Source organism: Daucus carota, chromosome 9, assembly GCF_001625215.2.
Source record: "Daucus carota subsp. sativus chromosome 9, DH1 v3.0, whole genome shotgun sequence".
NCBI lineage: Eukaryota > Viridiplantae > Streptophyta > Magnoliopsida > Apiales > Apiaceae > Daucus > Daucus carota.
This window is the reverse complement of record NC_030389.2, coordinates 41,317,572-41,378,519: the sequence shown is the minus strand read 5'-3', so window position 1 is coordinate 41,378,519 and position 60,948 is coordinate 41,317,572. Positions and strand designations below refer to the sequence as shown.

Genomic DNA, 60,948 nt, shown 5'->3' with positions numbered 1-60,948 from the left:
ATTATGTAAAATTTGCTGAACCTGTAAGACATTTTGCTATAATGGTACTGGCTATATTGGTTGGCTATAATTTAAAAATAGTATGTTATTAATATTTTAAATTGTTAAAATAGAATATATCAGTTTAATATGGTAATAAATGATGTACAATCTTCCTACAGATTTTTTACAGACCTGTAGAGGTTCGACAAGTTTAGCCAGGAGGTTGGCTAAATTTATAGACAACAGCTCATCATGGTTGGAGTTGAGTTTTTGGAGCTGTTGGCTAAATTTTTTTATTTTAAGTATGCCAACTCATCTTTTAGCCAAGGGCTTTAGATGGTTGGAGATGCTTTAATTCTTTTTTTCAAAAAAATAAGTGAAAGCATACTTGAAAGTCCTTTGCATTTCATAATAACTGAAAAACTTCTTTGTAAAAACAACCTTAAGAAGTGAACTACTGTAGGTACTGGGCTTTTATCTGCACTTATGTCGCACATGAGTGTCCATATAACTTCTGGTCGGGCCATTTGTTCCATATTGGGTACTGGGTAGTAATATCATATGAATAAAACTTATAAGCTAATTTTAAAAGAAAAAGAAAACTTACAAGCCTAGTGAAAATAGACCGTCGTTATTATATTTTAAATTGAGGACACTAGGTCACCAGCTCGTAAACCAATTGGGTTTGTCGCCCATGCGCACATGCTAAGCACTAACATTTATAAATTTGGAGGGTTTTGATTGGTATGGTTATTATAAATGTAAAAGATCCACCATTATTAAACAAAGTAAACCAATAAAAACCATCTAAATTTATAAATTTTAATGTTTAGTGTGTGGCCACGGGCACGGCACACCATAAAAAAACCGAAAACAATTTTAGTTAGTGCGGAAGCAAATTGCTTGAAAGGCTCGTGTTATGGTCTAATAACGGTGAGTTGGGTCCGGTTTTTAAACTAGACTTAGATAAGTACAGTTGGGCCAGTACGCTTGATTAAGTACAGTTGGCCCGGCCTTTTATTAACATTTAAGAGTCGGTTACTTGATATCATATCATCTTCACCTTATTCATTTTCTCTCCCCCAGGGTTCTTAGTTGCAGCTAATATCTCAACACTGAATTAATCAAAGACACAAATTCAAACAAAGATATGTCATCGCTGGGCACTTCCAAAGGCGTGCTGGAAGTCGCGAAATTCGCGGTGTACGTAACGGTTCCGATTGGACTCATGTATTTCTTCGCTAACAACACTCACAATCTCCAGCGATTCATGGGCGCTGTATGTATTCTTGTATCTATAATATATTTCTCTTGCTTTATTATTCTGCTTTACCTCTGTCTGTTTTAGTTTTCGGCGTCGGTTACTCTTTATTATTGTTTATATATTGTATATGTGAGTAATATAATTGTGTTGATTGATGCTTTAGTTTGCGTGGAAATGTTATATTGGAGGGAATGTTTGGCGTTTTGAACTATTTTTTTGATGAGTTTATTGTGATTTGGTTGAGTTTGTGATTGGGATGAGGAGTCGTGTTTAGAACTAGTGGTTTAATTCGAGTAATAGGACCATATGGTGATAAGAACTATGTCAGAAATACGTTTTTTATTTTATCTGTATGATATATTTTAAATATTGAATGAGCAGAGGGTTATTGTTTGTGGTCGTGACTCCTGATTTAATTTAGTTTTTTGGGTGTTCTTTTTAGGTTTAACAGTAGGGGTATATTTGATATGTGCTTTTCTGGAATTTCAGTCGTGGTACTTGAATTTTTCTTCTTTATTGCTAGTAAAATGTGTTGGATAAATAGGAAGCTCCATGCCTCCATCTTTTATCTAAGACTTGAGTGTAGATGATGAACTATTGGTTATGGTTTCGTTTTGGAAGGAAGATGTCACTCGCAGTGAAGGATCTGAGATTATACCTAGGGAAGAGCGGAGGGCCAAACTCTATAAAATTCAAATCAAATATAGTAAACCCAGACAACACAGAAACAACCAATCTAGTTTGTGTTTTAACCAATATATAATGTATCCTCGAAATTCTTAATTTGAGTTACTTCCTATCTATAGCATTCTTAAAATCTTATTAGCTCCTAGGATAGCTCGAATAGTACAATCAGTCTTGTCACACTAGAATGAGAGGGGTTGTCTCCTAGTTCTTGCCTTGGTATGTGAAGATGCATTGTTAGGTGCTCCATTTTATATTTCCATCAAGAAATAGTTGTCTATACACTAATAAGGAATGTATCCTTTCTCGAGAAGAAAGGAGCCATGGTGGGCCTACCCTGACAATTGGAATCCCATGAGTGAATCGCAAGTTGGATCTCACCTGAATCGCCCCATCTATTCTCCATGATGGTTCAAATAAGAGTACACCATGCTAATGTGTCTTGGATGATCCACATCTCAGGGCTAGGTGTCGATGAGCACATTTCTCGCATTCTTAAGCTTACTTTTAAAGGATAACAAGCTTTTTCTATAGCATCGAGTTTCATCTTATCTAGTTTAGCAACAGCTTTGCAGAACTTCTTCACCTTTTTCTGTCAAGGCATAGGGACAAATGGATCTGAAAGAAGACAATCAACTTTAGCGAGGACATCAATTTCATTTTTAAATGAGCTCTCTAAAGGTGTTTCAGTGGCAACAATATCAATATTTTTCCAAGCTTTTCCATCTAACTCGATGCCCATGGACTACCTTTCTTTTTACGTTCATGGCATGAGAAAGCTTCTCTTAAAGGAAAATTATCCATCCTTTAATTTAGCTTTCCAGAGCTACTCTTCAATGACAGTTGTCTTTAATAAACTTGTAAACAATTTTAATTATTCACTCCCGTTTTAAATCTTCAAGTCTCACAGCAAAGTCTTTCAATAAAGTATTCTCTAGGTCAATATCTCACTTCCTTGTCGGTCCATTATTATATTCCTCATTGCAACTTGATAAAAGGCAAATGTAGGATTGGATTGAAAACTAATTTAACCCTTGTAGCATTTAACCTGTTTCGTTTTGCATGATGAATATATGAGTATGTGCTCCAAACTCTTTCAGCAGATGAGCTACTAATGAGTTAAGATAAAACTTTCAGAACAATTCAAGCGAGCTCTGGAGTCTGTGAATCATAAGTTGACCACCATGATATCGGATTCATTGACACCGTATCAGTTTTAGATGTTGGTGTAACCCTCTTTTGATTGAAATATCAAGAATTGCTTACGCAATAATTTTCTTTTATTAGTGTCTTTGCCTATCTTATCAAATGATGGCATAACTTCTGTAACAACCTCCATATCTTGATTAGGAGAACGCCTAGAAACACCACCCGGAGCATCCAACCTCAATAACTCGCATCATGAAAATGGGGATCAAGATAAAAATCCAAACAATGCAGAGGAATGTTCATTTTCTCCTAACGTTGCACCAAAGTTTCTTGCATTTTCTGATGATCATTAGCATGTTGGTTAATTTTCACCATATTACTAATTTCTCCTAGCATACAATCCAGTCTCTCATAAATTTCTCCCATTCAATATATAGGCTTTGTTGGGGCTAAAATATTACAAACCTCATTCCAAAATTCTTCATCCCCAATTATTGCAGCAATTTCTTCAAGGTTTCTTGTTACCAAGTAACAACTTTTTACCCATTCTTTCCAAGGCATAACACTACACTGATGGCAAATGCATCCCTATACTTGCCTACTCTTTTCAACAGGATATTATGGGAAACAAATCCAGTTTTGGCTATTTTCAGCAACTCAAGTTGAGAATTTGCTCAAAATAACGCAAGTGATGTTCCATGATTTTTGATAAACATAACAATATCTTTTGCCCTTCTACTTGCCTGTTCAATCCAACTGAACTCGGCTACAAAATCCTTAAAGAGATCAGATTAAGAGTATGTACAACACATGGTGACCAGAAAACATGTTTGTGTATCTTTTGAATCTCTCCTGCTGCTAATTTGCAATTTCCAACATTGTTTCTTTAAACTTTGGAGAACATTTGAAGGTCCAGTTTCATTCACGACTTTGAGCTTAAATGTTGCAATAGCTTTTCCCGACTTTTCTCCACACCTAGAAAACCAAAACAAATCAGATTACTTATCATAATTTTATAAATATTCCCAATAATATTATTTGTGTGTGGTTGCTTTAGTTTATTATATATTTGCATACCTCCAATCTGCATATAGAAACACGATTGTTTGCTGCAATGACATTAATCGATTTTATGTTTCTAGATGCACACAATTTTGAAGGTATGCAAATATATAATAAACTGAAGCAATCACACATAAATAATATTTTTGGGCACATTTATAAAACTATGATAGGCAATATGATTTGTTTTTTTAGGTGTGGAGAAATAGGGAAAAGCTATTGCAACTTTTTTGCTCGAAACCGTGGATGAAATTAGATCTTCAAATGTTCTCCAAGTTTTAACGGACAATGCCACAAATTGCAAATTAGCTAGAAGAGAGATTCAAAAGGTACACAAACATGTTTTTTGGTTACCATGTGTAGTACATACTCCTAATCTTATATTTAAGGATTTTGTAACCGAGTTCAATTTGATTGAAGAGAAACATAGAAGGGCAAAAGATATTATTAAATTTATTAAAAATCATGGAACAACCTTTGCGTTATTGCGAGCAAATTCTCAACTTGAGTTACTGAAAGTAGCCAAAACTAGATTTGCTTCCCATTATATCATGTTGAAAAGAGTATTAGGGAGGCACTTGCCACCACTGTAGTGCCAATGGGTTGGGGGTAAAAAGTTGTGACTTGGTAACAAGAAATCTTAGAAATTGCTACAACAATTGGGGATGAAGAATTTTGGGATGAGGTTTATATTATTTCAGCCACAACAAAGCCTATATATTTATTGATTAAATTTTGTGTTCGTGGAGGGACATAAGATGGGAGAATGGATTTGATGCTAGGGGAAATTAGTGATGTGATGAAAAATAAACAACATGCTAATGATCATCAGAAAATGCAAGAAATTTTGGTACAATGTGGGGAGAAACATTCCAATGCATTGTTTAGATTTTTGTCTTGCCTCATTTTTATGATGCGAGTTATTTGAGGTAACTGGTAAGAAGCTCCAGGTGGTGTCTTATGCATTTTCCTAATCAAGATTTGGAGGTTGTTAAAGAGGTTATGTTAGCATTTAATGAAATGCGCGAATAAACTAATGAAAGAAAATTATTACGCGAGAAACTCTCGAGATTTCAATCAAAGGAGGGACGTTTTGGGACACGAGTAGCTAGAACTGATGCGGTGGCAATGAATTCGATATCATGGCGGTCAACTTATGATTCACGAGCTCGCTGAAATTGCTCTCAAAGTTCTCTTTGCTCATTAGTAGCTCATCCGTTGAAAGAGTTTGGAGCACATACTCATATATTCATATTACAAAAAGAAACAACTTAATGCTACAAGGGCTGATAAATTAGTTTCCATCCACTCCAACATTCGCCTTATATCTCTGCAATGAGGAAGAGGAACGACAAGGAATTGGGATATTCGAAGAAAATTTTATTGGAAGACTCACAGGACTCTGCTGTGAGACTTGAAGATTTAAATTGGGAGTGAATATTTAAAATTGTTTACAAGTTTATCTTCATGTTTTCGGGGGTTTTGGTTTAATTTGATTTTCGAACATTGTATTGCAGTTCGCATTAGATATTATATTATAAAGTTCAACTTTTCCTCATAATTTCAGCAAAAGCTTTTGGTATTATTTCAAACTTTATGTATAAAATATTAATTAAAAATAGGAACTTCGTTTCGACCCGATTAATGATTCATACACACTGATGTTCCACGTACTCTTACCATGCGCCGCATCGACCCACGATCTGTGCAACACTAGTCAAGACTGAAAATTTATTGACAGAAAGCTTAACGGAATCCTAGTCACAGGATGAAATGTATCACGTGTTATGTGTGACTCATATAATACAACCAAATCACAATTATAGGGAACGGGTAATCAGGCCTGCAACCTTAATTTATTCCTGGACTTGACTTTGGGTGGTCAAACTAAAAAAAAAACCAATTGCCTATGTCTATATTTTAGGAAAAAAATCTCCAATTCTGTTAATTCTTTTTTCAAAATTTAAAATAGTGATATAGACAGAGATTGAGTGCTTTTAATGAGTCCCCGTAGAGATTGGCTAGTTAGGTGAGATATTTTGACGAGAACAATTGTCATGTTGATATAAAAACACCAACTTGAATCATATGAATGGTGTCCAAATCTAACCAACACTTAATTCATCAAGTACTGTACATCAGTTTGACTTGCTCTTTATCTTCATTTCACATCCGAGTCTATGCTATCCTTGTGGTGTCAGGTCATTCGTAGAATGCTGTGTTGATTTTGAATTTTGTACTCATCTTGATTCAACACTGGCAAGCACCACAGCCGGCCATTGCAGTAGAAAAGCAATATTTAATCATGATGGATGGAAGGCTTGGTTTTAAAATATTAAATTTGCCCTGTACAAAAACTTATTCAGGAGACTATGCGTAAATGAAGGAGTGCAGTATGGGTGGAGATAAGTAGAGATGAGGGTGTTCCTATAGAGTATTAATTTACTTAAGAAATAAAGTATCAGAGATGATTACATCTTTTCACTAATTGCCCTGGGATTAAACCTTGTTATGAATAATTACCAGAATATTTATCTTTTATTCTCAAATTTAATAGTTTTATAATGCATATTGTTCTTATCTCTATTATGCAGCGTCAATATGTTGTGTATCCACCAGAGGGAGAAAGGCCCCCATCACCAGAGGAAATAAGGGAAATGGCTCGAGAATTAGCCCGAAAGCGAGATAGCCGTGAATGAGTATGCGGTGTAAGTAGAATGTGCAGCTACTAGTTATTTTGTTTGTACTTCAAATAATGTAAAAGTCTCTATGGTTGCTGTTAAAAAGACATACATAACCAGTAATAAGTGTCTGTATGGATTAATTGTTCTGTTTCATATCTGTTATATCTAATGTTGCCTTTGTTTACCATTCTTTCTTCCTCTATAAAAGAAAGAAATGAATTTATTAGTCAGCTCATCGACATTTTAGCATAGTTCTTATATATAATTTCTTTTACTGCAAAAACTGTTGACTGGTAGGTGCTCACCCGTGCAAGAGAGAAGTCCTGAATTCGATCATTAATTTTTACGTCACACAGTTTTCGTAAAAAGAAGTAATTAAATCATTAAATCTCTTTACCCTAAATATCTTTTCTCCCCAGTTTTGATCATAAGGTAATTGTTTGTCGTTGGTGGTTAGTAAATATTTTCTTATTGTAGCTCTATAATTGATGTTTGATGTGTTTATTGGCGTTGTTTAGTCGTAGAAGTCATTTACAATGCAAGAAGTGAAAACAACAGCTATTGAAATTATTGATTATAAATAAATGCAATGCATGATTTGTAGTTCTTTTTGTTGGTAAAGAGATCTGTCAATTGAATTGTTTTTTTTATTGAGCAAAATTTACTTTTGCATGTGTATAGATCAGTTAAACTTTTTAGTTGATTAAACGTGTTGATATTGATTACATCTGAGAACACTATTCAATATCCAGACAAATGTTTTTGAGATTGTTTATAATCAAATTCAAACTGAGTTAGCTTGTGAGCTATTTAGGCGCTTTCATATTTTACTACTTGCTGAAAACTTGAGATCAAGATCACTATCATTTTGAACTGACACTTGTATGACAGTCTCAGGGAGTTTAGTAATAGTTGTGCAAGCAGATAAAATATTGGTTTGGTTAGAAATTCCTTTATACTGGATGTGGAGACAGGTGGAACCTAATACATGCTAAAATGAGACAATAATTCAGAAGTTTCTAGTCCTGGTACATGGGAGTTGTATACAAGTTAGAGATTACTTGAAATCATCTTTTACCAAAAAAATAATTGTACTCACCTATACAGAAGGGGACATCTTATAAATATATTAATTGAAATTATATGGGAGATGGGCATAAGGTTTGAGGATAATGAAATTAAAGTTAACCTATTTTGAAGTAGTGGGAGTAGTTGCCTGTTAATCTTGTCATGTGTTTAGACTTTAGAGTAGTTGCCTATGTTTTCAAGTTGATGAAAGTGCTGATAAAAGTTGGGTTTTCTTGTGGATTTCTGTTCTTGCCTACCACTTCTAATAGCTGTAGGCTGTAGTGATTCTTACCAGAATTATTTCAGGTCCATATTCATAGTGACTTTATAATACGTTTATGTTGTTGTGAGTACTGCAATTTTATCCGTGATTTGATAACCACATTATTATTAACTATAACACTGAGTACTGGACTAATAATAAAACAATCTGTGTTTACTAGAGTATTTAGGGTTCTAGTTAAGGCCTTGGGTGTATAATCTTATATGAGTCCTGGTTCTGGGACAATGAACACTTGAATGAGTTTATGATTGATTGATTGATTACAAGCTGTTTGAGGTCGACTTGAATCTACTCATCAGGTTTATTGTACGGTCCAGCAATCCGACCAAAATTTGACCTGAGTTGGAAAAAGGGTTTATGTATGTTCGACTTGAAAGATATTTTTCAGATTAGTCAAGTATTTCAAAGTTCAATTTGTTTTTTGCATCATGTTACAGTCTAATATAATAGTATAATAACTTAATAAGTGGATAATAATACTAGTTTACAACCCTTGTTTATAATGTTATTTAGAGGTGATTTATAATATTTGTTATTTTATTATATATTTTAATAGTTAATTCTATTGCGAATATAAAATTGTATCAGAATACAGTAATATATTTTTATTGGGCGTGTTAAACAAGTATTTTAGTTAATGTGTTAAATAAGTTTCATCAAAAAACTAATTAAAAATTGATCCGAAGAGATATATTTCGATGAGAATATTAAAATATATTTTAATTATTATTACAAAGTCTATTAAAATAAATTGAGGAACAACCAAAGTTTTAGTAGTTTGGTTATGTTAGTACTAGCTTTAAACTTTTTGGTGGTTTGATTACGTGAGGACTAGCTTTAAACTTGTAGTATGAATGAGTATATAGTTTAAAATTTGTTACTTATTATTCAACTCTCGACATCATTTTATTAATGATTTTGTATTGTTTAATACCCATATTTTTTTTGGGTGAAGAGTTTTTTTTAAGAAAATATATTTTATTTTATATTAATTTTCAAAAAATATTAGTTAAAAACAAATGCAAGAGTAAAAGAAAGGAAATTTATGCAAAATATCACTTTTTCTATTATTTTTTACGATTTTACTATAATTTTAACATATTTATAGAAATATTGATTTTTAGAATAATATTTGTAAAAATATGGTGTGCAACTAGATGCAACCAAAGAGTTATAACTTGTAAGTATGATTGAATCTGGTTGTATGTATAATTGTATGTGGTTGCAACCTGGTTACATGGTTGTATGTATGCTTTGCGTGTGGTTGCAACTAGTTGTATAAAGTAATTTTGCAAATATTTTGTAAAATCTGGTATCTTTACAAAATATTAGAAAATGATGTATGGATTTGAATATTTAGAGAAAACCACAAAAAAAAAATTACATGGTAGTTAGCGTTTATCGTGACTGAACACCAAATTATCCCTAGAATAATATAGATAGGTAGATATATTTATATACAAAATAAATGTTGAAATTAAATATTTACAATTTTGTGATTAGCGAATAAAATAGATTATAGGATAGTAGGACTTCGATAATAAGCTGAATATCGAGTATTATCTTGTTGGTATCAGGTTTTTTGGGTCTATTGTCTCCGGTTTTGTTCGGATCAATCCTGTATATAATTACTTCTTAAAAATATTAAGCCGACCCGAGTGGATTTGCAACACGGAGTTGACCCTCCGGACAGTGATGCTCCGGCCATGTGCATGGGTGGCCGATAAGTTACTTGTTAGAAGCTGGCACTCATTATACAATATACTTGAATAAAATTTGTTCAGACACGACACTTTCCATCACTTTAAACATGACTTGCATAACTGTCGCCAGACTTATGGGTCACATACATACTGTACTATGAGTGCAACACTCCTTTTGGACATTCAATTTTATCACCAACATTTGCAATACTAATAAATTGTAATTTTCCATTTTTATAGTCTCCTTCACTGCCTTCTTTGTTCCAGGAGGCATGGTTGGATCATCTTTGAACGTTCAAAATATGTTCACGTCTCATTTAGCATTAAATTTCTCCATCCGTTTCTTGATTGTTAAATATCTTCAAGTTGACTTTTGCATTTTTTTAGATTTTATTTTGAGGATCTAAATTGAATCGATGATCAGATTAATCAGTACAGGAAACTCGGCTCGAATTATGCCGGCTGTTATTCGGTCCGGGCGAGCCAAGTTTCGAGGGCATAATTCGAGCCGAGTTTTATTTAGTCTCGGCTCGTTTAAGAAATCGAGTCTAAATTTTTGCCCGAACTCGACTCGTTTATTTTCATGAGTCGAGTCGAGCTGGCTCATTTAGCTAAACGAGCCGATTTTAACGAGTCGGGTGAGCCGTCTCATTTAATTTAACACTAAATCAAGCCTAAAACGCTACCTGAATTCGACTCGTTAATTTTTACGAGTCGAGTCGAGCCAGCTCGTTTAACGAAACGAGCTAAAACCTTTGCCCGGATTCGAGCTCGTTTAACTAAACGAGCTGAGCCGAGCCCATCAAAACGAGTTCGATCCGGGCGAGCTCGCTTTATGTCATGTGATTTCTTTCGATTCGAATAGTACAACCTAGAATGCATTAATTGGGCAACTCAAGTTCCGGAAATACAAATTGTTAAAATCTCGTATCATTAATCATCGACACCTACAGGGGAGCCACACTGTGTTCATGTGCTTTTTTACCATATTCTTCTGGTTTTTGACAAGTTACCGGATTTAAGACATTATATTAAGACCTATATCCTTTGCTACAAGTATTGGCAATAATATTTTATTAACGATATTCATATGCTATTGCAAGTTCGATTATTTAAATCAAACCAACAACAACAAGAAAAATGAAGCACAAGTATAATGACAAGTGTCCGGTGCAGCCAAGGAACTCTTCCAAGGTTAGACAAACTAACTACAATTAACAATTCTTACCCAGAAATGAAGCTTCTGTTCTCATTTTTGTGGTTAATAGAGCTAGTTTACACACACATTAGAAACTTCAGTTCACATTACACAATTATTGTGCAAATTTCTATTTGGAGTATGTATTACAAGGACATGACAGAATTAATCTAGCTCTCGCTGATATCCTACCAAAATCTTTGAAATCGCCTTAAATAAAATTATGGTCAGTGCTGTATTCAGCCTGAAGACACAACAATATTGAAATTTAGTGTTTTAGACCGTCTCCAATGGCGTTGGTTATAATCACTGGCTAAATTGGACTTGTAAGACATTGTGTTAAATTTGCCGAACCTGTAAGACATTGTGTTTCAATGGTATTGGCTATATTGGTTGCCTATAATTTAAAAATAGTATGTTATTAATATTTAGATTGTTATAAATAGAATATATCAGTTTAATATGGTAATAAATAATATGTAATCAGCGGGAAGCAGGAAAATAAATTGCGGGGGATGACGTGGAATTCACTACAGATCTGTAATGCTTCGACAAATATAGTCATCCATAGAGGGATGCCTATAATTATAAACAAGGGCTTGCTATGGTTGGAGTGTTGTTTTTCGTGGACATTGGCTATCAATTCTTAATTTTGATAAACCACGTAGATTTTTAGCTAAGAACTCCTCATGGTTGGAGATGCTACTTAAAATTCCCACATTATAAATTCACTCACGTATTTGTCTGTTTGGTAACATGGACAACCATAACTTCCTTAAAATGTTAGTAGTAGAAAATTTGGCAATATTATTATCTTCAAAAAATAGAAATAAAAGCCGAACATCACGTGCCCCTTTTTTTTCCCCGAAAACAAAAACACTTTCATTAATCAGAATAAAAAATACATAATAAAATACAGTCGAGACTCGAGACAAACACCCAACTGTTCATACAACCAGGTTGGAAACAAAAAACATACCCCTCAAAGATTTGTTCTAGAAAATATAAATTGTCGTGTGCAATGACAATTCTCATGTGAAGAGACAATAAATAGTGTTTGATTTTCATAGCTGTTGCGGGTTGCATATCCTTTTCACGAGTATCCTCCAATGTATCCGATAAAGCTGCCCACAATTACTAGGTGTAGGTTTCACGTACAACTGGGAAAACTGGCATATCATTAATAGATAGAACGAGTCAACAAAGCTCTGCGTTTGCGATACTCAAAACTTGAGTTTTCTATACTTGTACGAGTGGTACGTGTATATATACACTAGGTCAACACTCAGCTGAAATGTATGCGGAATATATAGGTCAGCGTTGAATTTAAATGTAGATTTCATATCTAATTTTCGATTTGACAATTAGTAATACGAAGGTCTAACTTTAGGTTAACAGACCGGATTTTATCTGTGCATGCAACATGCACAAACTTACACGATTAGTAGTGCTAGGTGTCCCAAATGGCCAAATCACACGGATATTACTGATTATGTTCTTTACGTTTAATGTTTACGTGCATTTTGAAGTTTTTTATAAAATATGTATAGGTCTATAACATATTTTAAATATTATTACTTCTTTCTCAATAATAATTTAAACGTTAAATTTTTTATTAAAAAAAATACGTACCAAAAATGAATGTAAAGAACCCGTTGCCTGTTGAGACAGAGAGGTAAGATTTGGGAAAATATTGAATTTTTTTTTTTTTTTTGAAGTCTGGTGCATTTCTTAACTTATATATATCGTCGTATAAATAAATTAACTTGAGCCTAAAAGTATATAAAGAGGGAGTCAAATTTACTATGAAAAGAGCAATAATTTACGTGTGTGTTTTCTTGTTCAGCTTTCATGTATTAACTGACCTGGTATGTAAACACAGTATGGGATGGTAATTAATCATACATTTCGTGTTCGAGCTGGTTTTCTGGTACTTGTCGTTTCATACATATGCAATAAACGTCTTCAATATAAGCTGTTTGATTTTACTGAGGATCATGTCAATTATATGAATGAATGCCTTTGGTGATTGTAAAGCTGCAGCAAACGATCAGTAGATATTACTTTGATAATTGGCTGCATAGCTATTTTTTGACCATTGTGAAAGCTACTGCTTCCTTCCATCTCATCCGATTTTAGGTCTAGTTTATGAATTGAAGATTATAATTTCGGAACATTAAAAAAAAACAATATAAATGGTTCATATGATTATTAATTGAGAGAGATTATGTGTTTTAGGTACTTTTGGGCGTACTTTAAGCTGTTTCTCCTTTTTATGTCGTGTTCGGCAAAACTCAAGATATAACATTTAAGATCTAAAATACAAAATATATTCCCAAATATACCATAACTTGAATTTCACCTTAATCAAAATTAACATATAACATACATGACCTGGATGTTTAATGTTCACGTATAGTTGTAGTAATAGCTAAAGTTCGAATTCGTATTTAAACTCGAGTAATGAGATAATAATCATAATTTTTTTTAAATTTAATCATAAATAATACTTTTAATTATCCAAACTAATACGTGCTATCATTTATAAGTAATCTTCAACATAATTATTAATAAATAATTCATATCTTTTAATTTTAACAATTTTAACTATGATCATTGTTCAGCTTATAAATAATATTGAAGAACATAATTTTATGTGGTTAATTATAAAAATAATTATTTTATCTTTTAATTACAACACTTATGGATTTATGGGTAGAATATAATCGACATATTTTCGGATATTTAAAATATTATAAAACAACAAAATAAAATGATTAAAATTATATTTTATTCTACTCCAATATTTTGTGGACTACTTCGAACCATTTTCGTATTTGTGCGACAGATAAAAAAAATACAGGAAATCCCGCCCTTTAGCCAACTGGCAAATTGAATGCCAAGTCGCGGGAAACAATTAAAAGTTCGTTGGGGGTAGTTGCACCCCTTTCCTCCCTCCCTCCCTTTCAATCCTCTTTAAATATCCCCTCTTCCTCCCCTCCTCACATCATCCCCTCCCATCTTTCTCCCCAAAAGCATATGAAAAAAATCGAAAAAATGAAGATCGAAAAGAAACCGAATCCCAGTCCCCAGACTGTCGAAATATCGTTCGAAAAAAGCAAATACGCCCTCCCGAATTTTCTCCTATCCATTAAACTCAAATATGTAAAACTCGGTTACCACCACTTGATTTCTCATGCTATGTACTTGTTGCTCCTCCCTTTACTAGCCATTTTCTCCGTTCATCTTTCGGCATTTAGTTCTCAAGATTTTGCGCAAATATGGCAAGCCCTCAAGTTCAATCTTGTCACGGTCATTATTTGCTCTTCCCTCATTGTATTTTTACTCACACTTTACTACATGAGGCGTCCGCAGAAGGTCTACTTGGTGGACTTCTCGTGTTACAAGCCCGAAGATGCACGTATGTGTACGAAAGAATTTTTCATTGAGAAGTCGGAAGAGAGTGGGATTTTTAGTGAGGACAATTTGGCATTTCAGAAGAAGATACTGGAGCGATCAGGGCTAGGCCAGAAGACGTATTTCCCCGAGGCTGTGATGCATTCTCCCCCGAGGATTAACATGGCTGAGGCTAGAAAAGAGGCGGAGATGGTCATGTTTGGAGCCATTGATGAGCTTTTGGCCAAAACCGGTGTGAAGCCTAAGGATATTGGGGTGCTGATAGTGAATTGTAGCTTGTTCTGTCCTACACCATCTCTTTCGGCTATGGTTGTGAATCATTACAAGCTGAGGGGCAACGTTTTGAGCTATAATCTCGGTGGCATGGGCTGCAGTGCTGGCCTCATTTCAATTGACCTAGCCAAACAGCTGCTTCAGGTCAGTCATCAAATCATTTGCCTAATTTAACTATTATTACTTTCAATTTTCCAAATTAAATCTAGCAATGATCCGGCTGGTATCTGGTCATGAACGCGACAAAAATGCTGAAACTCACATGTGTATAATTATAAATTAGTTAATGATGCTAATTTTTGTTATACCTTATGCACCCGAAGGTCCTACCCAACTCAATGTGTTGCCTAAATTTTTCGGTTGAAAAGAGACCCTGCAGATTACTCAGAAAGTAGTTTTTTATTTGAAAACATGTGTTTTTAATTCGTCGGTTTGTTTTATTTATTTATATTATCTTGTTTGCTTGCTTGCTGCAGTTTTTGTTAGGTTTCACTGTTATTCCTAACATCTGGGATGGTAAAAATTACTTGCTGTAGACGCATAGTTTATTTTCTTAAACAGATAAACAGAACACTGTGATAGATTTCATGACATTCTGTTGCTGAGTATTTCACTCACATAATTTACTGAGTTTAATTAATTTATGTAATTTAATTTGTTTTAACAGGTGCAACCAAATTCCTATGCTCTAGTGGTGAGCATGGAGAACATAACATTGAACTGGTACTTTGGCAACAATAGATCAATGTTGGTATCCAACTGTCTTTTCCGCGTTGGTGGAGCTGCAATTCTCCTGTCCAATCGTTCATCTGATCGTCGTCGTTCAAAGTATCAGCTCATCCACACTGTGCGTACCCACAAAGGCGCGGATGATAGGTGTTACAATTGTGTTTTTCAAGAGGAAGACGAGGAGAAGAAGGTTGGAGTCGCGCTGTCCAAGGACCTGATGGCTGTAGCAGGGGAGGCCTTAAAAACAAATATCACGACTCTCGGGCCATTAGTCCTTCCCATGTCTGAACAATTGCTATTTTTTGTTACATTAGTCGCGAGGAAAGTTTTTAAGATGAACATCAAGCCCTACATTCCTGATTTCAAGCTCGCGTTTGAGCATTTCTGCATTCATGCTGGAGGGAGGGCCGTGTTAGACGAGTTGGAGAAAAATCTGGAGCTTAAAGAATGGCATATGGAGCCTTCAAGGATGACTCTTTACAGATTCGGAAACACTTCCAGTAGCTCACTGTGGTATGAATTGGCTTATTCCGAGGCCAAGGGGAGGATCCGAAAGGGCGATCGGACTTGGCAGATTGCATTCGGGTCAGGATTCAAATGTAACAGTGCAGTTTGGCGTGCAATGAGGACCATTGATCCTGCTAAGGAGAAGAATCCTTGGATGGATGAGATTCACGAATTTCCGGTAGATGTGCCAAGGGTTGCACATCTTGGTTCTTCATAGACATATCAGGAGTGATTGGTTAGGACAAAGTCCTTAACAAAGAAACAAATTTAGTTTCATTGTAACCAAACCAAACATATCTCGTATATTTCGTTTCGAGTAAGGTGTGACATGTCTGTTTGTTGTATATTTCGTTTCGAGTAAGGTGTGACATGTCTGTTTGTATAAATATTTGAAAATGGATTAATTTGGCGTTTATGTATGTGTTTTCGTTTTCAGGATGTATAGGGGATGAATGCATAATAAAAGTGATAGTGTGAAACTATTAGCTAGGTCAACTTCCTAGTTCAATCATCTTTGTGTATAGTAACTTCTAACTACTTTATTAATTTGCTCATTGACAAATGACAAACATTTGCTTTGCTTTTAATACTAACGATTTGACATGAGTCCCATAACCCAAACTTTGACAAAACAAAAAAACAAAATTAGCTTCCACAGATTAATCCTAGTACATACTGAACCTACTACAGTACTACTTCGAGGAATGGGTTGGGTGGCAATTTCAGGTAACAGGTCGTGTTCGTGTCAGCAATCGGGTCGATTTCGGGTCAAGTTAAAATCACTTAAAATTGAATAAAATATGAAATTGAAGTTTTTAGAAATGAAATTCTAATTTGGGTCAATCGGATGATTTTCAAGTCACGTTCGGGTTTTGTCTCAGTAAATCGGATTACGGGTTCGGTCTGATATTGCCACCATTTTGGGCCTTGGACGCATTAGATGGGCAGATGTGGAGTCTTTCTCAGCAATCAACTGGACGTCGTCGTTATAATTGTCACTTAATCAGTCTTTAATTTGTTTTAAAAATGAATACGAAAGTCAAATAAAGTGATTCAGAGAGGGAGACAGTGTGAGTATAAGTCATGGTATATAGCTAGAAAATGATGACAGTAACCTAAAAATAAATACCATTACAATTGTCTGATTTATTGGTTGGCCTCGATCCTTTTTCACGAAATTTGCTTTGGATGCAAGACGCATGAGAAGAAACAAGCTTAAAGTACAATGGTTGCTTCTCGCAAATATGAAGCCTCCTCCGGATTTGATCACAACACCACAAATATTATGCTACATACAACAATTCCGCCTTTTGCATTGAATGATTGACTACTAGCTTTATAGCATTTGATCTAAACCAATCATTTTACTAAACTACTTGGTACTTCCTACAGAAACTTGAGTTATGACCCAGCTACCCAGTTCTTAAATTTAAGATTGGAGACGAGGCTGGTCCCCAGATTACATGCCCCATATGCCTCTAGCTGCTGAAATCTTGTTGCTTGGTCGAGATGTTAATTCATACAATATCCTTGCAAATGTATCTGAATGCCTCCCATCAGAAAATAGGATTTCCGCAAATGTATTCTCATACGCTAGCAGCGATCCCCGATTCTGTGGCTCTGAGACTAGGGTCTCCAGTATCAATGCAGCTTTCCTGCAAACTTCTGGAACAGGATGAGGTGTCTTTATCACTTTCAGCAGTCTATCTATTGCCCTGTATGTATAGAATAACAATTTAGCAACTCCGGTTAGTTTAAGAACGCATCTTACAAAACATTTTCTTACCATCGCTCACTAGCAAGCCTTAGACGACAGTCCATATTTATTTCTACGAGATGAAAAATAGCACCAATAGCAGCTGCTTGTGCATCACCAGCTGGTATGCTCAAGAGATCTATCAAACGCTTATGTATCTGCAAATTCAATCAATTTTTCATGAGATAATTTGTTTATGCACAGGGTACAGACTGCAAACTGCGATACTTTTACATAACTGTAAATAACAGAAATGTGAAACATGTGACCTGTGGAGCAAAAGGAATAAGGAAAGTTTCATTGTCAGGATTTATAATCAGACGCCCAATCAATTCGGCAGCTGCACAATGCCAGGCTTTGACTGAAGATCCCAAAATCCCCATAACCGCCTGAACTGCACGTTTTTCTCTAGAGAGAGAAGTAAACCAATAAGAACATAATCATCAGATATCTGGAATAAGTAGTATGCAAACAACAGGGAAAAAAGTCAAACTTCTTACGTTATTTTGATGAAGGAAGGTTTTGATGAGCTAAAGATGCGGAGATCTATCATCGCCGCCAAATTCACCATTGTCTCGAGGGAATTTGTAACAAGTTCATCATCCTCTGTTGACAATAAATTTATCAGTGATCTGAAGTATAAAGTTTAACATAAATACCTGCACTAAGTGACATGACATGGACACCTTACAGTAAAAACAACTGTATATTCTTGCATCAAAGGTTACATTTCAAAGAAGTCATGTCACTGTTTATCTTATATCCAAATATATATCCAGATTATGATATATACAAATACGAGTCCGGGCACAATAGTTTATTCTATTTAATTTGATAATATCAAGCCTAAGCTGAAAATAGCAACATATGAAATGTGATTTAAACACCAAAAAAACAAACATAATAATATAACAACTTTTCATTACCTATAATATGATCATCTATACACTGAAACAAAGTTTCCAAGCAATGTCGATGCTGGGCCATAATTACTTCATTTTCAGGCATGAAGGAGAAATTTCGAAGAATATTTGAAGCAGCAACAGCACACTGCTGCTTTTCTGCCCGTCCTTCGTCGTCAAGATTAAACAGTCCATCTTCATCAGCCCACCACTGGGAAGGATGGACCTTAGTTGAACTTTTCTGTGCATTTGCATCGGCAATGGAAGTTCCAGATCCCACGCTGCCAATCAGGAGAAAAACAAAGGCAGATTTAAAACAAGAATGTCAACTGAGAAATCAAACTTAAAATTGTATGCACATATAGAAAATAATCTTGACAAACTCACCTAGGATGTGAACTCGTGTCATTTATGTTCGACATCTTGTACTCATTGCCAAAACCAGTGAAGGTAGAATTTGCACCCAACATTCTCAACCTCGGCCTCTTTACCACCTCCTTCGGCAGAGATATATCACGCCAGTCATCTATCTGTTTCAGTAGTACATTATGGACCATTCATAAATAGCATATAGTAAACACTGACCTAAATGAAATTATTATTCTAATGATAACTAAGAATAACTCCTCATCAACACGGGAAGAGAGCTACATAAGTGTACATCTACATTCTGAGCAAAACGAGACTTACAACTTGCAGAAGAGCATCAAGCAATCCAGGAATTTTCGCAAGAGGTGTTGCATCTTTCCTCACTTCATCTTTTTCTTTAAATGACAACAATGTCAGCGTGTTCAGTGCCCATGTCAACTCGCTCTTCAAACCACTCTGCAGAGCCAGCACTATTCTTTTGTTATTTTGATCTGCAGCAGAACAGTAGAAAGCAGTTAAGATATCGAGCCATACATCATTAACAATAGACTGGAATGCTTTCACTTTGTCAATATGTGTACAGCTGACATTAACACTCAGATACCTAGACCACATTTATCTTTGCCAGAAGCCTTAAAGAAGTGCTCACAGACATACACGTATGCGCTTCTACACACGCCTATATATGCATTGTTTGTTAATGAGGGAAGCTGTGGGTAATCCACCAACAGGACCACTGTAACAACAAAGTACACTGCCTTTATGTCACACAGACTCGGCCTGAAGTTTCTAAAATGGATTTGGCGTCTTTAATGCCTAATTGCCTATGCTATATGATTTCTATATAGCTTGCGGTCACCCTGCCTCATGATGCGGGAAAGATATCCCAGTTTGTTGTTCCAAGCATAAAGTCTATCGATATTGACACCTATTTACAAGATTTTACATAAGCGCACAGGAGAATCACATGCTTATCTACAGAGAATCAGAGTTAACTTCATTGCACAATTTATATATAAATTGGCATTACAACCAATAAAATTTCATTTGCAGCTTTTCAGTAGCCCTGTCTCTTTCGAGAATTATCCCTGATGTGTCAAAGTTCAAGGCACAATAACCAAGAAATACTACTTGACGAATAAAGGAGTAGCATTGGATGTAGGATAAGAAGTACGCATTGCCTAAAAGATGTGTTATAAGGGTTGCTCTTGTACCACATAATCTAGATTCACATAATAATTTATAGCCTCTTCTAACAAAATCTTTGCACTTATCATATGTTATGGTGTAATTCATTGGCACTCTTTTGTTACCGCACTGAAATACACTTACTACTTTAATGTGATGTCCCAGTCTTCGGTTACTTAGACCTTAGTTCTTCCCCTATGACGGTATGCTAGATTTTTCTTAAGTTCAGAACTTTCTGTTTGGAAATGACAGAGAAGGTTACATCGTCACATTTCAACTCAATGTTTCTCCATATAAATGACAGAATCCTTTCCAGCAAAAGATGTTGCCTCTTTTTTCATGGAGTTGAATGATTTTACTGCAGAAATACCTGAAGTGAAACAATTATATTGTTGAATGTAGCGTACCAGAAAATCACTTGGTTCTGCCCTTGTACCTAGTTTAAGGCCGACCTCCAAGTCCTTGTAGGCTTATACTAACTAGTACAGAAATAATACATTTAATATTCACTAAACAAAACAACTTGCAAACTTGACATATATTCAGTCTTGAATATAGAATGGTTGTTGACCTACAATATAATGATATAATAATAGACTATGACTAAAATCTGTAACCCTACACCGATGTGGATCTTTGACTCTACAAAGGGTTAACTACAGCCCTCTAAGAGTACATAACCGTCAATCTTAAGAGTAAGCGTTGGACTCCAACTCTACACTATATTCTAATTACCATCACGAACAATAATATGTGAAAAACCAACGAATAATCATCAAACCACCACTCTTTAAGAGGGATAACAGTATAATAGTAAAAAAAATAAAAAAAAATATAGATATTTCACCATTTGAGTGAGAAAGCAACAAAGGGAAGAAAATTCATTCAATGAGATATGTAATTTCCTATCTGTTTTACAATCAATAATAACACATAAAGATGCTAAACACAATGTAATTGCAATGAGAATCATCATGTTGTGTGCCTTTTTCTCGACCACTAGACAAGGAACAATGTTAGCACGGACAACCCCCATAAAGAGTTTTGGATTCATGATGCAAATCAGACAAGACAGGTGTATCCTTCTGATCAGATTGAGGATCCTTAACAAGTTTTAACTGATCCCCATAAGAAAGATTAAAAAAAGTCTTTCAAACTAAGCTTTGTCCGGTACAAACACCGAAATCCAGAAGTTTTATCAAGCACCCAAAATATCCAAGCATCCATAATATATAAGCCAATAGATGACCCTTCGCCTGAGCCTCGACCTACACATCTGTACAGAACCTAACATTTGTGTATGATTCCTAAATTTAAGTGGGTGTATATATCCCAAGGATGGTGGAGACAACAAAGTATATAATTAGGGCTTCAAACATAGCAACAAATCTAATTTTAGTAAAGTGCCCCAAATCTATACAAATCTACTATCTCGTCATTTCTTATAGGACAAAAAACTATGTCTTTGAAACTCCATCAATCAGAAGTCTTCATGGGTGCTTTAGAGATTATCATAAGATTGGGAGATGCAGGGGTGTGGTCGCTTGATATTAACCACTCCCGAGGCTGAAAAAGCCTATTACTAGTCATTATCAAATCTTATAATTTATGTCAATCTGATTATATGAGTGCCTTGTCCAAATTTTGAATTACTTTCAATGGTGAGTTAAGCAATCAACCTCATCCATCTTATACAACCAAATTCATTCATCACCGATCGTTTACTTGAGCCCTTAGCTTCTCATTATGTTTTAATATCACAAACCCTTTTGTTTCTTAATGTGAAAAATATACACATCCTGCCATATTATTTGTAGAGTAAGGAATCCACTCAAGTTGAGGCAAGTGTAGCAGAGTTCCTAGGTAGCAAAAGTGCTATAATAAGCGAAGGTTCAAGGTTCTGGAGGTCAACATTGTAACTCCACATTGTTCCTAGGTTGCATTCATATCTTTATAACTTACAAGTGTTTACTTTACTGCATTAAAGTAAATTAAACCCTAGGTGTCACGTATTAACAGTCGTGTGTATGAGATTTCCCACATTCCCATCTGCAGCTTAAATTTAATCTTATTTGTACCTAGATTGTAAATTTTAGCCGATGAGGGTCATAATTGCAAAATTTCCAACATAACTCTACTAGCAACCTGGTAAAGCCGTCTCACGCACACACGGCATTATCAAATCTTTCAAGTAGTGCATCAATTAAGTCAATCTAAACTTGTTTAAGTCAAAAGTCACCCATTAATTACATCAATCCCATTTACAGCAAGCTAAGAAGAAGAAAACGCGAAAAACCACATAAACAAAGGAATAAAACACAGCAGAAACAAAGTTCAAACACTCAATCACAGCAATTGAAACTCCAATTACATTAAAAATATGAAAATGAGAATCTAGGGTTTGGACCTGCAAAAGCGGAATGAACTTGAAGAGAGGGGCCGAGGAGAGCAGAAGGAGCAACAGAGTCAGGCGCGAAAGAAGATGAGAAGGAATTGTTTCCTCCGAACGGCCGGCCTCTCTTTCCCGCCGACGACCCGCCGCCGCCGGATCCGCCGCCGCCCTTTACCTCTCTTTTCTGCATATTTATTTTTCACTGGTAGCTTCCGGCTTTGGATGTTTACACACTAGCTCTGTTTATTTTTCAGTTATCCTATTTCAAAATGTGACATAGTTTATAATATTTTTTTTTTTAGCAAAATTTATATATATACTAGTATATCTTGCCCGTGCTTCGCACACGGGCACACGGGTAATATATGTTGTTTTCATATTCTTAATTGCTAACTTATATGTACACATTCAATAGTCATTTTTTTCATTGCATATTGTTACATGTCCTTTTTTCTAATTCAAGGAAACATACATACCATTGTCGTTACCATTGTCGTGTTATTAGATTGTGATCTAAATCTTATAAGGAATTCATAAAAAAAAGAAAAGCTAGCTCAAAAAAAGAGTGAATTCAATAATTTCTTGTTTCAAAAACGGTAAAACCTGAATACTCCAATCATATGAAACTTCTTAATAATAATAAAAATTCTTAGACAAACACCAATGAATATCCATTGCGTAGAGATTAATAATAGAAACTTAAATTGAGAAAGGAAAGTTGAGAATTCAAGGATTCAAATTTTAAATGTCTGAGTAACTGAAATCTTAGAATTGGAATAATCTTGTTTAGCCCAATGTTAGTACATTTTAGCAAACTGAAAAGTATCTAAAACACTCACCAGAATGTTCTAAAGATGGTCTTGTCTGACCAAAGTTTCAGTTGATACATAACATCGCAGTCAATTAGTTTATATAATATATATTTGAATTACCAAGGCAACTTTGCATCAAGAAGTTTAGCTCTATCTTCAATAGTGCTTTAAATCGTCCGTAATCCCTACAGATTCTGTTGTTGCCTGATGCTTGGTTTTCATCAGGGCCCTTTCATCTATTTTAGGTTGTGATAATATGGATACACGTAAAAGTATTAACCAAAATAGCGCAAAATAGAAATACTTCTTTCTCGCAATATTAAAGGTATATATTATATGCCATCAGTGACAACAAAACTTTGGAAAGACAATTAACCAAAATCTGAATTATGATCACTGAAGCATAGTTCCAGGTGGAGCAGAGGCATTTGAGCTGGCTGCTAAATTTTGTTATAGAGTAAACATTGATATAAATCTATCAAATGTCGTTATGCTACATTGTGCTGCTCTTTTCTTGGAAATAACTCAAGGTTTTTCATATAAGAACCTGATACCCCGGTCCCCGAACTGAATTATATAGCAAGGAGACTGTCCTCCCAAGCATACCAAACTCGATAACTATTCTTCACTGTTGTGAAACTCTACAAACAGTTTATGAGAGAGATCAACCTGGTGAGTAGGGTTATCAGTGCAATAGCAAATAATGTATGCAAAGAGCAACTCACATATGGCTTGAGAAAGAGCAACTCGGGAGCAAAGGGAACATGAGCAAAGAGCAACTCATTAACTATGGAGATATAATATTTATCACCTAACTGTTATACCAATGCACCGAGCTGTATTGCCATCCTGATTGATAGAACATGATTAATAGAACACGTGCCTGGAATAGAAAAATGTGTCATCCAGTAATCAGGATGGTGTAACAACATATGTAACTATAAAACTTTTACTACATAATCATGGGCAGATGCAAGTTTCTGAAGTTGATTTTTAGTACTTGGTCCACGATCTTTGCGCTTTATAATGAGTCACACATCAATAATGACTTCGGGATTAATAATGAACAGGTGTACCATTATTATTAGCATATATTGAGTATGCAACAGTTGATTTCAGGTTGCAGCTTTGGGGTCTTGGCTGACAATATCAAGGACAACATACGTGTACTAAGAAATTACATAGGCAAGATTTATGTAAATAACTGCACAGGAAAGAGCAACACAAAATCCATCAGATAATATTAATAACAAATTGACTATAAATATGTAAATATATAGCCAAATAAATCAACCTCACTGATATCATGATACTCCAACTCATGAACCGGTGTTGATATGCATAAATCTACATAATATACACAAAGTGTGTGTTTATCAGACTGAAGTGCCATTAAATCAAGCAAGAAACCATATCTAAATGGAACATACCAGTTCGTCTAGTGAAAACCTGAATGATATTGGGATCATTATTTTCACCCGAATGAGAAGCTTTTTTTCCAGGAACACATCTATTAGCAGCTCCAGATAAGTTATGCGTGGGACATGACTTTTATCCTGAAACAATGTCTAAAAACACACTGCATTTAAAAACCTCGTCCCGAGTGAAAATCACATGAGCTGTATAAAGAACTTTTATAATACTATATGGACGGATGCAATACTTGTACCTTTCAACGGATCCTGCCTGTTAATGATTAAAGGAGTTTGATTTTTGGAACCTATAATCCACACAAAATAAGGTCGTCAAAGCAGATGCACGTGTTGTAAAGTACAATGAATAAATAATTTATCAGGATTGTACCTTAAAGTCTTAAACCAACTTGCACACTAATCTATATTTGAACGGTTCAAAGATAAAAATGCCACATAAAAGAAATGAAGACAATGTTGATGTTTCTTTTGCAGTAAATGAGCAGGCTATGGAACCAATTATCAGGTCACTGAAGAAACATAGTCTAAATATAGTTGGCCTACCTCGTCGTAGTAGGTCAGTCAGAAGCATAAGCTTCATTCTATTGCCGATACTAAAGGAATAGAGGCTCCTGCATTAGGTACCCGATTACCAACACTCGGGGTGATACTTTCTTATTTATGTACTGTTATGCCTTACCTGATTTCTTTTTTATATTAACAAAACCAGTCATCTCACGGGTGCCCTGATAAAGTCTAAATCATTTAGCACTACACATACAAAGTCAGAATAAAGCTGCTGATAGCTTATTTATTTTAAAGATTAGAATTTCAAAAATGAAATAGTGTAGAGCTAAATGTGAATCTTATACACAAACACATCGTTTAAAGTCGAGTTTTATACGGGATGCGAGAAGCTGAAAATTAAGTTCACTGTTGACAGGATTACTCGATCCCAATCTTGAAGGATTAGAACCATTAGCAAGAACTACAAAAACCAAATAATTATGACAACCCAATAAGAACCCAATAATTATGTCTTGTATAATTACAACCATTGGTAAGATCTAAAAAAACCAAAATAAATTTAGGAACAATAGAATATGTGTGTGTGTTTGTGTGTGTGTGTGAGTGATGTTCATTATAAAAGATATAAGCAATAACACACCAGTTGAAATAGGCGAAACACTGTTTGGAATGCACTCCTGGGAAAAAAAATTGTTATGATTGCCTGGTCCTAATCTTGAACGATTTGAACCAATGCCAAGAACTTTTTATAACAAATAATTATAACAACCCAAAAAAATATCAAGAAATATCAGCCAATCGGTGGAGCACTGACCGGAACATTGTTGACTGACTGAACTTGTTCTGGAACGTTGTTCAACAGTGGGCTGATCACTGAAGGCCTGGCATTTAATAACTACAAATGTTTCAAAATATATATCAGCCAATTGAAGTTCTTATGGAAATTAACTTACATATATGAATACATAGTTAGTTACCTTTCTGGCCTGATGATGGAGAGTGAGTACCATATGGAATAAAAAAAACCCAGTTAATTCAAGTTTGCGGGACAAACAGTACTAAAGATAAATTAGTTCGAGACGTACCATAAGCACCACCAAGCTCTTCAAGTGCTACCAAGAAATACCTATGTAACTTTGGAGACCAGTACTGGCTTGATTTGCTACTTCCACCACCATGACTACCACTCGTTGCCTTAGAATTCACATAGGGGGTTGTCACCAACTGTTGTCGTGCACTACTTCTAACACGAAAAAGTAATAGAAAGTTCTTTGAGAACTTATATCAAACAGTAGGAATGCAAAATTAAAATGAAAACTATAAATAAAACAATTACAGAATAACAACCCATCATTAGTATAGATATAGAATGAAGAATACTCCCACAATGCAGGGAAGAATAATTTATCAAATTTAAGTATCAACCCACAATTCAACGATTATAACTACTCACCATATCAAAACAAAGGCATCCATGTTGACAGACTAAGATTCAAGAGGAGTTGATTTTACATTCCAGTTCCATCCATCTCCAAAATATCAGTAATGATTTTTGAGAAGTATTTATATGACGGATTGTTATTGGAGAGAAGATCAATGAGCATCAGATGCATCCATGAAAATTGTTTATCGTGGGACGAAAACAGAAGATGGTTCAGTTAGAAGTCTACGGTGAAGAATTTGAATTGATGTTCGTGAGATAATGGAAGCTAAATTGGTGGGAGTGACCGGAGGAAGTTACAAAGTGATGCTTGTAAATGGATTAACGCGGTTCAAATTGCTAAAAATGGGTCAGATAACCCATTTTACAGAAATGTATGTAGAAAAGTAAGTACCGGGTCGGTTTATATCCATCTGCTAAATGGGCATTAGCAGGAATTTAGAATATATTGATATATATATATATATATATATATATATATGCCAAAATTCTATGGAGGGACATCTTATATGAAGTTACATAGTAAACCCTTAATTAATCTCAAGCGTACATTCTGATCTAATCTAACAGCTGTGATATTTTGGGAAAAAACACTCTGATGCTTACTGTTCTTTGTCATGTATCTCACTACTCTCCTTCTACGCTCCCTTCCTCCTCTCTTTCTCTCTTTACGTTTTTTTGTTGCTCTCTCTCCCATCTCTGTGGCGCACACCATGGATTCTTTCTCTAATGAACTCAAATTACCAAATTAGCTCCAGATGTTCGATGTTATCAGGTTTTTATGTTAATTCTCACTATTTTTGTCTATTTTAATTCTCAAATCTGTCTAATTATTAAGGTTTTGTGATTTTACGGTCATTACTTGTCGATTTACTGATTTTGATTGTGATTTTGATTCTATTATTGGATATAAATACTCGATTTGTTAATTCATTACTTGATTTAGTTAATACTTGCTGATTTGTTTTTATTCCACTAGAGAACTAGATTATATATGATCTTCCTTGATTATTCTATTGTTCATTACTTTCAGTTCTACTTTGAAATCACATGTTTGATACATTTATGTTAGTTGATAGTAATTCTTCTCTTAAAGGTATAATATTTGTTATTTTTATCTTTACCTTATGATTCTAATTCCTAGCATATAAAATATTTATTCTGTTGAGGAACTTTTTTTTCACATATATTATAATTCATTGATTTAAAATTTAATATTCGCTGGAATTAGCATCAGACTTTACAGCTATAACTAAATGTAAACAGAAATTAGTTTAATTGAGAGGGTTTAGGATTTTTTTTAAAATTAGTTTAATTGTGTGTTTTGGTGAAAGTAAGGTGATCACGTGGTGAGATTCTTAGTTGTTTTATCTGTTGCATGAAATGTAAACATTTGATAAAATTTTATGATAAAATGACAATTGTGATTTTAATTCTAAACTGAAATTAGCATTAGACTTCACACTAAGAACCAGATTTAAAATGTAAAAGTAGGTTCTTTATATTTTTTGAATTATAATATTGATTTGAGGTTAGATTTGATTTTAACTGTAGAGATAAAAAATGTGATTATGACTTTCTAGTATATGATGTCAAGTATTAATTATATTTTTTTGTAGATCATCATATTCTGAGGCTAATGTTAATAGATGATGGTTGATTTCCTTCCAAAGTTATAGAAAGATGCAAGATAAAGAGCAAAATAGTTGACCGATTATTGTCCAGGATATGTGTGGCTCGTCAGTTGCAACTAATCAATAGTGACTCCATTTGTGGTGTCTCCTAGCTCAGACATGGTTAGTCGATATAACTTCAAAGATGATTCCTGGAAGTCATGTGGTTGATTGTGTGCAACACTATTTCTAGCATTATCAGCTTCAATTGATCTGAGCATGGATGCCCGTGGGCTTTTCTCTCAAAAGCCAAGGAATTAGTTATGCCAGCCTCAGGAATTGATATAATGCATAGTTGATTTTTGATTTGCTAAGGTTTCCAGTTTAAGAAAAAATTGTTTTTGGAATGTCTAATGATTTTTTATTCCATTTGATGTACGAGGTAATTTATTTGTTGCTACTAATAAACTAGTAGAATAGGTTATGTACATGAGTTGACGAAATGGGATGAGAGACCACTACCTGGTTTATTAGTAGGTGTATGGATTTAAATGTTTCTGTCACAGAGAAATGAATAAAGTAAAGAATATCATCCATAAATTAGTATGCTTTTGATTCGACATGTGTGGTTTGTAAGTAAAATGAGGGAAGCCAAAGCTTAAAGTATCTTGTATAAACTTGTTTGTTGAATGATTTAAACTGGACAAAGCCTAATAAGTAAACAAAAATAAAGAAAAGAAGCTCTGATTTGTCGACAAAACAACTTTCCACTGTGATTGTGATTTATATTTAAATTTCAAATATATGATTGGTTCTAGTATGAAACCTTAAGTCTACATAAAATTATAATGATTCCACTATGTAAACTTAATTATATGGTACATTTCGAACTCATTTTAAGAACATGAAATCACCCCACGTATATAATTTTCGCTTCTTGAATATAACAAACATCTTATTTTAATATTAAACATTAAATGATTCTAATACACAACTGAAAATGATTTGCAGAACATACAAATAATTACATCGGAACATAAATATTATTCTAATATAGAACAGAAAAATGATTCTAATACAGAACATAAATCATGTCAGTGAATCATAGCCATTTGCAACCTTTCCTGCCCCATCTCATGCTCAACTTTCCGCCTCGTATGCTCTTGAAAACTCTTCATTCCAATCAACAAAGGCAACATTCGAGTATAGTCGTCATGATATCAACATTGTTCTTTAGTTCATCTTTTAAACTTCTGGGTGGCATCTACACTTCCGAATATGCACATGTTAGCTTGGTAAATAACAAGAATATACTACGTGTAGACCTCATGAGTCCATCATAATCACAGATTGTGTCACAATATCCCCAACAAGCAAGATTACATACATGAACTTTAAAGACCCAATACACAAATTACCATGAAAAATGGTTTGTACAATGGTAAGAACTAAGACCATAAGAATCAATAATGACAATGTTGCACTTGGGAGGCCTTTCAAATTGCGTTAACGTGACTTAATGCCTCCCCTGCTTCAGCAGATTCCTGCAAGTGTTCTTCAGATAAATAGGCTAAATATGTAAGAACAAGCAGCGCATACATATCTCCGATTTTTAAGTGTTCCTGCAAGTGTTCCTTCTGCGCCTACAGTGGCTGCAACCTCTACTCTAAACACACAATGCACCATGAGAACAAGCGTTAAAAAGTGTATCATAGTTAACTGATATAGAGTTCTGCGCCACATTACTTAAATCTCTTATGTTCTCGTCTCCAGGAAAACTGGCAAAAACACCTATAGCAAGATCGACTATCGGTGCAACATGACCACACAACATCGCAATAAGTCTTACGCCTTGACATTGAAGACATTTATAAAAGTGTCTAACAAATGGATCATGAAAGTTAATGGATATGCACATGAGCACTCTCAGCCTCGGAAGTGAATATGAAAAAGAACAATCAAAAGATTACCCTGATGAGAACTTTTCACAAATAGTCAATCAAATGGGGCGATAGATCAATTAAGTGTTTCCGTTTAGAAAAGTGGGAAGGCTACTCTTCCAATCTTTGGAATCAATCCCTTGAATATTAGCAAACCAAACTAACCATAGATGTTATACATTTTAAATACATAAGTATGTTTTTGAGACCTATCCTACTTATTTGTACTTAGTCAATGTTTACTGGAGGATATCAGGATCTGCATATATATTATAACAAATTCCAATTTCCGAAGCAGGCCTGTAATTCATATGATTGTTGCATTATGAAAAAAGTATTACTAATTTTCCACATTTTGTCGCTAATACAAATTACTAACTGCAACAGACTATATTTCCGGTCATTACTCAAGAGATTTCCTCTACATTACCGACTTGAGTGATAATTAGTGATAAGAATTAAGAATATATTCTATTGTAAAATATAATAGAATTAGTGGGATCAAGTATCTGCTATAATTAGTGACATTAAGAATTAAGAATGCATTTCATAGTAGAATTAGTGATATTGAGTATCTAATATAAAATAGAGGAAACATGTATTCTATATTAGTATATATTTAGTAATATTTACAATATACAAGTAATTTGCTCTCTAGTTTAAACAAAAAAATTCTCATGTAGAGCATAAGCATAAAACAATTACATTACACATGTAATATGCTATGTAGTATAAATCATGAATTATTCTAATTTAGAATAAATGTGATAAATTAGCAATATATTCTACTACAGAAGTGAAAATACTTTATTGTACAAACAATATATTTTTCATACTGTAGAACAAATGTAATAAACTAGTTATATATTCTAATGCAGAAGCAAAAATACTTTATTGTATAAATAATTTATTCTGCTATAGAACAATGAAGATAAAAGACAAGCTTCCATGATAGAATCAAGTAATAAACATCTAAATAAACTAATAAAGTACATTATACACACAAAATTAGATTTATTTCATTACAGAGCACAAAAAATATACACAAAATATACGAAATAGGATTCCTTTTCATACCTATTCGCCTTAACATCTTGTAATGATGATTCCTCTCAACCTGAAACAAACGAAAATAATTTATCTCATAAACATCTTTAATAAAACATGAATCTAATTACTCTATATTAGAACCCTAATTTTATAGAATGAAAACTACATGGATTGCCTCTCTACCTCGTTTTCGATCTTCAAAGCTTCGGTTAGATCTTGCAATAAGCTTATTTTCAATCTTCAAAGCTTCAATGCCCTCTTACAGCAAGTTTAGACGAACTTGTTTCTTCGATCGTTAATTTCGAGAGCTCCATGTGTATGTGTGTGTATCACGGTGTATATTTTCAATTGATAGAGAGTTTTAATTGTGTTTTAAAATTCTATAGATATATCTTTTAATCTTGACCGTGTATTTTTTTTAGTGAAATAAACGGTTCAGATTGGAGTGTGCTATGTAACTTCATATAAGGAGCCCTCCCTAGAGTACCACCCTATATATATATATATATATATATATATATATATATATATATATATATATATATATAGGTAGCACTCCATAACATACCCTTTTATACGGAGTTACGTAGCACACCATTATAAATATACACATAATATATATTCTATTATATTTTTTATGAAATATAATTGCAAATTTTGATTATTAAACCGAAAACGAAGTTATACAATTTTTTATTCCAAAGATCATCTAAAATTATGCAATATATCAACATGATTCTATAACAGAATAATAATCATCCAAAATTATTCTGTTGTAGAATCAGTTTCGAAAATATACTTTTTCCATCAAATTTTAAGTGTTAAATTAATTAAAATAGATATATTTTATAGTATTCTATATTAGAATCACGTTTTATATGTATTTTATAACAGAATTTATAATAAAATTGATGATTTATAATGGCGCGCTATGTAACTCCATATAAGGAGTCCCTATCTGGAATGTTGGCCTATATATATTTTGTTCATAAGAAATTAGGCTAAATGTCATAGTACATAATATATTTTGTTTATAAGAAATTTTCAATCAGCTTTGAGCAAATCCATTTTTTACTTAATAAAAATAGTACTATACTTGATTATATATCAAGACTACATATTAATATTATATTTCTAAAACTGATAAAATCTGCTATAAAACACATTTTTTATGTGAAAAACATATTTTTTCTATTTTTCATATTTTTAATAATTTTCTTGTAACTAATTGCTTTGAATATATTCATTTATGTAGAAATAATATGATCCCTTTTTTATTACTTTCTCCAAATTAAATTTTTTTGACTTTCATGTTCATTTGTTAAATCCGTCAATTCATGAAAAGTAGTATCTTATAATCTGATTAATTACTTTTCACCATTAAATGTTGAGTTCATATTCATTATTTTTTATCATTAAATGTTGAGTTCATATTCAGTGATGAGTTACTTTTCATCATTAGATGTTAGAGTTCATGTGTTAGTTTTTGATAATATTTTATTCTTCGATCGTTGATTTTTATTATTTTTATAAAAAAATATATGACATAAAATATTTAAATTTATTGTTCTGTTTACATTCTTCGAGCAACAAAATCATTCATCGATAACTATATCATTAACTACTAATTAAATGTACTTGTTATATAACTGCTCAGCTCATAGAAAAGTTTTTTAATCACGGCTACGGTTGAAAATGTTATTGTTAGGTCCAAAGTATCGTAGAAGGGGGGGTTGAATACGATACTCACTACAATTTAAAATTCTTTCGAATCTTGCGGATAAATAAATTGCAGTCCTGTAATGGTTTCGTGTTCCGGATATTTATTGGGTCGGTTTCTGAGGATATGAAAATATTAAACCAACACACAATATTTTCCAAGGTATATCTGTATATTGATAAATACCTCGAAGGGTGCTACAAATCCAAACCCGAAGGTTGGCTACAATGACCACTCCTCTAAATATTACAAGCCCTATCCACTACAAATATTTATGGTACAAAACTAGGCTAGGGTGTGTGTATATTTGAGAGAGTTTGTGCATAGCACTTGGCCATCCATCCCGAAGGATGTTGTAAATTGTGAGAACCACAATCACATATTTATAGGCTTTCATAAACTAACCATGGTTAACGAGTTCGTCCTGGACGGATTGAGTTCGTCCTGGACGGATTCGATTTAACAAAATAAATCTAACTCCCAAGTACTTGAATTGGCGCCAGGAGATGTTGGATTGGGGCGCAACATTTGACCAAGTCAAATGTTGCGCTTCAACAATGTTGCGTTTGGTTGCCCCTCTGTTTGGTACTTAGAAATAATTCCAGTAACAAAAGTTGCGCCATGATTGTTGATTAGAGGAGCAACATTTGACCAGGTCAAATGTTGTTCCAATATAGTGCATCCCTTGTAGAGTTTGTGACTTAGAAATTATTCTAAGTCACAAAGGGTTAGTGCCAAGAGTTGTTAGTAGAGGAGCAACATTTGACCGGTCAAATGTTGCGCCCGGGTCAAATGTTGCGCCTGGGTCAAATGTTGCGCCCGGGTCAAACCTTGCGCCTTGGTCAAATGTTGCGCCATAGAGTATGCAAGAGGTATATGGTGACTTAGAGAAATTCTAAGGCAAATATGAACTTGCTCCACCATTGTAATGCTTCCCCTGTTATCTCTCATCTCTTGGGGACGAACTTTGACTTTGGTCAAAGGTTGCGCCTCAAGAGTGCTATGTCTTCACTGTGATGTACTTAGAGAATTTTCTAAGTGAGGAAGAGCTGTTGACTTCGGTCAAATGTTGTTCCTCACATAGTAAGAGCTTTCCTTGTTATCACTCCTTTGACTGAGATTGACTTGAGTTTGCTCCATCCATATATTTATATTATATTCATAATATTATATAAATATATGTATAAATAAATATATATATATAAATGTATATAAATAATATTTATATAAACATATAGTAATATATATATATATACATATATTTAAATATATTCTCATATATTTAAATATATATAATATACATAAAATTATATGTAAATATAAATATAAATATATATAGGGATATATATATATAATTATCTATAGATATAAATATACACATATTTATGCACATAATATAATATATATATATATATATACACTTAAATATATAAATATTTATGTAAAATATAAATACATATACTATATACATATATATTTATTTAAATATATATACATATAAATATACATATACATATGTTTAAAACATATATACATATATATTATATATATTATATTTAATTAAATATACATATATACATATATAATTATATTTGTACATAAACAAATATATAAGTGCACACATATATAAAATGTCACTTCCTGATATGGCTTTCTGTGGAAGCTTTGGCATAGCTGGCATTTGGCTTGACTTGGCTTTGGAACAAATGACTTGATATCACTGGATCAATTCTTCGATCGATAAATACTTTGCAAAGCTCCGTACGTGCTGACGCTTAGTGCACTGGTCTGGTTCACAAGCGACTAACACTGAAGTTGAACATTGTACCGTCTTTGTCAGCAACCATTGATCAGTCGGTTCCGGGTTAGTTTATGCTTCAGTTTGTTGATTATAAATAACCAACCAAGATATATAGAAATATCTTGCTTCAGGGGTTGCACTGAAATCTTCCGAGTACTTGGACAACATCTTCATTGCTTCCACAATCTTGAATACTTCAATCTTTATTCTTCACTGAGGCATGAACATATTAATGAACTTCTTCCAGTGAACTTATTCCTTCAAGACTGTAGATGGCTTCTTCAACCTTTGTCTTCGTATCTTCCGATTCCGGTGCAGGCATAGTGTTATTTACTTGTCCTGTTCTATTGTTGAGTTATCATCCCTATGTAACAGATAGGGTTGTCTTTACATTTAGACTTACAATCTCCCCCTATTTGTTTGTTAATCATAACAAGCAAATCCTCTGGAGGATAACTCAACTAACACTAGAAAAAGTAAAGTCCTGGACTAGTAAATAATGCTACAAAGTTTCTGGATCATATAATACATTTCCAGATTTCATGAATAGAAATAACAGATGTGCATATCACCTTTATTTCTCTGGTTCTTGCTTACCTGCCAGATAATCCTCATAGTCTGTCTTGAAGAGAATTCAAAACATTCCATTATGCAAAGAACAATCAGCAGCTTCATTGAATTCTTCAGTGGTAATGAATAAGTTCCTGTCTACCACTTACTGAATAATAAATGTATCACCTTATACTTCTCCTCCCGTTACCTTGATCAGGTTCCCCTTATTGATAAGTAGTTGTCTCCCCTTAGATGAAAGATCAATCCTCCTCCTTAGTCTCAAGAAGAATCTCCCCCTCAGTAGTACACAACTAAAGAGTAGTTTAATCCCCCTTAGTTGTAGACAGCTAAAGAAAGCTAACTTACTTTTTCTTCCCCCTTTCATATATTCTCCTCCTAAATATATTCTCCTCCTTAGTTGTGGAATCCTCCGAGGATATGTGGTATCAAATATGGTCAAGGAACGTGTACAATACTTCCTGTACCAAAGGATAATCTCCCCATAGAGAACTAAACAACGCTAAAGCTGGGGTCGAAGAAAGAGTTCAGAAGAAGGGTTTACTTTGATTGGGTTGGTCCCTATGCTGAAAGAATAGGTTCCAAACGGAAAAGTAATGAGTAAAAACTAACATTCCAGTAACAACATCCACTTTGTCTTTAGGTATAAATTTGGTAATTAGTGGGTGTCTCACTAAAATGTTCTGCAGGTGTATCACTCAACACTCAATTTTCTCTCGGTTTTTGGGTAAGGGTGTCACTCACGAGTTCTGTAAGTGTATCCCACCACACAAATACTGAGCTTCCAAAATGCTGAGTACCTGCAAGAAAATCACCTTAGCCACCCTTAAAGGGGGTCACCGGTGGTGCAATGGGAGTTCGTAATTCCCAGTCCCTGCAGACTCATCAGAAAAATCCGAATCATGGTCCACAAGTTGCCAACCACTAAGTGGCTTATCCAATTAAGGATCCAGGGTTGTTTGCTCTGAGAGGTTAGACAAAGGCTTAATTATGGCAAAGGCCTAAGTCCTCCTCAATGTCTGTGAAGACACTTGATTCAAGAGAATCATCAACCATAAGTTCACACCGTGAAATGGAATGAACCGTAGTTGCTTCCGTCAATTCTTTCAACAACATGTGAGTTTTCGATACTAAATATTATAATATGTACCTCACAAGTGTTTCACTCTTCTCAATTTCCTATGTGTTTGCACTCACTCATGCTCACATATTTCTCATTCTGATATCTCACTGAATGTTCTCAGAATCTCACCAAGTGTTTGACTCTCAGTGTTTTGCTCACAGTGTTTCTCTCAGCACTCAAAGTATGGTCTTCTGTACCTGCATGAGAAAATCACCATAGCCCCTTCAAGAGAGGTCACTGGCGGTGCAATGGGGTTTCGTAAATCCCCGATCCTCAACTGACTCATCAATAAATTGACTCATAGTCAGAGAGTTGCCGATCTCCTATAAATAGGAAATCCATTCCGATTGGATCCAGATCTGTTCTTATCTGGGGAGGGAGACGAGAATCCTGAAGATTTGGCAATTAAGATCCTCGTTTCCTCCTTACACCTGTAAAGGCATCAACCATCTTATTTACCGTAAAATGGTAAATGAAGAAGTTGCTTCTGGAACAAAACCTTTAACCTTACTGTGCACTCTCTTGTATTGTGTCCATAAGATTTTTGTTTAGGCTCTTCATCAGAGTGATTCCTGATGATGTGCTTGACTCAATACAAGATGCTCTGGCTGACGAGCGAATTTCAATGGACTCATCCTGTTGAGAGAATGATTCCAGAGACTGTTTAATTGCCTTTTCAGCTCTATATTCTTTTGAGAAAATACAGATGAGCAACAGTTACCTCAAGTTCAAAAACACCTTTTCTCCTTGAGAGGTAGAGCTGTGGGTACACTATCCCTCACATCCTTATTTGCTGCAACAAGTACAGTTTCTCCCTCATTGACCTCTAGTCTAATAAGTTCCTTATTACTCCAGGGGGAAAGTTGGGATGTGTTCTGAATTTGGTTTTGTAGTCTGGGATAAAGATTGTTGGTTTTTCAACCTTATGACTATCTAGGAAAGCCAAGAGGCTGATTAAGTTCCAAAGAACAGAAAGGGATATAAATGCATTTTAGAAAATCTATGATTTTAAATGAAAGCAATTGCATTTAATCTTTTGAGAAAAATGAATCAGTTGTGATTGTAAAAATGATTTGCATAAAGAATGACAATCACAACCTATGAAAGAATCGAAGTTTTCCATTAAAAACTGGTTTGAGTACAAGAGTCTGAATCTATGCATAAAAGGTTTAAATGAACTTGTCTTTGAAAAAGACACAGACTCCTGTTTCTCACTACAATTTAAAAAGGGAAAAAGAAAATTTTGTGCGCTACAGTGTATAAAGCACTCACCACAATAATTAGTGAAAAGGCCTCATACTAGCACATCGTCAAAACAGACGCTACAAGTGACAAAGATCACCAAGTACACAAATACAAGATAATCAATGTCTCGTCCGATGACGCTACATGTATAGATGCAAAATATTCTAAGAAATATTTATGAAATAGAGTAGTGGATACCAATTGTTGAAATCAATTGATAAGAAAATTTCTTTGAAGAAATTCACCACTCCAGAACATAAATATGAGACAAAATAAAGATTTTGTTGTCTCCCTTGTACTCAGAATATTAAACACCTAATATATATTTGCACTAGTGGTTTTAAGAAATATGCAACAATATTTCACCAGTGCCAATACATCACAATCAATTCACAAATAAAACATCAATAAAGCATCAAAAATAGATACCAATTAAATATTTCAAAAAAGAATTAATCATGCTTCTATTATTCTATCAAAGTCAATCATGAAACAAATAAGCATATAATTGTAGATCACAATTTAACTAAGATAAAATAATAATTACCTACGCAATATCATATAATTATCAGATCAGCATATAACAACTAAAATCATGACAATCATACAAAGATATTCGCAAGCCCGAGGGAAAGTTGAAGAAAAGTTCACAAGTCCTATACATGTAAGCATTAAGTACAAGTAAACTCACACAACTCCTCGCAGAAAATATTAACAATTAATATTAGTGATCTACATATAAGCATCCAAAATATCACTAACACTAAAAGTATCACAACTATATGCAGTTAGTCATGAAATAAAATATCAATTAAGAAATCATCAAATATCCAACACAAATAGTTATGCTTCAAGTATATACACTAATATAAATGGATTCATCCTAGAGAGAATCTAAGTAACTCCACAAATACTAGTATATCATGACTAAGTTCTAACTAGATTCTAACCAGATACCAATTACTGATACAAGTCGCAAGTCTAGAAACAAATAAGTCATGCTTCAGATTATATACCAATATAAATGAATTCAACCTAGAAGATAATCCTAAGTCTTTTCACAAATACAGATATATCACGACTAGATTATGATAAAGTTCTCTACTAGATACCAATTGTTAAAGAGGTATAGATCAAGAAAGATAACATAATTAAGTCATGCTTCATGTCATCTCTAATCATTTAAATCATGAACAAATAAGTCACTTAATTGTCATGCAACACAATTTAAATAATTTGAAATAACAAATACTCATGCTAAAACATATAATCACCATCTAAGCATGCAAATCAATAAACATGGCAATCATATATAATAGCAAAAAGCACGAGGTACTGGATTTTAAATAAATTCACAAGTCCTATGTATAGACAATTTAATACTCATGAATTCATTCAAGAAATACGATAGACATGCTCATGAATGAAGTAATACCTTATGTAAAATATAGTATGTGATCTACTTGCAGTTAAGTAACGTGATAAGTTGAATACCTCTGAGACTTGACATTTCAGTTGATGTACCTTTCTTGTACTGATCAAGTCCAGTGGTTGTTGGCATAAGTCTTGGCAGGTCTAGAATCTTCCAAAATGCGCATATTCAAAAGATCCTTGACTTCCTTTTATTGCCATCATTCTTTAGGCTAACTAGTAGATCATGAAGAAATGCAACTTTCCAACAAACTCATCATATCACTAATCTGCATTCACTTAGCAATTATCTTGCACAAGTGACGTTAGTCCACATATAATATAATCATGGTATCACAGCACAAATAGTTGTATTGTGTGTGCCTTGTATCATGAGAGGTAATAATTTGGATACCAAATATGACTCTAGCAAACAGATATTAAAATAATATGCTAGTCAGAAGTCATACCATGTTCGTGACGATCATCAGGTGTTGGATAGCAACTCATAGAGAGCTGATGAAGAAAGAGATATACAAATTCCGTTGGATCTGCAATTGCAAAGCCCTTGAAATGTTGCATGAAGCTTCATCTTCTAGCTCACTGTAATATCCTGAACCCAAGTCTCGTCAATGGTGCTTTAGTTTAATCATGAAGGTCGTTGAGTCCCCTAAGATGTAGAGTCCTGAACTTGATGATTCTGTTTCCATCATCTTTATGACCTTCTCCTTTGAAGTAACTCTAAGCAACCAAATTTGGCTTGTCCCTCGTAACAGAGCCAAAAACATCCAGTTGGAATCTAAATACCCGACAAGTACTAAGTACTAAATTGTCATTAGGTCAGGTATTAGAATCCGCACAATCTGCTTTTCAAATTGATTGAGATCATCTTGCTGTGCAATCACTCAATCTGGATCCCTTTAAGAGCTTCTGAATCTTCCTCAAGTTTCACTTCAGATTGAAACCTAAAGAAACAACATTCTCTGACAATAGCTCTCCCAGTCTTCACTTCACCATTAGGAACATTTAAGAACTAGAACCCGGGAATGATATTGACTTCAAACCCTTTGTCTAAGCAGATGCGTTCTTGATATGTTTTGTTCATCTTCAATGTGGTGTTGAGTTTGACTAGTGGATCCAACAAATGCTCCCCCTAAGCTGTTGCTGGGATCTCCTTAATAATCCTTATCCTTGCAAAGAGATTCTGCTTGGATCTGAATCATTATTAAACTAATACTATCACCTTTAACAGCTTGGAGCAAAGTGTCATTCAATGTCCCGTCCAGACTTACAATCACCTTCTGTTGATTAATCACAATCACCCTGTAGACTGTAGACTCCATTGAGTAGCCGAGGAAGATATTATTTGAGCTTTAGATGCAAGACTTCCAAAGAGGCATATTCCTCCAAACACATACCAAGAGTTTGTGTTTGCTTCTGATTGGCCACTAAGAATGGTGCCTTTCTGGATTTATCAATGATCAGGGTTCATCTTGATCAACCTTCATTTGTGACGTCTTGTCCTTCGAACACATACGAACAACACAAAAGAAACTAGAGTAGTCAACGATCATCGCAAAAAGATGTCTGGATTTGTTTGCAGACATGACATTAGCTGCTCCGTAGAAATCCATACGTATCATCTGAAGCGGCTCAGTAATGTTGATCATATCTTTGCTTCTGTGCGATGCTCCTTCGACTTCCCTATTGACATACCTCATAATCTTCATTCATAATGAATTCCAGATGAGGTAGTCCTCTCACCAAATCTCTTCTTACTAATAAAAAGAGCTCCTTGTTTTGACATACAAGTTTGAGAGCTTCAAGTGCCATAGCTAACACTCATCCGATGAAGCTTTACTATCAAAACAGCTCACTCCATCTTCAGTTGAAGTTCCATATTAGCTACGAGCAAAATTCACATCCTTCCTGATTTAAGATAAAACACTATTCCATGAACTGACATAATGTTCTTTGTCAGAGAACCGTCTGATACTAGGAATGTGTGCTTTGACTCCTTGCAAGAAAGATATGCTTCCATGATGACATCTATGAAAACAGGCATGTCCCGCAAGAGAATCTTTGTTGTCATCTTTCAAAGATTATTGACGGAACTGCTCACACGATCACATTTGCTAACAGGGTACTTTTTGTGAATCATATGATTTCAGCTACTCAGCGAACAGAGTGCACCAAAAATCATATGGATCATATGTAACCTGCAATCATAAATGGAAAGAGTTCTATGGTCCCCAATCATAACTGGGTCCGGATGGATTAGAGATTTTTCTTTAACAATGGTAACAACAGAAGCAACCTTAACATGCTAATTCTTATCTAGACATTGCCCTAATGTGATTCTCAAACATGCTTTTCTAAAATCAATGCAAGTACAAAGACATGCATTCATGACATGAAAATAAGCAGACATGATGTTGAATACACATGGCAAACAATCAAAGATAAGACAATAGCAAGACAGACAGTTATGCAATTCAGAAGATTCAGTACTCTCTACTTAAACCAATTAACACAAGTGCAACAGGTATAAAGTAGAATTAATATATTCAATAATCTTCTAAGAGCATAAGGATCTGATTCCAATCTGTTGTTATATGGCATTATACTATCTCTATTACCTAAGTCAGTTTTAGATCTAACATGAAGTTCTAAAATTTCTACTGACACAAGGTAGACATTCCATCATTGAACAAATAAATTCCTTAACAAACAATTCAGATAAATAAGCAAGTCTAATTGTACTAGGGAATCTGAAACAAAGTGTTTTAACAAAGTTATACATGCTAGGATCATAACCCCTAAAACTAAGAGTCGTGTTCCAAAGGAAAGCTTCTAATCTCACCATTGCAAATAATCAAATCCTAAATATTCATACACATGTTAAGAATCTGCTAAAGACACATGCACAAGATTAGCTTGTGCTTGTGTGTTAAACAATTCTACTCAGAGATTTATAACACGCTTTGAATATAAAGAAATATGTAATGCATAGTTAGAAAGAATTCGTACCTGAGATGTGCGAGTTGAGTCATCTTCAGAGAATGCTAGGATAGCCAGATAACCATAATCATCCTTCTCATCAGCAACTTATCCAGCTCACACCTTTCCTTAAGTAGCATAAGAACTTGTTGTGATGCTTCGTTCAAAACATCCACTTGAGTTTCAGACAAGCCCTATCATCCTTGTTTGTCGAGGCTTCAATATATATAGCAACCCTTCTTTGCTTAAGATACCAAACAATATTGTGTGTACTGACCAACTCAGTTTTCAAACAACCTGTCGAACTGAACCCCGAAGAGTCTCCACTTGAAACCAATGGATTCCATCTAAATCTGACATGACTAAACCTCTCAGATAGTGTTATGCTAATCCTTGAAGTTCTATCCTCACATTCTTCAAAAGTGTTAACTTTCGTCGACTTGAGCTTCCTCAAATTCAGCAGTTACAAAACTCTTCTGTTCAATCCTAAGGTTCTGACATAAATGCCCGAAACTGATTTGGTGCGGTAGCAACTCAATAATTATATCCTTAAACCTCCACAGTTCTCCGTCTTTGGTTAAATTGATTCTGGATGGATTTAACATTGATACAATTTACTGTGTAATTGTATATCCCTGAATCACTGAGTTAGATTGAAATCCCTTGAAGATTCTTCTGCAAAAACTTCTCTTTTCCTACTACTAGTGGTGTCATTCAAAGTTGACATTCCGAGCCCTGGAAATTGCTTCATTGTAGATGTAGCACATTCCCATCCTGATCTGGTGATCTGATAATCAAGTTGGAGTAATTACTCAGATCAAGGCCTGAAGTACCTTCTTCAAAATCCATTTTTAGTAGTACCAAATTAGTCTTCAATAGAATCTTCTTCGAATCACAATCATCTTTGTCGAACATAGAAAACTGCTTCTAATAATCCTTTGAGAAATCAATTGGATTGGGTCATCAATGTACTTCCATTACCGGTTCTGAGAATCTGGTATTTGAAAGCCCGGTGTTTGTCTTGTAATCTGTCAGCCTGATCTGTCTCAACTAAATGTCAATCTGATTTGTCTTGGAGTAGAATAATTAAAAAGGTTACGGGACACTTGATTATTTAAACTAAGTTTAAATTATAAAGAAAATAAATTTAAAAATAAGTTTTAAAGAATAAAAGAAAATAAAGTATAAAATAAACTTAGTTAAATCTATAAAGTAAATTTAATTATATTTAAAAAATAAATTCAAATAAATTCATAATAAACTGAATAAGTTTAGAATAAATTTATTTCAAATTCATTTGGTAAATATATTAAAATTTATTAGATAAATTTAATTTTTGAAAATATTCAAGTGTCTCGTCTCCAATTAAATCACTACTTTCTGAACAAATCAAATTGAACCCTTGAACTTGAACTTATATCCATATTCAATAAAATCCTCTAACATTTATATTCTAGATTTTAACTTAAATTTAAATCATAAACTGTACAAATTTAAATAATAAATTTTTAAAAATTTATGATAAACTTGATAAAGTCTAAGAGTAAACTTTACAAGTCTAAAATAAATTTAAGCAAATTTATTAAATGAATTTAGTAAAGTTTATAAAGTAAATTTAATTAAGTTTATACGATAAATTTAATTAATTCATAATAAACTCAATTAATAAGTTTAAAATAAATTAAGTCAAATTTATAAAATAAACTTATTAAAATTTAAAGTATAAATTTATAAGTCCCGGTCCAAAGTTCAATATCCGACAGATAATCCTTGCTTAGGCCTACGGACAAATTCAGCAACACAAACCGGAAGAACATTTCCCCTAATCAAATATCAAAAGCTAGGTTCTTGATTTTCCGTACGATAAGGATCCTGATTTGTATATCAATCAGCCTCGCTCTGATGCCAATTGTTAGGTCCAAAGTATCGTAGAAGGGGGGGTTGAATACGATACTCACTACAATTTAAAATTCTTTCAAATCTTGCGGATAAATAAATTGCAGTCCTGTAATGGGTTTCGTGTTCCGGATATTTATTGGGTCGGTTTCTGAGGATATGAAAATATTAAACCAACACACAATATTTTCCAAGGTATATCTGTATATTGATAAATACCTCGAAGGGTGCTACAAATCCAAACCCGAAGGTTGGCTACAATGACCACTCCTCTAAATATTACAAGCCCTATCCACTACAAATATTTATGGTACAAAACTAGGCTAGGGTGTGTGTATATTTGAGAGAGTTTGTGCATAGCACTTGGCCATCCATCCCGAAGGATGTTGTAAATTGTGAGAACCACAATCACATATTTATAGGCTTTCATAAACTAACCATGGTTAACGAGTTCGTCCTGGACGGATTGAGTTCGTCCTGGACGGATTCGATTTAACAAAATAAATCTAACTCCCACGTACTTGAATTGGCGCCAGGAGATGTTGGATTGGGGCGCAACATTTGACCAAGTCAAATGTTGCGCTTCAACAATGTTGCGCTTGGTTGCCCCTCTGTTTGGTACTTAGAAATAATTCCAGTAACAAAAGTTGCGCCATGATTGTTGATTAGAGGAGCAACATTTGACCAGGTCAAATGTTGTTCCAATATAGTGCATCCCTTGTAGAGTTTGTGACTTAGAAATTATTCTAAGTCACAAAGGGTTAGTGCCAAGAGTTGTTAGTAGAGGAGCAACATTTGACCGGTCAAATGTTGCGCCCGGGTCAAATGTTGCGCCTGGGTCAAATGTTGCGCCCGGGTCAAACCTTGCGCCTTGGTAAAATGTTGCGCCATAGAGTGTGCAAGAGGTATATGGTGACTTAGAGAAATTCTAAGGCAAATATGAACTTGCTCCACCATTGTAATGCTTCCCCTGTTATCTCTCATCTCTTGGGGACGAACTTTGACTTTGGTCAAACGTTGCGCCTCAAGAGTGCTATGTCTTCACTGTGATGTACTTAGAGAATTTTCTAAGTGAGGAAGAGCTGTTGACTTCGGTCAAATGTTGTTCCTTACATAGTAAGAGCTTTCCTTGTTATCACTCCTTTGACTGAGATTGACTTGAGTTTGCTCCATCCATATATTTATATTATATTCATAATATTATATAAATATATGTATAAATAAAGATATATATATAAATGTATATAAATAATATTTATATAAACATATAGTAATATATATATATATACATATATTTAAATATATTCTCATATATTTAAATATATATAATATACATAAAATTATATGTAAATATAAATATAAATATATATAGGGATATATATATAATTATCTATAGATATAAATATACACATATTTATGCACATAATATAATATATATATATATACACTTAAATATATAAATGTTTATGTAAAATATAAATACATATACTATATACATATATATTTATTTAAATATATATACATATAAATATACATATACATATGTTTAAAACATATATACATATATATTATATATATTATATTTAATTAAATATACATATATACATATATAATTATATTTGTACATAAACAAATATATAAGTGCACACATATATAAAATGTCACTTCCTGATATGGCTTTCTGTGGAAGCTTTGGCATAGCTGGCATTTGGCTTGACTTGGCTTTGGAACAAATGACTTGATATCACTGGATCAATTCTTCGATCGATAAATACTTTGCAAAGCTCCGTACGTGCTGACGCTTAGTGCACTGGTCTGGTTCACAAGCGACTAACACTGAAGTTGAACATTGTACCGTCTTTGTCAGCAACCATTGATCAGTCGGTTCCGGGTTAGTTTATGCTTCAGTTTGTTGATTATAAATAACCAACCAAGATATATAGAAATATCTTGCTTCAGGGGTTGCACTGAAATCTTCCGAGTACTTGGACAACATCTTCATTGCTTCCACAATCTTGAATACTTCAATCTTTATTCTTCACTGAGGCATGAACATATTAATGAACTTCTTCCAGTGAACTTATTCCTTCAAGACTGTAGATGGCTTCTTCAACCTTTGTCTTCGTATCTTCCGATTCCGGTGCAGGCGTAGTGTTATTTACTTGTCCTGTTCTATTGTTGAGTTATCATCCCTATGTAACAGATAGGGTTGTCTTTACATTTAGACTTACAGTTATCCGTTGGTCGACTACATAATTAAATTATACAAAAAACATGATAAGTGTTCAAATTATCATCAACAATAACACAATCTTCAATAATTTTTCTTTATTTATATCTAGTAAAATTATAAAGATAAATTTGAGATTTGATGATAACAAAAGACTTCTTACATATTATATTAATGAAACAATATTATAAGTTATACTAAATTTTGAAAATTCACATTCACTTGCCTTTCCAAAGCTACAATGAAGAAATTCTCTTATTTTACATTTGTATTAAGCTTGGTTTGTGAAGTAGTATTATCAACTTTTTTGAATTGATCTTTCATTACAAAATATTCTACACATCCTCATCCTCTTAAACTCCATTATCCATAACGGTTGATGGTGAACATTCTTGTTGGTGTAAAGAATGGTGATTCTTTCTGAGTGAACATCAGAGGGGGTACAACTTCTTACAATCACTATAATCTTTCTCAAGATTTCTTTCTTTGCGGTTCTAGAAAATTAGAGTCATAGTGCCCAAGAAGTAATTGTGGAACATGGAACTATCATTATGTAGAGATTGAGTTTGTGAACCGCAAGTCCGTAGGGGGAATTTGGATGTCATCATGGCACAAATCCAAAATCAAGAGGAGTTAAATAATCTGATTCACCGGCTAGTTATCCTCCGACAACAATCTGCATCCTATCACATTGTCTGTGATGATAATTATATGATTGCACCCCTAGATGTTATTTTTGCTGAAGGAAATTTATAGGAAAAGAAAAATCTACTCGAGACGTTAGCAGCTGCAGCTCCCACGTTACCTTGCTTTTTATCACACAACATAAGACTAGTTGAAAGTCTCAAACCACAAAACTACACTATACATAGTCTGATAGTCACACGCATTTATTCCTCGGATTCACACCACCAACACCAAAGAATCACCGTTTTGTTAGTAATGTTAATAGTTTATAACATTTGAGTCGTGTATATCAGTGAATTTGTATTACACTTTTATAGGAAGAGAGATTCTTCCCAAAAACTGGTTCATTTCTTTTCGGAACATAAAAATAGAAAAGAACCAAGTACAATTAGTAAAAAAAAGAATTCGGTTGAATTAAGAAAATCTGAACTCAATTCTCATAATTCATGACTAATTTTTAAAAAACGTGTTTTTACAAAATTCTCGTGCAAAACTTATCAGAATTTTCATTCTATCACTGGTCACTAGTTGCAAATCACATTTTTAGGTGGATGATCAAGTCTTGATAATTAAATCTAGTTCCACCCTGCGGCATTTAATAAGTACTTTCTAAATTATATCAGTGGTTAATACATCACTGTCATAAACTTAGGGGTCGTTTGGTTCATGGGTTTCTGGAATTAGGTATGGGGTTTGTCCATTCCAAACCCATACCTGATGTTTGGTTGACAAAAAAAAATCTGAAACCCATACCTTAAACCCGTAAGGTATGAGTTTTTGATACCCAAGTAGGGAGGTGGGTATGATATGAAGGTATGAGATGCATTTATATTTTATTTTTTATTGTTCCTATTTAAGTAATGAAATATTAATATATGATACAAAATTAAATCAATGATGCAAAAATATATGACAATAATAATTTTATTATTAGTTTTAATTAATATAAATTAATAACTTATTTTTTACAAAAATTGTATATATTGATTTCAGCACTCAACCAAACACATGATATCAGATATAATACCTCAAACTCATATCAGCTTAACCCGATTCCTCATTCCAACCCGATACACCAAACGACCCCTTATTACGATACCAACTTGATCTCCTGATTATTTTTCTGGTTTAAAGTATAATTAAAAAAACTTAAGTTGGTAATATAAAGACTAACGAGGATGCAAGACTGATAAACCTATTTAAAGGATCAATCATATTAAAAGCAGCAATCATTATACGAACTAATAATAGAGGGAAGAGAGGGAATATTAGTAAAATAATAACAAAAATAATTTATTACTAATGAATGTGCTAGGGTCTACATTGTCTGCCCGAATGATTGATAAATGATAATGACAGTACTAGACTACTGGTAGATTATTGTATCTGTGGCTGTTTATTAAACTGAGATTAACAAAAAATCATGGGATTTTGGTTGAGTTTGAAACTATAATTTATAGCTTAATATGATAAGAAGAGTTTAAAATATTTATTTGAATAATTTTTTTTATTAATAATTTGTGCACTGCTAAAAATATAATAATAAAATAAAGATTATTTATGGGTGATTTATGATTTATAGATAACTTTTATCAGAAAAGATTAAAAAATTAAGTTACTAAAAGAATATCTCAAACTAATTTTGAGTCTAAGTCAATTTTTGGCTCACATAAACTATATAATTGAAAAAATAATAAAATTTTTATCATTATAAAGTATATTTAGTCTATTTTAATATGCAACTTTCAGATTTTAAAAATAATGAATTGATAATTTGTAATGTTTAGTGAAAAATCGGTCAATTTGACTCTTTGAAAAACAAAATGGACATGTAAAAGAAGACGAATGGAGTATATATATATATTTTAAAATTTCACTTAAATATATTGCTACAAAATATATTGAATTATGAACAAATATATTTGTATAGCATTAATATATAAATAATATATTATTATATATAAATCAGATAATTTTGAATGATCGGGACGGAAAACAACTATGACGTCATATTTTTCAACGGTGTTTGCTTTGTTTATCGATTAAAGAAAGAAGTAGAGTTGTAGAGTAGCCTAGTAGTTAAAGTGTTGCTTTCATAGACCCTTTGATTACTCTCAGCTTAGTTTAAGGCGTTCAGAATTTTTTCACACCTAATGTTTTTATCACCCTAAATTCAATGATTGTAGGTTAAGGTTTAGACTTGAGAGCGAATTTTTAATTAGAAATTTTGTACCGTGTTTTATAAAATTTATCAGATTCCTTTTTCTCCATATATGTATATATTGTGTAAGTTAAAATCGAGAAATGAGAAAAATATATATTAGAAAAAAAATATAAAAAATGCTTTATAAAAGCATGTGCATTTTATGAGCATTAATATAATAATTTTATGATTCGTTATCAATACAATCTATGATATTATTTGTCAAGTTTTTATATATACAAATAACAAAATAATTGTGAAATTGTTTTATGTATTTGATATAAAAATAGGTACAAAATATGAGGTAAATGTGAGGTGCTAGACATACTATATCTTGTTTGGGATCCGAAAATTTTTATTTAAATTTTTTAAAATAAATTGGCAAACGACAAGATCCTTAAACATTGATATTGTCCCTTGTGTGTTCAGTCAAACGAACAATCTGACCATTCTAATTTCGTCCACAAAAATCACATAAAACCCTGCAAACATCGCATACCGTAAAAACCAAAAATGATGTTCAAGTTTAAAGCCAGTAAAGCATGAGAAATTTTTGGTACAACCCAACGGTCAACGTTTTGAGGATCAAGAAAGTCAACAATATTCCTTGCTTAAAAATTGAGTTGGGACCTCACGCAGATCGATCCGTTTATCCAATGTACTCTCACCACGTACAACAAAACTTAATCCGAATCTGGTCAAATTTAATAAAACCTCAATCCGAAATATGCCATCTCTATTTGTTTTTACCCAAAACGATAGTTACCCAATTTTTAATGATCTGATACATTTTACCAGAAGTGAAAATCCTATATACTCCCTCCGTCCCTTTTTACATGTCCCTTTTGAAAAAAAATTTTGTCCCAAATTACTTGTCCACTTCTCTTTTCAAAGCAACTTTTTGTATGTTTTTTCAAAATGTAACAACTTCCAATGTTTGACTAGCATATATATATATACACAACTCTATCTAATTCATTACATTTATTAGGGATATGTATGAAAACAAGATATCCACCTAACATTTTCTTAAGATGCGTTATTTTTTCAAAAGGGACAAGTAAAAAGGGACGGAGGGAGTACAACTTAATTATATTTATCTGATACAACTTCTTATCATTATAGTGAAAAGATAAATATAATTAAGTTGTATATAGGTCCAGAAAATAAAAATAATAAATTTAGAGGTACTTCTGAATATTATTATTTAGGAGAAAAAAGAATATATTATAGAATAAAGTTCAATTTTAAAAAAAGGACACGTAGAGAAAGGTATATATTCTTTAAGACAAAGAATATTTTCATATTTAAGTTATAATAGCTTCTTTTATCTTTTAATATTTGTGAATTTTAAAGAGATTATTATGATAAATGATAAAATAAAGGAATATACAAAGAGTTAGATTCGAAAAATATTATCTACTTCCAGCTTTTAAAAACTTTATTTGTGGCGATATTTGAATTTTTTTGACTAAATGACATTTCAAACACTCAACTGATCATATTCAGGCTGCAACTATCTTTTAATATTAAAATTTCACATTTGTATTTCACATCTTCCCAATTAATTTTAGACAGTAAAATTCCAATTTATAATTTTATGTAGCTTAATAATTCAAATATAAATTATTTGAATTCGATGACTGACTTGTAAATTAGTCTTGAGTTTGATGACCAATCTGCCATCTACCACAATAATTCTTTTTTTAGAGTACTCTTTTTTCGCTTCACTAGACAAAGCAGTATACTAATCAGTCTGTGACCTGAATTTTCGTGACCCATCCCTCTGCCACGGTCTGTTCACGGTGGTCGAGATAGCACGAGTACCTACCGTCACCTTTCTCCGTCGTATACAGATCACATTTTTCAATGAATATTTTTATTCTTTTAAGATTGCACCAGGATTCCATAAAAAAAAAAAAGAAAAAGAAAAAAAATTGCACCAGGATACACTAGTATTTTATAATATTTACATTTTCATAATTTAGAATAGCTTCTCCCCTCTGTTCCCTTCACGGTAAACATCGATATGTTCTTAAATTTTAGGGCTACACAATTCAACAGTATGTTATACTCCCTCCGTCCCCTTTTACATTTCTACTTTGAAAAAAAAAATTGTCTCAAAAAGTAACAACTTCCAATGTTTGACTAGCATATATATATACACACAACTCTATCTAATTCATTACATTTATTAGAGATATGTATAAAAACAAGATATTCAATTAACATTTTCTTAAGATACGTTATTTTTTCAAAAGGGACAAGTAAAAGGGGACATTTTGTAGTGTACCTTTATTATTAAATAAAGGATATTCTTTCTTATACATTCGTTGATTTTTCCTGATAATATCATCATATTTTTGATTTCTATCCCAAATAATTCTGTATTCATGACTTTTCACGTATAATACTCTTATGTAAAATTTAATAGAATTGATTTTAGATTGAAAAATAAATTGAATATTTGAAATCTTTATAAAAAATACATGACATAAATTATCAAAGTTCGGTTTTGAAATTTAAATATATCTCACTCAATCTAACTCTGATTTATATAATTCAAAAGTCTATTTCATATATTTTTAATAAGGATTTCAAATACATAATTTATTTTATAATATGATATCAATTTTATTACGTTTTACATAACATGAGGGTATTTTACATGAAAAATCATAAGTACATGGTTCCCAGAGATAGAAGTCAAAAATATGATGGCACGATTAAAAAAGCCAATTCCAGGAGTGTGCTATAAAGAATATCCATAAAATAAAATTGAAAATCACCACCTAAATGTTATCTTGTCTTAAAATATAATAATTTTATAATTTATTCCAAATATAGAATAAAAGATAGGTAGTATAATAATTGTCATCCTATTGAAAAAAAATACAATTATTGGGATATTTGTAGTAAAGTTAATTTAAAAAATTAAATTTATAACAAAAATGATACTATGTTTAGATTAAATTAATTTGGAACAACATACGCTCCCAACCATCATATAGACATACATGTTATAGGCTTATAGCTTAGAATCAAAAGTCAAAAACATGTCATTAACTTCTAATCAAAAATCACTATTTGATGTTAAATTATAACAAGAAGTCACAGTTGCTTGCAAATATAGCATCTGAGTGGCAAACAAACAAATCGATTTGTTTTTCCCTATTGAGCTGAGTTTTTGACTTTTGTACAAGTTGAGTGGAAGAAATATTTTATCACAAATTTAGAATAGAAAGTGATCTGATCAGCTCAGTAATAATAATCAACACTAAATGAGTTGAAGCGTATGGATTATTTGAATTGTGCTAAATTTTTTAATAAAACTGGGTTGTCTACAAGTAATCAGTATATACTTTTTATTCAAACAAATCTAATATATAGAATTGCATTTCATTTACAGCCATTTCACATGTGATGAAAAATTACATTAATTATTTTGTTCTCTAAAGGTTCTTTTCCTCTTGTTTTGCAAGCTCAGCTCATTCTCTTTTCATGTCAAAAATGCAAGGGAGGCTTAAATTCACCTCTAGTCATTGCCTTGCTTTCTTATTTCAATTTAATTGCATAAAATATGTAATTTTAAAATTATGAGTGAGTGAGCGTTATTGAATAGTTGAAGTGGTGGATTTATCCTCAGTTGTCCGGATAAAGCCGGAATTATGGATGAGTCGAGTTTAAGAAAACTAAACCTCAACCGCCTGAGCTCAATCTACTGCCATCATCATTTAAACAAAATCAATTCTGAATGATATGTAAGGATCAGAAGATCAGATGAGAAAGCTTGCTTAATTTGTACAACTAGGTATAATTTGTTTACTATTTATTCAACAGCAAATAGTAACAAACAAAAAGGCTAAAAATAAAAAAAATCCAAAAATTTCAAGCTTTCTCCTTGAAGAGTGAAGCTAATCCAGTAACAACAGCCTTTCCTCCTCTATCACAGATCTTCGGTTTAACTGCCGGAGGCTGCCATGGTAACTTCATTGCCGGAATTTTCTCGTCACAAACGGACACATTCTCAGGCAAAGAAACCAAATTCTGATCACAATCACAATTTACACAACACTGATCATTATTCTCTAAATTTTCAAACTCCTTAACTTCTTTTGGCGGACTTGTAGTTCTGGTGTGAGCAGAGAGCCATTTGGCTCTCATGTACTCGAATTTTCGCCAAGGCGGAATGTGCATTCCTTTCTTTTTCAAGCTCTGTTTAGCTGCCTCGGACACAATTTGAACTACTTGTTGTAGACGATCACTCCTGCCTACAAAAATATATGGCAGATTCTGAAGTACTGTTCTGTAGTTTCCGGTTGGCCTAGCTATTTCAAACTCCGATCTGAAATCTATATCGATTAACACTCTTTCTCCCTCCGCAATCACATCTATGTACTCATATTCCCCTGTATTAACAAAATCAGACACTTTAATCATATGTAAAAAACTAAAAATTGATGCTCTTATGTCTATAGAATTTTAGAAAATTACCAGCAGGATAAGAAGGAGATTTTTCCCATCGCGATTTACAAATCGAGGCATCATAGCCTAGGAACAACAATCCATCTGTAACAACCGTAATCAAATCATCTTTTCTCTTGCAAATTTTATTTGTTTCAATGATTTTTGAAGTATCGGCTAACAAATTTCTCTCAGCAACGCTAGCACACTGAATCAAATTCTGCAAATTAAACGAATACACGTTAATTTTAGTACTAATCATGTAAGTAAAAACTGAAAAAAAAAACAACAAAGAGATTTAATTAAGTTGTACCTTGATAGTATCGGAAAAATCACCATACCAAGCAGTAGGTATAGAATCACCAAAGCCGGTATCAAACTCCTCATCAGAACTATCATTGCTGTTTCCGTTAAAACAGTTGCAGCGGTTGCGCCCACATTTCTGAGTACTATGTTTCTCGTTACTCTCCTCAATAAAATTCTGGACCATTTTCGCCAAGCAAACAGAGCTTGGCTCGAAGATCTCCGCTTCTTTGCCAAACACTTCAGTGGCACAGGCTGTTGGCTTGTCTACTGAAATTCGACGAACATTTGGAAACTGCAGATCAAAAAGCCTCTTGAACCGGGATTTCACCACAGCCTTAGTCGCGGCTTCAACAGGGACCAGCAATTCCCCTGATGTCTCGAAATCAATTGGCTGAATCTTCATCGGAGGCATCAGTCTAACTTGTCTCAAAAACTTTCAACAGATGCAATAAACACAAGGTAACTAGTGTAGTAACTATGGTCTGAACGAGTACTCAGTTCACTAAATAACAAAACGATAAAAATGATACGTTGATAAAAAATATAACAAGATTAAGTTGATTAATTACGCAAAATATACAAAGTCAGTGTTAAATGCAACCGAAAATTCTAACAAGATTTTTGCTAATTTTTACGGTCAGAATGTTTCGTGGAAGACGTGGCGACGATGAACGGGAACACGAACATTCCGTGCAGATAAGGAGAAATCGTTCACCGGAATATTCATGAGGGCGGACGGAAGTAGAGGTGTTGATTAAGGTTGTTAGGTGCAGGGAGAACCGTTTGTTTAATAATGTATGTTTGGTAGTTAAGGTTTGTTAAGTAAAACTGGAAGGTGTGGGTTAGGATTTATAGGATGAGAGAGTGATGACTAGGATTTACTGGTGTTTCCGAGACTCTGACATGGCATGGAGTTGCGGTTTTACTCACCTGACAAGTGTGGCACGATCGTTGAGAAGTTTTTGGATGGGAATATTATGGATTCATCGAATTTTGTTGAAATTTTATTCGATATTTTCGTTTGGTTAGACTTTAGAGTGTATGTAAAGATAGAGTTCGGATTTCAAATCTAGAAGTTAAGAAATTGTTTTTGTTTTTAAGATGAAAAATATTTATTTATATTTATATACTAAGTCACAGACGTATTTAAAATTAAAAATAAGTTAGAGACTAGTACATATTTATCGAACTCAATCTGTGCTCTGCCGGACGGGAGCGTGACATACATTTTAATATTCCTATAAATTATAATTATACAAATTATTTCAAACTTCTTATTATTCTGGATAAAATGTTAATATTTAAGTATTTATGAAAAAGGAATTTTTTTTAAAATAAGCTTGAAATTAAGTTTTATATACAATTTAGACTTAATTACCAAAAAAACTATACAACTATCATGTTTTTTTCAATTTAACCATAATAGTATATTTATTGCAGGATAATGCAAGTAACTTTAAAAAATTATATTCAGAAAACCCACTCTCACTAATCCATAACCACGGTTAAGTTAAAATTGAGATATCACATATATTGTCAAGTTATTAATTATTAAATTAATTAGTATACGAATTTTATTAATTTTTTACTATCCAATTAAAAGTTCAAAATCCTAATTCATATTTTACACAAATATAGAGCGAATCATAATTTATGTACGAAGGTAGAGGACAATGTCAGCATGATTTTTTGGAAACACAATCAGCCTACTAGATACCTGTGTATCGATAATTTTTCATGTGATTTAAATAATTGTATCAAATTTATAAATTTATTCAAACTCTTGATCGCTCTATGAATCGGTGTTACTAATTTTGTCGACATCACATGGATATGATAAATGTGTTTTGTTCGGGTACAACCTAGACAAGCACATATAATATATATGGTATTTTGAGATTTCTACATGATTTTTACATAATTTTTAATAAATATTATATATTTTTTATGCATTTTGTTAGTAATTGTTTGGACAATAAAACTTTATTAAACTAGTATTCATCTTAAAAAACAAACAATTCAAATGCTATGATTTTCGATAATAAATATAATTCTTCAACCATATTAATATATATAATATATATATATATACATATATATAATTTTTAAAATAAGTGTAAATTATTACCAATCAAAAAAATGTAAACTAAACTAAACTAAATTAATTATTTATCCGACAATAATTTAAAATTATATTATGATGAACCCTAATAATTCAAATAAAAACTGCTTATTTGGTCTGTATATAATGAATTATTAAATATTTAAACTAAAATTATAAAAAAAAATGATATTTTAGTAATGTTGCATAGGACATCCATCTAACCATGGTTAAAATTGGGTTCCCTCAAATATGTTTTCTATTAATTAGTTGCATTTTTCTGCAACAAAATTAGTGTTATGATTAAAATGAAAAAATCATAAAAGTTTAATAGTTTTTTCGGTAATTAAGTCTACAATTTAAATTGTCTGCTGCAAAAAAGTAACAAAAAAAACGAGATAGACGAAGGAAGTATAAATTACAAGAAATTATATTAAATTTAATCAAACCTGCTTATTGATTAATCCATCTCTACTTTACACGGTCACTATTCACAGGTCATGCGTTTCCAAGTATGGTAAAATGTTAGATATCTTTTATGTTCTTAATCTATGCTCTTGTCGTTTAGCTGTGTGCAAAATATATTCAGCAGAACTTAAATAATACACCATCATAATACTATCCCTATTTTCAAAGTTAGCAGGAGTTGCCCTAATTTTCTTCTCATGACCTTCAGATTCTATAGTCGAAAATAAAGCCAAATAAATGAAATAAAGAAACAATAAATGAAATGCGAAATAAATATACAGATTCAACAACCAAATACGAAATATGTGGCAATATGTATTCTGAGGTTGTGTGTTGATGAGCTAGGGAGACTGCCTAGCCAAAACAGGGGAGGTAAAGAGGGGACCAAAAACAAGTGTCGCATTCCATCAAGTTAATTATGGCAGTTGAGTTGAAGGAGGGGGTTTGGTTTATAAATAAGATGCTCAACTGGGTCCTCTAGTACTCCTCTTTACTCATTCACATTTTTACTTTTTTCATGGTAGATCAAGTATCAAATCCAAGTGGAGGAGAGTACTCATCCACCATCATCATCTCTTGCTTATTATATCTATTGACAGGTATATATATGTATCATCATTACTTCACCACAAAAGAAAATTAAATTCATATGTTTTGATGAGCTATTCTCTCGGTCATAAATTATATACGCTATTTTTTTTACATGTTTTTAAGATTTTTATAAATTATCGTTTTATAATATATTTTTTTGATTTTTTTTCTGGATAAAAGTTTGATGTTTAAGCTTTTATTGAAAAAAAATTTAAAAAAATATTACAAAATTATACTTTATAAAAATCTCAAAATGCGTGTGAATAACGAACATATAAATGAAATAGACCCTATTATTACTCAAATGTTTTAACATTTTGATAATTTAACAGTATAACTGGCTTATATGATTGGTTAGGTTGCTATTGGGTTAGAATCAATCAAATTAAGCTAAATTAAAAGTATATAAAAAGGAGGAATATAATTTCCATTCTACAAAATAAAATAGACGATGGCAAACCGTTATATGAAAATAAAGGATGATTAGTGAGTAATTTAAAAAATTACCAGATATTTTGGAGTTTTATCTTATATCACAATTCTGTGTATTGGAAAAGTTTATTTTGAGAATTTGTTAGTCTCTGTAACACATTCATTATAATTGTAGACTGTGGTATAGTTTTCGCCAAGCTGAATAATGTCCAACGTGGACTTTTCCTGTTTGTACTTTTCACGTTTGCCAACACACACTTTTGATCGTTAATATCTTTCATTTCATAGTAGCATTAAATATAAAAATTTCACCGTATTAAAGTACTCGTGAATACGAATCTAACAAGATCACTCATGACTATATTTAGTTTTGTAGATTAGATGTAAATTGATAATTTGTCTCATGTTATGAATAGTACCGACATTACAAATAGGAAAAGAAAAAAGAAACGGAGGGAGTACCTGTTACTGAGAATTATTGGTAATTTTCCCTGCAATGGCATCTCTTATAATTTCTTACTCTACATAACTAGTGGAGTGATGGTTAACTATGAGTTTCTTTAAAATTATTAGAATTATATGAAATATGAATGCCGGAGACAGATGTAATTTCTAAGAGCAACTCCAATCATCAAAATACTTTAGCTAAAAAATAAGTAGTAATGCAACATTAACAATTACCATACTAAAAATATATTTAGATAGTCCAAGTGATGTGTTTATCCCTGTTTAATGGAGACACCCGAGTTCGATTTTGACTCATCCCGAAAATATGAGAACATATACTAATTTGTAAGGCATATACGTCTAATTATAAAAAATAAGAATTATTATATATTATATTTATAAAACAATCAATTAATAGTTAATACCACCCAAATAACAATATTACTGGAGATGCCCCAACGCTAGCTCTATATTATAGAAGACCCATTTCTTGGCCTACCAAACTCCACTGTCTTGTATAGTTATTCAATATATCAGTCTCCATCTTATCCCTCAACCTATGCATACAATTATATTATATCACACGCACCCGTTTATTTTTATATTTTGGTGATTTAGTCCGCAATAATTTTATATTTGTACTGTACTATTATTAATGAATGGGGCAGTTTGCCTTGTTATTGTTTCTGTTCTTTGTTACCATTGATAATTGCTCAAACATTATCTTCTCAGTCATTCTTCAACTATTCATTATAAATAATGTTTGTTTTGCTCGTATCTGCTAAGTATATAATATATGGTTACTTAAACAAAATTATGTGTAGTAAAATAAAGAAAGTAATCCAGATTGATAGTCCTTTCATCTCATATTATGTGTCGATTATTAAAAAAAAAAATATTAACAAAAATTTTGACACAATCTTTGGATATCATCATTTCTTATGAGTAGTGTTAGGTATCCTAAATTTGTTCTTGGATTTTACACATGATGATAGACAAATGACTGATTTATTGGTGATTTATGTATACACGGATGACGGATCTCATTATTATTTATATGAATGGAACGAATGACATGTAACATTTTCCTTATCCTATTTCCAAACCTTAATTATCATTCAAAACTAGAAATTTATTTTTAGCCATGAAAGTTTCATACCCTTTTTCCACCAATGCTATCAAGTATCAATAATTTTGGACAGAAAAATTAAAATAGCTACTTTTGATGACAACTTCAAGGTGGAACACACTATTGAGTATTGACCAAGCTTATACAATACCCACCTGCAGTATGTATAAGCTTATACATTATTAAGAAAACAACAATTTAAAAAATCACATGATCTGATGAAATCACATATATGCATAGCAATTTTTTAAAGAGATATTCTTTGTCAAGCATGATGTTAAATCAAGTTGACAATTTCAATGTGAAATATAATTACTATAGGTGTTAAATTCTAAATAGGGCTAAAATTGCATCGGCAAGGGATTGGTCCATAGTAGATTGTCACAGTTGAGAAAAAGAGGAGCTTTTGTTTTTATTGATTGCAACAAAGTTGGTGTCACAACTATAAGGAAATTAATTTTATTTTTATGAAGGTTGAATAGATTGATGAGGACATAAAGGGGTGTGACACGGAGAGCTATGTACTCCTATATCAGACGAGGGACCATTCTCCTGTAAATTATTGTGCATTGTGATTATTTGATTGTATTTAATTAAAATAATTATTTATATAATGAATATTGTGAGCAATTTCAGACAAAGAAGCCATAATATTTTGACCCTACTCTCATGCTTAGATGTCGTCAGCTATTGATTTTGTCGTACAAATAATATATGTGGTCTAGTGCTTGATATTATAAACATTGCTTATGTATATTAAATATTTAAATCATATAAGTTCATATCCTAAAAAAATCTGATCTTCACCATAAATTCTCAAGCTAGATCTGTCAGTGTTAGGACATCCCCTCTGTTCGTTTCGTATATTTGACTTTTAATCTGAGGGGTAAAAATTATTATTTTAATTAAATTTATTATAAATAAATTTTGATTATGTATTTTTATTTAAAAAATAAAATTTAAATTAATATTTTAAACAACTTGATCGAAATATTTAAAATATGTGTTAAAAGATCAACACGTTATATAAAAAATAAGAGAACTTTAAAATTTAAGAATTTAAGATAATTTGTTAAAAATTTTGCTCCAACAATATACGAGTACTTCTCTCGAAAGTCAAGATTCACTTTTCTTGCCTTATTTTTAACAAATCTATAATCGTTCCGCATCTAATTTTATTGGATGAACTATTTACTTCCCTTCCTTTTCTCTCTTTTGTGTAAAATTTGAATTTATTAATAAAAAATAAGAGATAACATAGATAGCTATTGGTCCTATAACATAATATCTTAAATTATTAAAACTCTATATCATAATATATTTTTAATGAAGCTATTTAGGATATTGTCGGAGTTTAGCAAAAAGTATAATTCATATAAGCTATTTTTAGTCAACCACATGAGATTTGTAACAATACATTTCACATAAATTATAATAATATACAAATTTTTTATATATAATCGATAAATATAGACATAAACCCAACATTAATATTGGATTCTTTAACAAAAATTTTCACCGTAGAAATATCTACTGCGATAAAACATGGTTCATCCGAGCCCTGTTGAAGTTAACCTGTAGATATCTTGATGCACATAACGGTCTTATGAAATGTCGCCACCTGTCTGCATATTATTGCTCAAGTACAATCTCAATTCATTTCCAAACAAATACTCCCTCCGTCCCCCTCAATTGTTTACATTGGAGTGGGACACGGAG

General features: G+C 32.8%; 4 protein-coding genes and 2 long non-coding RNA genes across 8 annotated transcripts; 2 read left to right on the top strand and 4 right to left on the bottom strand.

The window, feature by feature from the left end:
• Nucleotides 1-1,033: 1,033 nt before the first annotated feature.
• LOC108200837 (uncharacterized) lies at nucleotides 1,034-7,012 on the top strand. The gene is made up of 2 exons (XM_017369096.2): nucleotides 1,034-1,261; nucleotides 6,736-7,012. Exons 1-2 carry the CDS (start codon nucleotides 1,133-1,135, stop codon nucleotides 6,838-6,840), a joined length of 234 nt encoding a protein of 77 aa, XP_017224585.1. The 5' UTR covers nucleotides 1,034-1,132; the 3' UTR covers nucleotides 6,841-7,012.
• Nucleotides 7,013-14,076: 7,064 nt separating this feature from the next.
• Nucleotides 14,077-16,511, top strand: LOC108203083 (3-ketoacyl-CoA synthase 11). Of its 2 annotated transcripts, XR_010287678.1 has the most exons (3): nucleotides 14,077-14,911; nucleotides 15,435-16,324; nucleotides 16,366-16,511. XR_010287678.1 is itself a non-coding variant. In XM_017371809.2 (2 exons), the coding sequence occupies exons 1-2, from the start codon at nucleotides 14,117-14,119 to the stop codon at nucleotides 16,218-16,220; spliced, it is 1,581 nt and encodes a 526-aa protein (XP_017227298.1). In that variant the 5' UTR covers nucleotides 14,077-14,116; the 3' UTR covers nucleotides 16,221-16,511. The 2 variants fall into 2 exon arrangements, 1 of the variants encoding a protein (XP_017227298.1); XM_017371809.2 differs by having other exon boundaries at nucleotides 15,435-16,511.
• Nucleotides 16,512-17,108: 597 nt separating this feature from the next.
• LOC108200427 (armadillo repeat-containing protein LFR) lies at nucleotides 17,109-22,893 on the bottom strand. Its single transcript, XM_017368568.2, has 8 exons — nucleotides 22,626-22,893; nucleotides 19,352-19,521; nucleotides 19,049-19,191; nucleotides 18,686-18,942; nucleotides 18,260-18,365; nucleotides 18,029-18,167; nucleotides 17,790-17,917; nucleotides 17,109-17,718 (listed from the first exon to the last, which is right to left on the bottom strand). Exons 1-8 carry the CDS (start codon nucleotides 22,798-22,800, stop codon nucleotides 17,463-17,465), a joined length of 1,374 nt encoding a protein of 457 aa, XP_017224057.1. The 5' UTR covers nucleotides 22,801-22,893; the 3' UTR covers nucleotides 17,109-17,462.
• Nucleotides 22,894-23,360: 467 nt separating this feature from the next.
• Nucleotides 23,361-26,160, bottom strand: LOC135149214 (uncharacterized). The gene is made up of 4 exons (XR_010287463.1): nucleotides 25,092-26,160; nucleotides 24,853-24,990; nucleotides 24,148-24,769; nucleotides 23,361-24,063 (listed from the first exon to the last, which is right to left on the bottom strand). It is a non-coding gene; the product is annotated as an uncharacterized LOC135149214 (long non-coding RNA).
• Nucleotides 26,159-27,127, bottom strand: LOC108202318 (uncharacterized). Of its 2 annotated transcripts, none has more exons than XR_001803069.2 (3): nucleotides 26,816-27,127; nucleotides 26,340-26,605; nucleotides 26,159-26,257 (listed from the first exon to the last, which is right to left on the bottom strand). It is a non-coding gene; the product is annotated as an uncharacterized LOC108202318 (long non-coding RNA). The 2 variants fall into 2 exon arrangements; XR_010287462.1 differs by having other exon boundaries at nucleotides 26,340-26,602.
• Nucleotides 27,128-53,046: 25,919 nt separating this feature from the next.
• On the bottom strand, nucleotides 53,047-54,885 carry LOC108200261 (uncharacterized). The gene is made up of 3 exons (XM_017368358.2): nucleotides 54,069-54,885; nucleotides 53,786-53,975; nucleotides 53,047-53,700 (listed from the first exon to the last, which is right to left on the bottom strand). Exons 1-3 carry the CDS (start codon nucleotides 54,471-54,473, stop codon nucleotides 53,180-53,182), a joined length of 1,116 nt encoding a protein of 371 aa, XP_017223847.1. The 5' UTR covers nucleotides 54,474-54,885; the 3' UTR covers nucleotides 53,047-53,179.
• Nucleotides 54,886-60,948: the final 6,063 nt, after the last annotated feature.

What these genes read in the sequence shown, in the direction of transcription:
- LOC108203083 (XM_017371809.2), top strand. Translation starts at nt 14,117, where the DNA reads ATGAAAAAAATCGAAAAAATGAAGATCGAAAAGAAACCGAATCCCAGT. An exon ending in TAGCCAAACAGCTGCTTCAG is followed by an intron (nt 14,912 to 15,434) that starts GTCAGTCATCAA and finishes TTGTTTTAACAG; the next exon opens with GTGCAACCAAATTCCTATGC.
- LOC108200837 (XM_017369096.2), top strand. Translation starts at nt 1,133, where the DNA reads ATGTCATCGCTGGGCACTTCCAAAGGCGTGCTGGAAGTCGCGAAATTC. An exon ending in TCCAGCGATTCATGGGCGCT is followed by an intron (nt 1,262 to 6,735) that starts GTATGTATTCTT and finishes TCTATTATGCAG; the next exon opens with CGTCAATATGTTGTGTATCC.
- LOC108200261 (XM_017368358.2), bottom strand. Translation starts at nt 54,473, where the DNA reads ATGCCTCCGATGAAGATTCAGCCAATTGATTTCGAGACATCAGGGGAA. An exon ending in ATTTTTCCGATACTATCAAG is followed by an intron (nt 53,976 to 54,068) that starts GTACAACTTAAT and finishes TTTAATTTGCAG; the next exon opens with AATTTGATTCAGTGTGCTAG. An exon ending in ATCTCCTTCTTATCCTGCTG is followed by an intron (nt 53,701 to 53,785) that starts GTAATTTTCTAA and finishes TTGTTAATACAG; the next exon opens with GGGAATATGAGTACATAGAT.
- LOC108200427 (XM_017368568.2), bottom strand. Translation starts at nt 22,800, where the DNA reads ATGCAGAAAAGAGAGGTAAAGGGCGGCGGCGGATCCGGCGGCGGCGGG. An exon ending in GACACGAGTTCACATCCTAG is followed by an intron (nt 18,943 to 19,048) that starts GTGAGTTTGTCA and finishes CCTGATTGGCAG; the next exon opens with CGTGGGATCTGGAACTTCCA. An exon ending in TTATTCCTTTTGCTCCACAG is followed by an intron (nt 17,918 to 18,028) that starts GTCACATGTTTC and finishes TTGAATTTGCAG; the next exon opens with ATACATAAGCGTTTGATAGA.